General features: G+C 46.6%; 2 protein-coding genes across 4 annotated transcripts in view; both read right to left on the minus strand.

Annotated features, from left to right (window-relative positions):
• The window catches only part of ABHD17A (abhydrolase domain containing 17A, depalmitoylase), a 16,334-nt gene extending 3,380 nt beyond the window's left edge, over window positions 1–12,954 (minus strand). Inside the window, exons 1-3 of the mRNA XM_036742227.1 lie at window positions 12,938–12,954; window positions 9,221–9,816; window positions 6,188–6,382 (exon numbers count right to left, since the gene is read on the minus strand). Coding sequence (XP_036598122.1) covers window positions 6,188–6,382; window positions 9,221–9,543 — 518 coding nt within the window. The 5' untranslated portion in view covers window positions 9,544–9,816; window positions 12,938–12,954. The remainder of the gene's footprint in view (window positions 1–6,187; window positions 6,383–9,220; window positions 9,817–12,937) is intronic.
• A 17,186-nt stretch (window positions 12,955–30,140) lies between these two features.
• Window positions 30,141–47,554, minus strand: LOC118850173 (AN1-type zinc finger protein 5-like). 3 transcript variants are annotated; one of them, XM_036759404.1, is made up of 6 exons: window positions 47,308–47,554; window positions 42,647–42,737; window positions 42,340–42,464; window positions 38,746–38,856; window positions 33,462–33,611; window positions 30,141–31,956 (listed from the first exon to the last, which is right to left on the minus strand). In XM_036759404.1, the coding sequence occupies exons 1-5, from the start codon at window positions 47,552–47,554 to the stop codon at window positions 33,463–33,465; spliced, it is 723 nt and encodes a 240-aa protein (XP_036615299.1). In that variant the 3' UTR covers window positions 30,141–31,956; window position 33,462. The 3 variants fall into 3 exon arrangements, with proteins under 3 accessions (XP_036615299.1, XP_036615290.1, XP_036615282.1); XM_036759395.1 differs by having other exon boundaries at window positions 30,141–32,800; XM_036759387.1 differs by having other exon boundaries at window positions 30,141–33,097.
• Window positions 47,555–71,540: the final 23,986 nt, after the last annotated feature.

Raw genomic sequence — 71,540 nt, forward strand, 5'->3', positions numbered from 1 at the left:
ACAGGGGAAATGGGCGGTAAACACTTGTGGACTGACTGCCAGCCTGATGAGCTCTGCAGTGAAAAGGCCTAGTCCTCTTCCAGGATCGCCAGCAGGCGGCAATATTGTCATCCCAGCCCTGTAACCAAGCCTCTCTTCCAAGGACCTCAAAGCCCTTGAGGACCATCAGGCAGCTGGGCTGGGAGAAATTAATTTCTTTCCCCACTGAATAAACGGAGTGGGTAGTCAGCTATCTTTAACACTTACACAATATAGTGGAAAGAGCCCAACTGTAGTCCTGGGACTTGGGTTCAAGTCTTGGTTCTGCACTGACTGTGTGACCTTGGCTAAGTCCTTTTCCCTATGTAGGTATTGTTTTTCTCAACAGCCAAATGAAGCTAACACCACTTACTTTGTCAGCCTTGAAGGAATGCCCTCGGGACCAAATTCAGTAATGAATCTGATGACAGTCTGCAACAATCCTGATGTGAAGGATGATCATTACATGGAGGGTGGTAATGAGATAATGGGGAAAACATGGCACTTGTGGATGACCGGCATTCAGGGGCCAGCTTCACTAATCACTAGCTGGGTACTCCGCCTCTCAGGCCTTGGTCACCTCCCTTATACAATGGAGATCATAAAGCTGGTGCTGCCTACCTCCAGTCAATGTAAGGGAAGTGCTTCATAGTAAAGCGTCATAATAACCATGCCCGTTTATGGTCACAATCAACTCTAGGGCCTGCCCTGTTGCTCGAGCTTCTGTTCAGATCTCTCAAGACCCTGAGGAGGCCTGCCAGAGATGAAGGAAGGGAGACTCTCCCAACACCCCTCTTCCCAAGTCCCCAAAGAGAAAGGTTTGAGGCTGGGCAAAAGAAAAGGAAGAGGCAAGAAGGGTGGAAAAGACTAAAGATCCATTTAGAGGATGAACCACCCAGGCTAGGCCCACCTGCTGCCCACAAAGGATGGAGTGCCCAGGCCACCTCTTCCTGGATGACTGAGTCAGCTCCCAGCTGGGGGTGTGGCCTGGGCTCTGGCACCACTCTCACAGCCCTTCATATACACCCCCATAACTACAACAGCCTTAGGGGGAACTTGTGCTGACGGTGGTGGTGGTGAGCTGGTGCCTAGGAACGGTGCCCAGCAGGTTTCCTTGGCAACAGTGGACTTGCCAGCCTCCCCCACCCTCGTCCGCCCTCAGGCTCCACCGCCAGCTGCTGCTTCCTACCCCTTGCCCCTTGGGTCCTGGGAGCAAGTGGAACCGGTTGGGGCGGGGGTACTTCCAGGCTTCAAGTTGGGTGCTGAGGAAGGGCAGGGCACAGGGTATGTTCCTGATGGAGGCTGGGCTCAGGTAGGGGAGATTGGAAAGTGGAGGGTCAGAAAGAGGTATCGATCTGGAATCCTTAAAGGAGCTCATGGGAAAAGCAGGAACCTGACTAGCTTGGGTTCTTCTGCTCCCCTCCCCACCCCCACACTGCCCCCAAGCCAGGGGATACTGGATACCGGTAAACAAGAGCAAGGAGGGATCCTGAACATCACCTAACCCAAAATGAGAGCCAGAAAATGAGATCCAGAGTAAGCTGCCAACATCCCACAGCCAGGGAGTAGCACAGCCGGGGTCCAAACCCAGACCTCCTAAATTCAACTGGGACAGTCTTTCTACCATCGGCCATGGCCTTTTCTCCTTCGTAAAGGCTGCACAGGGAAGCCAGTACAATGGGTTTAAAGGCACAGATCCTGGGTTCAAATCCCAGTCCTCCCTCCCATTTACAACCTGGGTTACCCTGTAAAATGAAGGGGCTGAGCTAGATGGCTGTCCGGAATCCTTCCAACTCCAAATCTGGGTTCGTCTACAGCAGAGATTCTCAAACTTGTTTGGCTTATCGCCCCCTTTACAAAAAATTACTCAGTGGCCCCTTGGAAATCTACTTTCTTTAACCCTTTAATGGCTTTTTTGAAATTTGCATCATTTAAAAAAATACTGCTCCCCCCCCCCAATCATTCCAGTGCCCCCCAGGGGGTGGTATTGCCCACTTTGGGAACCTAGGCTGGGCCTAGACTATGAACAAACAACCTGGGGTGGCTCCCCATGGGGAGGGGGAGGTGTGACTCTGGTGGCCATTTGGCAGCAGCCTCTTCACGGCTGGGTCAGCTGATTCCTCCCCTCTACTAGCCCTGACCATGCCCTGGAAGCTGGCTTTTCCTGCAAAGATTTCATTAAACACTGTGGTAGAGAGAGAGAGGGAGAGAAGTGGAAGGGAAGCCCTGGGTTCAAGTCCTAGCCTTGCTGACTACATATGAAATTTAGGCCAGGTTACTTCTCTAGGGGCCTCAGTTTCCTGCTTTGAAAAAAATGAGGGAGTTGGTCTATATATCTGTAAGTCCTTATGATGCCAATGAAAATAATGAGAGAAACCACTGACAGGCAGGCTGATTTCTGAGGTGTGCAAAGTGCATTGCCTCCCCTGAGCCTCACAACAGCCCTGTGAGCAGGAACCTCAGGGATTATTATCCATCACTCCCATTTTACTGGTGAGACTGAGGCTCATCGACAGAAAACAATTTGCCCACAGTCAGTCGGCAGGTCAGTCACATGGTGAGAGGCAGGATTTGACTGAGGCTTCTTGACTATTCCGACTACTCTACTGCACTGCTCCCCTTTCAGCTCTAAAGCTCTAGGTGTGCTGACTCCACCACCAAGTCTGTGCTCAGGCTGAATTCCTAGCCTAAGGAAAAAAGAATCCTTGCCCTGGGGTGGGGGGGGGACCCTGTCCTCCAGCTGGAGGGTGGAAGGGATCTCAGTGGCCATCTAGGCCCCCCACACCCAAGGCAGATCCCCTCTCCACTGTCCTTCCAAGTGGGACCCTCCTGAGTCAGCCCATTTCTCATGGGGACAGCTCTCATGGGAGGCCTGCTGGCCTCTTTTCAGGTTCTAAGCTGCTGCTCCCTCCTCTGACAAACAGCCGTCCAAATCCTCGAAGGCAGCCATGTCATCCTGGGTAAGTCTAAACACCCCCGTTCCTTCGACAGATTTGCATTCAAGGCCATTCACCTTCCTGTGGCATATTGATCCTCTTCCTCAAATGTGGCACTCAGAAGTGAAGCCAGTACTCCAGGATGTGGTCTGACAGGGGGCCAAGGCCAAGGGGACCGTGAACTCCCTGGTCCTAGACCCCACATCTCTCCCAAGGCAGTCTGAGGCTGCACTAATGCTGCTGGCTGCTCAGAGTGCCCTAAAATCTGCACATCATCTTCAGATGTAACCCAGCCATGCCCCTCCTTCATTCAGTACAATAAAAAGGTGACTTTTTGAACCCAAGTAAAAGGCTTTATCGTTATCTCTAGGCTACATCTTGTGTAATTCCACCCACTGTCCTGGCTTGTCAGGATCACCTGACTGTGTCATGCAGGGTGCTCACTGCCCCTCCCAGATCTGTCACCCACAAATATGATGAACATGCCATACATGCTCTTATCTAAGGAACTGCTGAAACTGTGCAACACCATAGGTCTAAGAACAGATGAGAAGCCCCACCTGAACTGCCCTTCAGACCGACGTCAAGCCTCAGCCAGTTCTAAACCCATCTGACTATTGTCACCTGGCCTGCATCTCTCCATCTTTTCCAAGAGAGACTCTGTCCAATGCCCTGCTCGATTCCCCCTAAGCCTCCCCTGATTGATCAGTTTGGGAAGCAGTGAAAAAGGAATAAAGTTAGTCCAGTATTGTACCAACTGCCCCGATGTCATCTTCCTCTCACCACCAGAAGCCACGCCCATCAGGACCTCCAGAAACCCTGCCCCCAACCCAAGTCTGGGAACTCAGGAGAGCTGCTCCATCTATGAATGGGAAGCTAAGAAAAACCTCCCCTCAAACCCTCTAGCCAGCCAGCCCCAGCCCAAGAGCTAGCCCAGCCACACATCCCAGTGGAACACCAGAACCTAGACAGTACAGGCATCTCACCAACTGTCCTGCCATCAAATGCACAATCCTCCAGCCACCATTTTCCACCATCTACTTGAAGAATAATAAACATTACCATTGCTACTGGGAAGGGCAAGACAAACTACTTCCCTGAGTCTAGGTCACAAACTGCCTAGCTCAAAGCTGCCTTATCTGGCCCATCTTTTGTTTCCTCCTACCCAGCCATGTCAGACTTGAGTCTCTAGGATCCCTAACCATCTCTTCTACTGGGCCAGCCTACACTGATTATATTTTACCCCCTTCCTCACCTGCTCTACTTGGCCAAACAGGCCCATGTGCTGTTTGATCTATGGGATGTGCCATTTCTAGCTTCTCCTGGGGATGGCCACAATACCTGGAATACCTTCCTTCCTTGCCTTGGAACTCCTGGGACTTCAGAAGTCCTGGAACTAGAATTTCAGGCTCTTTGGCACAAGGGCTAATTCCTTCAAGAGACTTTTCCTGCTTCCTTCAGTTGTGAGTACACTCTTCGCCCCATCAACATACATTTGTCTATGTGTATGTGCGTGTATATAAATATAAGGAAGGGGAGATATAGATATCCTTCATTTCTTCCTTCTAGTAAAAAGTAAGCTTCTTGAAGGCATGGACTGTCTCATTTGTGAATTTTCATTTTCCTGGAACACAGCAGGTGCTTAATAACTGCTTGTTGATTGACTGATGAACCCATTCTGGTTCTCTGTGATAAAAGATTTCTTTTCTAGATGTCCACTAGCAATGGTTTTACTATGGTTAGTATATTTAATTTAACAATACATTCTAGAACTTTTCCAGAACCCAAAGGCAATCAGGAAGTCAGGCTTTCTGGCCTACCATTTGCAAACTCTAGTTTCTTTTTTGAAAATGGAAATGGTATTTGTCCTTCTCCAGCCCCAAGGTACCTTTCCTTTTCTCACATATACACAACACAGATTCAAGGAGGGATCCTGGAGATCACCTAACCCAAACTGAGAGCCAGAAAATGAGATCCAGAGTAAGTTGCCAACGTCCCACAGCCAGCGAGGGAGAGAAGGAGGACAACACAATATAGGCTGGTACGGTCCGGGACAAGTTCATGGAAGAGGGAGGACTTGGGCCCAACTTGAGGTCAGGTAGGGTTTGGAAGAAGACAGGATGGAGAGCATTGGAGGGCAAGGGAAGATGGGAAAGGGGGTCAGGATGATCCTGGTGATTAAGGGAGACAGTGAGACCAGCATGGCTAGGACACAGCATGGGGGTTGGGAAGCAGTACCCAGCAATCTGGGGCTGGGAGAGAGGCCAGCTAGCTAAAATGGCCTTAAGGGTGGACAGAGAAAGGACAAGAGGCAGCATGGTTGTGTTGGTAAACAAAATGGGCTCTTAGCACTCAGTTCAACCAAGTGCCCTTGAAAAGTTTGGCCTTTGTTTCCTTGATTAGATTTGGGAGTCCTTGGTGACCTCCTTGCCTCAGGGGAGGGCCTAGTTTACACATGCGTTTGAGTGACATGTTTGGGACATCAGAGGCTTTTAGACCACATGGGTTTAAGTTGCCTCTTTGTGACTATTTTAGATCACGTGGGTGAGTCGCATGTGTGACTCACCCTTGACCCTGAAATAGGGGTTGGCTTTCTCTTTTTTGGAGCTCTTACTCACAGCCATGGTGGCATGCATGACTCTGGGCCGGCCCTTGTTATGAGCTCCTTCGCTGAACCTGGATGTTGGTAACTATGAACTGCATTTGGTCTGTCTGTCGATGTTTGTAATTTGTTTGTATTTGCTCTGAAGTTCAGGGTGCTGGCTTTTTCCTCTGAACTAAGTGACTGGTATTTGTATGCTGAATTAAAGTAAGCTTGTTAACCTCTTAACGTTGCTTTCCTTAGTGAAGCAGACCAAAAGAACCTGGGCTTTGGCATCGTTCTTGTTGTTGGGCTTGTGCTGGTCTTTCACCCCCACAACAGTTGCTAGCCAGATTGTTGAAACAATGGTGTAGTGAAAAAAGAACTGGATTTCCAATCACAAGACCTGAGTTCAAATCTGAAGTTAGCTAGCTACTAGCTGTTTGACCTTGGGCAAATCATTAAGTTTGCTCCTCAGCAACTCTGACCCACTATGCAAGCTGAGAGTCAGAGTGCCAGGGAGTGGTGTTCCTGGCCATGCAGCCCTATCCTGGCTCTGCTCAGAGATCTGGAGCTGGTGGGTGCCTTCTTCTTCCCACCACTCCAGAGGGGGATTCTCCCTCACAGGAGCTCCCATCATGCACACACTCACCTGGTCCGAAGAGCCTGCCAAGCAGCGTCGATGTCGGCATAGAGATTCTTCTCTGAGGGTTTTCCTGAGCTCACCCCGTAGCCTGAGTAGTCATAAGAGAAGATGTTGCAGTTGATGCGGGTGCCCAGCCCAATGTAGAAGCTGCTCATCTGGCCCAGGTCCACTGCATTGCCATGGGAGAATAGAACCGTGAACCTGGCAGGGATGAGAAGAGGGGACGGTGAGTCCTGGTCACTGCAGGCTCTTCCCCCTCAGGAGAGCGGCGGCCTGGAGCAGAGCAGACCTACCACCCACCTAACCTCAGTGCCTCCAAAATCTACGCGAAGACGAAGACATCTTCACTTTCTCTGGCGGCTGCTCTTTCCCTTCAGCACTTTTAGCTCTTAAGGGTCCCAAGGAGAATAAGCATTTAAAAGGGTAGGCAGCGGGGGAGGAAACACCGCTAACCAAACCCAAGGGGCAGTTGGTGGGTGTCAGGAGGTGGCTGGCTCAGACACGCTCCCCCACATCCAGATGCTTGCTGGTTATCAGCATCAACAACTCCAATTTCCAGGCCACCTCACTTTCTTGTGAGATAGTACAAATATCCCTACAGTTTAGGAGGTTGTTACATGACTTCCCAAACTCCCATAGCCAGGAAGTGGCAGAGTTGAGATTAGAAGGCAGGTCTGCTGCTCCAGGTCCCACCAGCTAGCTACTTAGGCATGGATTATCTGCGCATATGCACACGCACATGGCACAGGCACACGCACACATATGACTGAGCTAAATACCGCTGGCCCAAACCTATCCACTGCCTTCTCTCAGTTGTCGCCATGAGCATCTACCGTCCAGACTCCCTGCCAGCTCCCCTCTCCATATTGCCAATTCAGTTCCACCAACACTGATTCAGCACCAACTATGAGAAAGAGAAGGAAGAAGCCCAAGGAGTCTATGACACCCCGGAAGGTGCCAGTGCCCTATCTGGGACCCAGTGTTCTTCCCTGTGTCTTGTTTCTTTTGTCCCCAATCAGGCTGGACTTTTTCTCTGGCTCCTGGGGTCAAAGCCAACTGGCTAGGACCAATGCTGGGGGCAGGTCTAAGAATGGGATGGCCAAAAGCACTCCAGCATCACTGCAGCCCGTCACCAGAGCCTCTTCGAAGGGGCGTATCGTGCCAAGGTTAGGGGCTGCTGCTGGAGTCTGCTCTGGAAGGAATGTGACTGGCACCCACAGAACTGCCTGCCAAGGACTTAAAGCAATCCCACAAAGGGAAAATATGTGGTGGAAAAAACCCTAGATCAGAAGGAAGGAGAAGACCTAGCTCTAGTTTTGGTTTGGCCCCTGACCCTGACCTCGCTAAGCCTTAGTTTGCTCCACTATTAAAATGGGAATATTTGCACTACAATTGGTACGTGACTTTACAAGGTTACCGTGAGATTCAAATGATATAAGAGCTATAAAACGTTGCACAAATGTGTCCTATTCTCTCCAAGTCCCTGGCCTCTCCAGGTCTCAGCACAGCTGTGAATGATCTTTCTAAGGACTAGTTCTGTGTCGCTCCTTTGCTCAAGAACTCTGGGTGGCTCCCTGTGCCTGTAAGATCAAACCTAACCCCTTGGCTTGGAATGTAAGGGCCTCTACAATGTGTTTCTCCCCTCTTTCCCCAGTCAACGTTCCAGCCACACAAGCTGCTCCCTACCAGCTGTTCCCGGACCATATCTCTTATCCCTTCCTTTTCTGACCTCCATGCATTCCCAAATGCCTCATGCCTAGGACACCATCTCCCCCTACTGCTGCTTGGCAAAACTTCCTTGTTCTCTGAAGGCTCAGTTTGGGGGCTGCCTCCTCCACAAAACCTACTCTACTACCCCCAGGAAAAGCGATCTTTCTCCTTATATTTTCTTGGAATCATTTATTTGTATTTCTTTTCTACCCCATCAGAGTCTCCCTTGTAGGGATGGGGCTGGCCCCTGTGAGATCATTGGTATGGTCAGTTCTGCACCTTAGTGTCTGAGAGAGCTGCCTGGAGCCCTGAGTGGTTAATCAAATGATTGGACCAGGGTCACCCAGCCAGAATGTGCCAGAAGGGGACTCAAACTCAGGCCTTCCTGGTTGGCTCTCAGGCCAATTTCATCTCCTCAACCTTGTATTATACCTATTTTTCACTGCATTGGAGTGTGAGTCCCCTACATAAAAGGCCCTGAACAACAGTCTCAAATTTGTTGACTGTGCAAAATAGAAAGTGCTTTAAAAATGACCAGTAATCACCAAGAACTTCCCAGCCTTGAACTTGGGCACCTAGCCTTAGCTCACCCACCAACTACGAGCTATGAGAAGGTAAGGGATTTGCCCAGGACCAAAATCCAAGCCTCTCTGTTCCCTGACTGGGCTCCAATGCCATACAGTAGTACACACACACAATGAAACAAACTATGGGCCCCCAGGGTGTCCCTCTCCTCCTAGAAAATGCCCACAGAGCAGATTCCCTCAATACAGGCCACATCCATCCTGTACCAAAGCGGGAAACAACGCCTGAAGGGGCACAGGGAAGAGGGTGGAGAGGAATGACAGAGAAAGGCCACCAGAGCCCCAATGCCTTGGATGAATGACACACATCTTTTAATAGAAACACTGACTAATGCTATGCTTAATTGGTGCCCCCATCACAGGGCCAGGCCAGATGCCACTTGTCAAGTCCTCCTCACACCTCACAAGCTTCTGACCAGAAAAGCAGGTGCCCAGGCCTTTCTGGGCACCCTCATCCTGGCTCAGGTAATCACTAGCCATGGGCCTCACAGTTTCTTCACACGTAGAGTGAGGTAACCCTACGTGCACTACTCATAGTTCACAGGCTTGTTGTTAGGACAAGATTTTAGAGAAATGTTCAAACTGAATGTTTTAAAACACACACATACACCTACCCCTTCAATGAGGGTTTAAAGCAGAAGCCAGTTCCATGGAAACTCCAAATGGTCAGAGAAGACCCCAAAGCCAATCTTGAAGTCACTTCCCTCACACAGAAAGGTTACAAGGCTTCCTCGAGGACACTTACCTGGCCCCTGGCACACAGCGGACGTACATACAGGAAATGCGGTTCCCCCGACTGCTCTTGGTAAAGAAGACCTCAGTCGTGTCTAGATCGCGCTGTGTATACTGGAAGTCAGCTCGCTCCGTCAGGTGCAATTTCCAGCGGCCCAGGGCCCCCCCAGAACCCCGCCCCGGGGTGGAGCCCCCTCCACTGGAACCTGGCTCAGGCTCGGCCACAAGGGAGTAGGTAGGCTCTGGAGGCAGGAAGGCCAATTTGGCTGCGATTCGACCAGGACAGGGTGGGCAGCAGAAGAGGCAGCAGAGTTCGCTGATGGATAGGCCGTTCATGGCGGAGAGGGAGTCACACTTATGTGAGGGACGACCCCAGATCCAAGGCTGCGCTGCCCAAAGTTCTGGGGGATACAATGTCTTCAAAGCAGAATTTGCTTTTTATTTTTTGTTTTCCAAAACACAAGTGGGAAAGACCGTGCTGTGCTTCCCCTCAGCCTCCACCCTGTAGAAAGTACCTGTTAGGAGAGCTGGACAAGGAACCATAGTGGTCCGAGTCCAGCCATAAGGGGCCCCCGGGCCGTTCTCCTCCAAGCTCCGGCTAGGGAAGGCCTGTGGAGTAAAGGAGGAAGAGAAGAGGCCGTGAGAACAGTGTCCAAAAGGACCCACCATGCTGCTCAAAAGCCCAACCCCAGGGAGAAGCAAGAGCTCTTTGGCTCTTGTCTCTCACCCTGGTGGCTCTGGCAGGACTTTTAAGGAATCCAGAAGCATTCACCATCCACACAAGGAGACTATAAGGAAATCTAGGGGAAGGAAAGGAGGAAGATGTGACCTGGCATACAGGAAAGAGTAAGAATGAATCTGTGGGTGATTCTGACTGGTTAGGAGCATAAGAACAGAGGCTTTAGAGCTAAAAGAGGTCTTATGACAGAAGGGGAAGCTGAATTCCAAAGGAAAGTGACTTGCTAGAGAACACAAAGGCAATTAAGTGGCAGAGACAGGATTCAAACCCAGGTCCTCTGACGGCACATCCACCACTCAGGATGCCCCTGCCTGTGAGCAGCACTAAGTGCTGGTATGGGAACTCCTGGGAGGGGGGCTCTGAGCTAGGGGAACACCCTCCTGCCTCAGCTTTCCAAATCAAGCAATGCCTGTTGTTTACAGACCCTCCCAAGTGCCCATAAAACAATCAGCACAAAGAAGGGAGGGCTTCCCACAAAGAAAGGAAGTATGTCCTGGGCCAGCAGACATATCTGCTGCATTTACCTGACAGAGATATTTGCCCCCAAACACACTGCACCCCCAGATGTCTGATACATTATACTCTCCACGATATAGTAGACATGCACACCCTCATTCCCACAGAGCTATATCCTTGAGAACACATGCTTGCAGTTGCACAGAGATGAAGTCACTTTCCTTACACGGACGTACTTCCTCAAACACACATGCAAACACTGACAGAGATTTCTCTTCTACATGTGTATCTCTCACACGCATGCACTGCACCCACACACACGACATACACCTCCTTCTCATGCACACACACCAGAAACACTGATCGCTATTCCTCATACAATTGGCCATGAAGATTGCAAAGAGCTCCTGCTCCCGTGCAGTCCCACACCTAGGGCTCTCTCTCTCTCTCTCTCTCTCTCTCTCACACACACACACACACACTCTCACCCCCATACAGGTGCATACACAGGGCCTCTCTCCCACACATACAGAGGTGCCCACAACCTCCCCCTCACCACACACCCTTCACATGATATACACAAATCTCACAGGCTGTATCCCTGTTTCACCCATACACCACACATACCTTGTACCTCTTATATATACTGTGTCCAGAGTTCATGCATACTGTGAACTGCACTTCTTAGACACACTGAGAACATCACACACACACCCCCCTTGGACACACCTGCCTCTCCTACTATACACTATGTCTCCCACATACTGTTATATAGTGTCACTCCTGTGATGTCACTTAGTCTTTTCTGTGTCATACAGCCCCTAAAGTATCCCCTATGAAGTCTCTCCCACAAGCCCCCTCTCCTCATTCTCTCTTACAGTCTCCCAGCCACACACTCGCTCTCAATGTCTCACAATCACATACAACTTCCTGGTCAGTTTTACACTCTCAGTCACATACGCCGTCTCCTAGAGTCTGTCTCTTATACAGAGCAATTGGCACAAACAATCTCCTTGGACAACTGTTCCATATGCATGTACCATCCCACCGTGTGTTTGTCGCATGCCCAGTGTTGTCCACACGCTGTGTATCACATATGTTGTATGCTGTACAGCCTGGCACACAAGCTCCCGGCGTCTACTGCACAACACCCTGGGATCCGCGCACAGGGCTGGGTGCAGGCAGAGAATGTCACACAAGCTCTGTGTCTGTTCAAACAATGAATGTTGCCCAGTGTGTGGATCACACACACACACACACACACACACACACAAATATGGTCATTCACACTGTCTGTTGCATAGCTCCCTGTACCACACACACCAACACGGACACACACAATGTCTCATGATACAGCGTCTGTCACACACAGCCATGTGTTGATTGCTGCACCGTGAGTGTCCCACACAGTGTCCACCCCACAATCACGCTGGATCACACATCCTGTGACACTCACAGGGCCACACAAATGCAGCATCTCCTAGTCAGTCAACAAACATTTCTTTAAAGGCTCTCTATCTAGAAGCACTGTGCTAACTTAGGCTGGTCCCTGCCCTCAAAGAGTTTACATTCTAATAGGGCTGGTACAAGATATCTAAGGAGCAGAAGGAAAGCCATCTCAGGGAGCAAGAAGGCACTAGCAGCTGGGGGGCCCTGGGAAGCCAAGGGGCAGAGGTGAGGGGTTCGAGGAGGGCTGCAGCTGGAGCCCATACTGCCCAGGTGGGAAGGGGCCTGGTGCTGAAAAGCTCTTTAAGCGCAAACCGGCAGCTTCTAGGGGATCCCGGGGCATGGGGGGGGGGGTGACTTTAGAAGAATCCCAGTTTCTAGCACATAAGCCACGTCCTGGTCACAGTTGGTGTCTCGCCCCCCACGGGGCTCCACGCACGCCGTGTCTCACACACAAAGTCACACGAGGAGCGCCTCATCTTACGCAGTGACTCTCCAAGCCGTGTCTTGTCCCACAAGGAGCCTGTCACCGGTGAGCTGCCTTACACACCCTGTGATACACTCAGCCCGGATTGGCCTCCAGGCCAGCTAGGCAATAAGCATTTATTATGCGTCCACTGTGTGCCAGGCAGACCACGCTATGCGCTGGGGATCCAGGGAGGGGCCCACGGGGTCCGAACGCTGTGGGCGGACGATCCCCAGCCCGGGGGGTCTCCCTGTCCCACGGGGAGCGTACCCCTATCCCTCCTGGGTCGCGCACTCGGGGCTTTACGGGTGTGTGTGTGTCCCACCTCGCCCTGTCGCCGGGACACGCGGGGGGGGGGGGGAGTCCTGCCCCGTCCCCGTCGCCCCCCCGCCCCCGTCTGTCTGTCCGTGTCACACTCACTCTCCCACTCCGTGCGTGTCCTCGGGGCCGCAGGGCCGTCCCGGGGCAGCCTCCGCGGCCAGGCCTCGCGCCCCCAGCCCGGGAAACCGTCAGGTCCGGCCCCGCTCCCCAGCCCTCGGCCTGGTCCTCCCCCCCCCCCACCCCGCAGGACCGTTGTGGGAGGGGAAGGGGGGAGCCAGCCCCCGAGGCTCAGCCGCACTTACCGCTCCGGGCCGCCGCCACCGCCCCCGCCGCGCCCCCCGGCCCCGCGCTCCATGCCCGGCCTGGCCCCGATCCCGCCCCCGGCCCGCTCCGCTCGGCTCCGGGATCCAGCCGCTCTCGCCTAGTCCTCACCGCTCCGGCGGATGTGGAGGTGAGGAGGAGCCGCGGCTCCCCCGCCCGTCCCCCCTCCCCCCAGGAAGTGACGTGGAAGAGGGGCGGAGCCTTGATGGGAGAAGGGCGGGGCGGGGCGGAGCCAGGAGGGAGGTGGGGAGGGGAGAAACCTAGAGGAGGAAGGAAAGAGGGAAAAGGGAGTGGGGAGGGGATCGTTGAGGAGGAAGCCTAACAGGAGAGGGGTGGGGAAAGGGGGGAAGGAGGGGAGGAGACACTAGAGAAAGAAGAGGGCGCTCAGAGGGGAAGGGGGGGGTCAGAGAGGAAAGGAGTCAGAGGGGAGGGGGAAAGAGAGGGAGGGAAGGAGGGCAGGAGGGAGGACAAGGAAGGAAAGAGGGAAGGAGTCACTAGAGAAAGGAAAAAGGGGGTAAGAGGGGACGGGGAAAGAGAGGAAGGATCAGCGGGGAGGGGGAGGAGGGCAGGAGGGAGAGTGGGAAAGAGAGGGAGGGAAAGAGGGCAGGAGGGAGGACAAGGAAGGAAAGAGGGAAGGAGTCACTAGAGAAAGGAAAAAGGGGGTAAGAGGGGACGGGGAAAGAGAGGAAGGATCAGCGGGGAGGGGGAAAGAGAGGAAGGAGGAGAGGAGGTCAGAAGGGAGAGGAGTAGCCAGGAAGGAGAGAGTCTCTAGAGAGAGGAGAGGGATCAGAAGGGAGAGGGAAAGAGAGAAGGAGGTCAGAAAGGAGAGGTTGAGGGAGAAAGTCACTTGAGAAAGATATAGGAGAGGAGAAGAGGAAGGAGGGAGGAAGTCAATGGAGAGAAAAGAGAAAGAGAGGAGGGAGAGATGTAGAGGGTCCCCGAAGAGGGAAAAAGGGAAGGGGAAAGAAGTGGGAGTTAGGGGACTGAGAATGTTGAGAGGACAAGTGAGGGGAGGTGGGAGGAGAAAAGGCAGCAGGGAGGTGGTCAGAGGACCTGGCGGGAGAGGAGGGGCTCTTGATGGACGATAGTAGGGAAGAGGTTAGAGGACAAAGGAGGGGAGGAGAGAGAGAATCAGAGGGGAAGAAGTCAGAGGACAAGGGGAGGACAAGAGAGTGCCCATGGGGAGGGAAAGGGTCAGAGATAAAGAAGGGTCAGACAAAAGTCAGATTAAATAGCTTCAGAGGGTCCCCTTCAGCTCTGAGATTCCATCAACCCTCTTTCATTCCTTATTTTATTTCATCATCTTAACAGACACACATCCCTAAGCCCAGGCCTGGTCCAGAGCCTGTAAGAGCTCCCAAGTTACAGGGTGCTCACCATAAAAGAGCCTGAATCAATATTAGGCCATAGGATATAGTTAGAAGGAGCCAGACAGATCAGAGGTGGCCTCCCCACCCCCACTGCCACTTAAATCCATTCAGCAACCCCCACAAATGACCTCTTCCTTCCCTTCCCAAACTGCTTCTCTTCTCCTCCCAACATTTCCACTTGTCCCTTCCTCCACTGACTCCTCTCTCCTCAATCCTCCAGGGAGCCAACCCAGATTTAGAATCATACAAGTTTAGAGAAGCTGAAAGAGATCTTAGAAACCATTCAGTTCAACCTTCCTCAATTTCCAGAGGAGGAAACTGAGATAAGGTTAGTCAGCAGGGAAGCCAGGTCTGTCACTCAGGGTTAAAATACCTGCTTCATAGGCAGACTCCTAATATCCTGGGCTGAGCAGACCCCTGACTGAGGTGGCGAGACCCACCCTGGTGTTACATGGTATAGGCTGAGATCTTCATCTTGGGAGAGAATACCCACAATGGAGAGATCACAAAACTGGCAGAGGATGTACAGGGTACTTTGCTGGGAGCTAGAGCTACAAAGACAAAAATAAAACTGGCCCTGCCCTCAAGGAGCTTCAATTCTCCTGGGGGATGATACAACCTGAACACAGGTAGGTAAATACAGAGTATAAACAAATGATACAAAGTCATTTTAAGAGGAAAGTCTAACAATGGGAAAGGAGGTAGATGGTACTATAGTAGAGGATAAAGAAACTGGCCTTATAACCCCAAAGACCAGGGTCCAAGTCCTGTCTCTCACACACAGTCTGTGAGATCTCGGACAAGTCATTTAATTTAGCTAGGCCAGTGGTATCAGTACTCAAGTAGGAATGGGACCACTGAAAAAGATATAGGATCACTGTGGGCCACATCTCGACTTTGAGAACTACGTATTAGTGTTACGTCTTATTGTATTTTTTTTCTTGCTAAATATTTCCCAGCTCCAATTTACTGGTTTTCTGGCTGCACTCAGAAGGAACTGTTGTGCCTGCAGACTGGGTGTCAAGGCGTCCTCTCCCCCCAGGCACCTTGCAGAGAAAGTCCCAGAATGCGTGGTCAAAAGGAGTTTCTTCATTTGGGAGTTTTCTCTGTCAGTGAAATCCTAGACCCAGCGCCTGTATTGGAGGTACTGTGCTGGGCTCTGGGGATACCAGGACCTTAAAGGACAGTCCCTGCCCTCAAGGAGGGACAAGGGAAACAATTTGTACACATGTAGGTGTATGTGAAACACGTGAAGCAAAGGAGATGGCGAGGGACACTGTGCTAAGTTCATAAAGAAAGGGCCAGCCAAATGCACTGGGAAACAGAGAGGCTGCTGGGGGCAGGGATGGCACCTGGAAAGGCTTCCTTTGGAGGTGACTCAAATGTTAAGCCTTAAAGGGGAGGAAGAGCTCTGCGGCTGGAAGGGACGTTAAAGGCCAGGGAGTCCCCTGGAAGCCAGGAGGGGATGGGAGCTGAGCATGAGGCCTTCTGGCATGCTGGGAAAGAGGAGGAAGGATGCAGGGAGCAAGAGGAGATAAGGCTGAAAAGGGAAGTTGGGGCCAGCCTGGAGGCCCAGCGTGCTTGGCTCAAGAGTCTGCGGGCAGTGCATGCCTGTGCCTGAAAGCTTTGTGTGCCAGGCAGAAATGATGCAAACCTCGGAGAACAGCTCAGCCTCAGCATTCACCTGGCAACCAGCCCCTCCCTTGGGAGCACTGGGTTCACTTACTTGTTACTTCCTTCAGGGCAGGGTACATCAAAAGAGAGCCTAGGGAGGGGAAAGCGCCCTGGAGGGGGAGGCAGGAGACCTGGGTTCTAGTTCTGGTCCTAAAACAAGTTGCTGCTTGACTGGAAGCAGGTTCTGCCTTTAGCCTCAGTTTCTCCCTATGTCAAATAGTCCTGGCAAAAAGTAAGTACTTTATCAATACTGTCAATACAACATAGCTATTTTGGACCTCAGCACTAGTTGGGTTGGTTCTCTTGGGCGAGTCACTTCTCCTTCTCAGAGTCTCAGTTTCCCTATTTGTAAAATTAGGCTGCCCTGCTCCCAAGGTTACTGTGGAGAGGGCAGTTGATAAATTGTAAAGCATTATACAAATAGGAGTAATTGTAATCCCTGCTCTGTGCTTTTCAGGGATGTTTATTGATGGAGGGCAAATGGAGACTCTGCTGCATTACCAAAGGGTTTCTCACCTAGTGGCCCTGCCTACTGGCAATGAGGCTTTTCTTACTTCACTTGGAATGTGAGCTCATTGTGTCTTCAGGGTCACGCTAGAATCCTTCTCACCTTGGCAGCACCTTCCAGAGGTGGCTCTCTGCTGGCAGATCTTTTAAGCACCTCGGTGTCTCCATTTGTCAAATGAAGGAGATTACTCAGTGATATCTTAGGACCCTTGCCATTCTCTTGTGCTATGTCTATGCTCCAAGTCAGGATGAAGCTCGCCTGAGGTTCAAACAATGCCAGCTGGCCATAGCAAAGGGTGTGGAAGAATTCTCTCCCAATGACTCTTCTTCATCTGGCAGTCAAGCAGTCACTGGCTGGTGGGCACAGGCCTGGGCACCTCACCCCCTGATTCACAGCAGCATCTCCATTCCCCAGATGAGGTTCTGCCCTTCCAAGGTGCCAGCTGGAATCAACCCAGCTTAGCCAGAGCTTCTTCCACCCAAGGTGGGGATATTGCCACTTGGAAGGAGGCCCCTCAAAGCAGAAAGGGGAGGGCACATGCCCACGGAGACCTGCACCAGGGCCTGCAAGGAATCCCAACCACGCCCTGGGGTACTCAATCCTTTGAGTTCCAGGTTGCAGATCATGTTTACAAAATGGACATAGTGACTCGCCTAAGGTCATACAGCCAGTAAGTAGCAGGTCTGGGATTAAAACCCTGATGTTCTGATTCCAAGTTCCAGGTTCTTTCTGTTACACCATGTTGTATCCTTCACCATGACAGGATGGAGTTGGATTAGACTAAGGCCTCGTCCAGCTCTGCAAGTACGTGATTGAGGAGACAGTGTGGTGGAGTGGAACACATTCTTTCTTTGCAAATTCCAATGTCGTCCTCCTCCTAAGATCCCACCACTAGGCTGCTGGTCCTGCCCTCTGGGATGAAGAAGAGCAAATCACATGACAGTCCTTCTGATTCTCAAAGACAATTGTCCTTCCTCCCTTGAGAGTTGTCTCTTCTCCAGGCTAGAGCACTCTGGCTTCTTCAGCTGATTCTCATATGATATGGATTCAAGGCAAGCCTTTCCCATGCAGGCTGCCCTTGTACTGTTCTGAACTTGGAGGAAGAAGAGAGCAGTGTGGACAAATGATCAGGGTGGGCTTCCAGAGATGATGTTGCTTGGGCTGAATCTCGAAGGACTTACCTTCTCAAGAAGGCTGCGGTCTCCTCTGGGAGGGAACTTGGCTCTCTTATAGCTTATCTCATAGGAGGCACGTGATAAACACTTTCTTCATAGAACCCTATTAAAATATTCATTGAAGGCAAAGGTTTTTTCATTACAATCCTTGAGGCTGGACTTGTTTTTGCCTTTCTTTGTGCCCGCAATGCTTAGAAAAGTGTCTGGCACATAGTAGGCGCTTGCTGAATGCTTGTTTACTGATTGGCAATCCATCAAAAATTGTTTTAAGCACCTTCTATATTCAAGGGACTGAGTTAGACACAAGGGACAACACAAAACACTCCCTGTCCTTAAGTCCACTTAAGTCCACTGGGGATAACTGCTTCTTGATTTGAGCGTTCTGAAATTCTCAAGGGACTGAACACCCAAGAGTCCTTAGTACTAGCAAGGTGACCCCTGCTAACCCCTAGCCTGGGCTTCTCTGTCCCTGCTGGGATCCTTTAAAGTACAGTAGTTTGGGGATGGTCCAAGGTCTATGCAGGAGGATAGTGAGACTCCACCTAAGGAAGAGATCTTGGCTTGTAGACCTCTGAGGACCCACTGGGCTTAACAGCCTTTTGCCCACAGATCAGACAGGCATCTGAAATTTTGTGGAGGGAGGCCCTGCCTGGGGAACATCCACCATCCACTATCCTCAGCTCCAAGGAGGAGGAGGGTCCTCAACAGATCCTAACCCTGGAGTACAGTGCCTGGAGATCCTCAGATTATAGCAGCCAAGCATGAAGGGGAGAGAGGGTACGGGCTCAGCCCCTGCCCTGTGCTGGCACACTGGGCATCTGTGACAAGGACCCAGCTCCTGATATACTCTTGTTTTCTTGCAGCCTGCCCAGCTGGTGCCCTGGCAGACAAAGCCTCCTGGCATCTCTGTTAGTAGGGGTGGCAGGGTGGGGGGTGAGGGGGAAGGAGAGACAGGCTGAGCCATACTGGTTGGATATCCCCATCTCTGTCAAAGACCTGGACAGTTTCCTAGTCCCTAATCCAGGTTTCATGCTATTGGTGATAAATTCCTGTGACTTCATCCTTTCCAATGTCTTTCTCCCTCTTCATTCTGCCCTGCCTTCCTCATTAGGAGCGTCTTTAGAAATAATCTCGTCCAGTTCTCCCTAAAGTATAGTTTAGGAACTCCTGAGGTTCCCAAGACCCTTTAAGGTGGGATCTGCAAGGTCAAAACTATTTTCATGATAATACTAAGACATTTACGTTTCTTAATAGCTAATATCAATCAACATGACCCACATACGCAAAAGTTCTTTGAGAGGGTCCTCAATAATTTTTAGGAGTATAAAGCATTCTTGAGAGCAAAGTTTGAGGACTACTGATTTAGTCCGTTCTCTACCCTTGACTTTTCCAGGTGGGAAAAAAAAACCACAACAGTGCAGAAGGGACATTACTGGTCCAGAATCTCATAGCTTCTAAATAGGAGAGCTTGAACTTGACACTAGATCCTCAAACTCTAAAATCCAGTTCTCTTTCCACTATTCCTCCCCCCCAATCCCAATCCCCACCCCCACCTCCATCTGTGGCTCTTCTCAGGCTCCAAGGAGGAGGAAGAGAATAGAGATGGCTTATGCTGTTTCCGTCTTTTATTTGCCTGTTTCCTACATGGCCTGCCAAGCACTGGGGTTTCTAGGCTCCCCATTGTGGGAACGCCTCCCCTCCCCCAGCCCAAGGGGTCTAGGGCAGTCATAGGATCATTGGTATAGAGCTAGGAGGGACTCGAGAGGCCATCTAGCCCAACACCTTGATTTCAAGGTAAAGAAACTGAATATTAAGAGAAATTGAGTTGCCCGAGGACACACAGGTTGTAAGTGGCAAAATCTAGATTTGAACCCCGGGCCTCTGACTCCAAAACCAGTCCTCTTTACCACCTCTCCAAATGAATCATTCTCACAGAATCACAAAACTTGACAACTAGAAGGGAATGTGGAGGACATTTCATCCAGCCCCCCATCTCTGCAGCCTACCAAACAAGATGAACCCAACTGTGACATGAGCTCTTCAGCCCTCCTCAGTCCCCACCATCAGACCAGTCCCTCACCTTTGCACACCCAGCAGCTGAAGGCCTCAGCAAGGCACAGGTGTCCCCGATCCAGGCAGCTGCTTATGGGTTGACAGGGCTAGGGAAAGAGGAGGGGAACAGATAAAGGGAGGAAGAGGCTCTGGTGTGGGGAGGAAGGGCAGGATGTTCTACAGCCACTGGGGATCCTACACCAGGAAATCCTGCCCTAATATTTATCCTCATCTAAGCCCTTTGCCTCTATGTGGTGGAAAGCGTGCTGGGCCAGGAATCAGCACAACTGGGTTGGTCTGGGCCCATTCAGTAACTTTGCTATAGGACCTTGGACAAGTCCTTCTTTTCTCTAAAATTTTCTACCTGTAAAATGACGGGGTTGGATGAGGTAATCAATCCTTCAATCCTCTTCCAGCTTAGAGAGTCTATTCTACTTTCTAAGGGCCTGCCCTACTCTGACTTTCCACGTAGTCAAGACCTTCCCAGCTCTGCCATTTTGTGTTGTTAGGGTCCTCCCAGCTCTGATAAAGGGTCTAGAGTTAAAAGGAACCTTAGAGGCCATCTGATCCACCCCTCTCATTTTACAAATTAGGAAACTGAGGCTCATAAGAGGGAAGGTGACTTGCCCCAGGGTCACACAGCTAGTCATTATCTAAGGTAAGATTAGAACTCAGGTCTTCCTCACCCCTCTCTAGCCACTACACTAGCCACTGTCCCACTTCTCTGCCTCATATTCTATGTTCCAGTGGGTGCTCCAGCTCTCATAGTCTATGTTCTAATATCCCTTTCAGTTCTGATGTTTTATAAATCCATGAAGCTTGGAGCTCATGCTTACTTTTTGGTTTTGTTTTTGTTTTTTACTTTTTCCTGGGAATGGGAGCCAAAATCCTCTAGAAATAAGACAGCCATGGGGGACCAGCTATTTGTCATCTTCACTGGGACAGCAGAAAGCACAAGAGATACTTGTCAGACATGTGAAGGAATTTCCAGGCCAGAATGGGTGACAGGAGAACTTTTATTAGTATTAGCTCCTACCCAGAAGTCTGGGATTAGGTGGGACAGATTTCTTGGATTTCAAAAGGTATTGAAGAAATAAAATGTGTGTGAGCATTATATAGTAAGAAGGTAAACTTAGATGAAGGAATCTAGGAAGCTGGTTGAGAAAGCATGGTAAAGAGCTTTAGGATGAAGATCACTGGAAGGGCAAAGAGGACAATATTGCCATGGAATCATACTTTAGACCAGTTGGACAGGAGAAATTAGAGAAACAGGAGCCTGGACACAACGTACTACTAGTCAGACCATTGACATTTATTAAGCACTTACCATGTGCCAGGCACTGTGCTAAGTATTAGGGATACAAAGAGAAGCAGAAAACAATCCCTACCTCAAGGAGTTCACAGTCTGATGGGGGGAAGAACGAGCAAACACTGAGGTACAAATAAGCTATGTAAGGGATCAATTGGAAGAAATCATTAGAGGGAAGGCACTAGATTGAAGAGGGATCCTCAGGAAAGACTTCTTGTAGAAGAGAGAAAGCAGCCAGGTTGTATCCCAAAGAGATCATACAAATGGGAGAAGGACCCACACGTACAAAAATATTGACAGCAGCTCTTTTTGTGGTGGCAAAGAATTGGAAATTGAGAGGATGCCCATCAATTGGGGAATGGCTGAACAAGTTGTGGTATGTGAATGTAATGGAACACTATTGTGCTATAAGAAATGATGAGCAGGTGGACTTCAGAAAAACCTGGAAAGACTTCTATGAATGGATGCTGAGTGAGGGGAGCAGAACCAGGAGAACATTGTACACAGTTATAGCCACATTGTGTGATGACTAACTTCGATAGACATGACTCTTCTCAGCAATGCAAAGTTCTAAGACAGCTCCAAAAGGCTCATGTTGGAAAATGCTATCCACATCCAGAGAAAGGATTATGCAGTCTGAATGCAGATCAAAGCATACCATTTGTTCTCTCTCTTTTTTTGTTTTGTTTTGTTTCTTCTTTCTCATGGTTCATTCCATTGGTTATAATTCTTCTTGACAACATGACTAGTGTGAAAATATGTTTGATATGACTGTACATGTAGAGCCCATATCAGACTATATGCTGTCTTGGGGAGGAGGAGAAAATTTAAAACTCAAAAGCTCGTGGAACTGAATGTTGTAAACTAAAAATAGATAAAGAAAGAAAGAATGCTTGAAAGCAGCCAAGGAAACCAGAAGATGGAGATGAGGAAGGAGAGCGTTCCAGGCATGGGAGATAGTCCATGAAAATGCCTGGAACGGCAGTTGGAGTGTCTTGTTCAAGCAACAGCTGGGAGGCCAGCCAGGGTCACTGGATCACAGGATACTTCAAATAATAAAATATATTCCTAAAGCATAGGTCTGACCATGTCACTCAATAAACTCCAGTGCCTCCCTATCATCTCTAGGCCCAAACACACACTTTTCTATTTGGCGTTTATAGCCCTTTACCACTCATCTTTCCAGGCTTATCGTACATTTCCCACTTCATGTACTCCATGGTTTAGTCAACGTACAGTAGATTTCTTCACATTCCTCATATGCAACAGTCCATCTCCTGTCTCCAAATTTTTTTCACAAAATGTCTCTAGTATCTTTTTTTTTTTAGCAGAAAACTGATTTTAAGAAATTATAGTCATTCTCTTTTTGTACATATTTGGTGTTTTGTACTACCAATGAGATAACGTATTTGTTATTCAAGCGACACAGGCTCCCAAATCATCCAGTAATATTTCCCCCACAACATGCTATCTCTAGGACTACTCTGAGCCTCAGTTTCCCACCTGGAATTAGGGTACCAAGTAACATACTAAGAAAATATGATCACCGAACATAAAGAATTGCTGTGAGCAAATTGCTTAGAGTACTTTTTTTTCTTCCTCCCTTCCCCAAGATGATATAGGCTGTACGTGTACAATCATATTAAACATATTTCCTCATTAATCATGTTGTGAAAGAAGAATTAGAACAAAAGGGGAAAAACACAAGAAAGAAAGAAAAAATAAGAAAATAGTATGCTTTGATCTTCATTCAGATACCATAATTCTTCCTCTGGATGTGGATAGCATTTTCCATGATGAGTCTTTTGGAATTATCTTAGATCGTTGTATTGCTAAGAAGAGCTAAGTCTATCAAAGTTGGTCAATGCACAATGTTGCTGTTACTACGTACAATGTTCTCCCAGTTCTGCTCACTTCACTCAGCATCATTTCATGCCTTTCCAGGTTTTTCTGAAACCTGCCTGCTCATCATTTCTTACAGCACAGTAGTATTCCACTACATTCATATACCACAACTTGTTCAGCCATTCCCCAGTTGATGGGCATCCCCTCAATTTCCAGTTCTTGCCACCACAAAAAGAGCTGCTATAAATATTTTTGTACGTGTGGGTCCTTTTCTCTTTTTTTAATGATCTCTTTGGGATGCAGGATGTCTCTCATATCTTGAATACTGTCCTTCATTGCTGCCTCTTAGAATCCTTGGTTTCCTTCAAAAGTCATCACAAACACCACCTCCTACATGTGGCCCTTTCTTTTAACATTTTTATTAAGATCTTTTGTTTTTCCATTCTTCTTTCCAGAGGGCTGTCCCTTGTGCTGAAAAACTAAAAAGAGGAGAAAAGAGCACTTCAGTAAAACTTAACCATGCATCAACCAAGTGTGATGGTATATGCATACCCATAATTCCCACCTCAGTAAAGAAGGGAGAGAGGTACAGTTTCTTATTTCTTTCTGGCAGGGGCAGAGAGCAGGAAGCTTGGTCTGTATAATTACAGAATTCAGGTTTTTCTTATAGTTCTTTCGACGTGCACTGTTGTAGTCATTATCTATATTGTTTTCTTGGTTCTGCTTAATTCATTTTGCAACAGTTCCTTGTAAGGCTTCCTATGCTACTTGAAATTCTTCATATTTATTGTTTCTTATGCAGTAGTGTTCCTTTATGTCCATGTATCACAATTTATTTATCTCGTCCTCAATTAATGGGCATCTGCTTTGTTTCCTGTACTTTACTACCACAAAAAAAATGCTATGATTATTTGAGTATATGGTTCCTTTCTTCCTGTCTTTGACACTCTTGCCTAGTAGTGTAACTTCTGGGTCAACAAGTATGGAGCTTTTAATCACCTTTTTAAGCATAATTCCAAATTGCCTTCCAGAATGGCTGGATCAATTCACATTTCCACCAATGGCCTGTTTTTCCACAGCCCAACCAACATTGACAATGCCCATCCTTTGCATTCGTTCCCATTTTGCTGGATAGGAAGTGAAACCCATGAGGCCTTTTCTGATTCTCTCCAATGGTTAGTGAGTTCCTCCCCTAAACTGATTTTGCACATATTTGGTAAGTACGGATACATGTACATTCTATATTTCTTGAAAGGATGTAGGCTCCTTGAGGGCCAAGGTTGTTTCATTTTTGTCCTTGTATCCCACAGTGCCTGGTACACAGCAGGGACTTAATAAATGCATGTTGAAGCATGGCCCCAAAGAAGGGGTATAAGAAAACACCACCACCCCACTTCTTTGAAGGATGGGAAGTATGTAGGTGTTATATCTATTTTCAGGCATTTTTTGATGCATTGATCAGTTTTTGCTGATTTTTTTCCCTTTTTCGTTACATGGGATGACTCTTTGGGAGGAAGGGATATTGAGAGAAATTTTGCAGATGTAAAAATAATATATTAATAAAATTTCATTGAAAAAGTAAAAGCCATTTATAATTTGGTTCCTCCTACTTTTCCAGTCTTCTTAAACTTTACTCTCCACCATATGCTCTGTAATGCAATAATTCTGGCCTCCTTGGTATTGCTCACACAGGACACCCACTCACCTCCTGACTTTGGACACCTTTTTCCTTGAGTGTCCCCCATGCCTGGAATTCTCTCCTTCATCTTCATCTCCTGGCTTCCTTGGCTTCTTGGTTAAAGTCCCACCTCCTGCAAGAAGCCTTTCCTGATCTCCCTTAACTCTAGTGTCTCCCTTCTGTGGATTATTTCCAATTCATCCTTTCTCTATCTTGTTTGTACAGCTGTTTGCTTGCTGTCTTCCCCATTGGACTGTGAGCTCCTGAAGACCAGGGACTGTTTTTTGCCCTTCTTTTGTTTTTGCTATGCTCAGAGCTTAGCACAGTATCTGGCCCATAGTAGTTGCTTAGTAAATTTTTTTTTTTTTGCTTTTAGCAGGGCAGTTGGGGTTAAGTGAGTTGCCCAAGGTCACACAGCTAGTAAGTGTGTCAAATGTCTGAGGTCAGATTTGAACTCAGGTCCTCCTGCCTCCAAGGCCAGTGCTCTACTCACTGTGCCACCTAGCTGCCTCTGCTTAATAAATTCTTGTGGACTGGGATTGGAACTGTCAAAAATAAAAGAAGGTAATATATACTTGGCTTAGTAAAAAATGTGGAGAAAGTGATGCAAAGAACGGCTATCTTCTGGATCTTATTTTTATCCACAAAGAAGGACTAATTGCTGGGAGCCAGAGGACAGTGACCACTTCATTTCAGAATTCATGATTAAGAATGAAAAGAATGCTAGTGTAATATGTACTCGATTTTGGGAGAATATGTTTCAAATCATTCAGAAGGACCAGTAATATTTGACGAATTTTATAAAACTCTAGAGGGAAAATCAGAAGAATAGGAAAATGTTGACAATAAAATTCTGAAAATGCAAAAGAAACAATTCCAATGAAGAAGAAAAAAGGGAGTTCCCTAAAGAGACCAATGTGGTTGCACAGGGAACTCACAAACAAATTAGATTTTTAAAAAGACACATCCAGAAGAAGGATGATTACAGAAATGTGGTATACAATCCTGTAAGACTGACATCAAACTGAGTTAAAACAGGTCGTAGTTGTTGATTTTAGGTATGTTGGGAGAGACTCAAAAAGAGAGAGGAATACAGAGAGAAGGGGGAGAATAATGGACAATGAGACAAAATTGTTTTGACTCATGTGGCTTCTGTTTTCTTTGTCCAGGAGAATGGATCTTTGGACTGGGAAGAACATTAAAGAAGGGGGTGCTAATAAGGAATTGAAACTCTAAGATAAGTAAGGAGCTAGCACAACAGCAGCTCCCAATGCATTCAAATAACTGAACCCAGATGGATTACATTCCAAGATGCTCAAAGAACTGGCAGATGTGATTCCTGAGCCATCTTTTTGAGACAAATGGGGTTAAGTGACTTGCCCAGGGTCACACAGCTAGTAAGTGTCTGAGGTCACATTTGAACTCAGGTCCTCCTGACTCTAGAGCTGGTGCTCTATCCACTGCTGAGCCTTTTGAAATATGTCACAGGTGTGTTGTTGTTGAATCAGTTGTGTCCAACTCTTCATGACCCCGTTTGAAGTTTTCTTGGCAAAGACACTAGAGTAATTTGACACTTCCTTCTCCAGCTCATTTCCCAAATGCAGACTTGAGGTAAATTGGGTTAAGTGATATGCCCAAGGTCACACAGCTAGTTAGGTGTCTGAGGCCGAATTTGCACTCAGGAAGATAAGTCTTCCTGACATCAGGCCATACTGTCCTGATTTCAAAAAACAAAAACCCCAAAAAACCAAAGGTAGAAAGTACAGAGTATAAACTACAGACCAATGGACTTTGCTATGATCTCTGGTTGTTTGGTTAGTGAATATCTAGAAAAGGAAGTGGTGATCACCATTGGCTTAAGAACAGGTCATTCCAGCCTGACCAAATTTCCTTTTTAAACAGGGTTACTAAACCGGTAGATAAGAGGAATTCTAAATATATACACACAAACACATACATATTTATACGCACATATGTACATTACACAATACACATATATTATACCTAGATTTCAGCGAAGCATTTCAATCTCCTCTTTGGGGGAAAAATATAATTTAGAGGATTGTACACTTAGGTGGATTCAGAAATAACCAAAAGAATAATCATTCCTGATCCCATGTCACCTTGGAGGGGGATTCCTGGTGGATCTTACCTTAGTTCTTTCTTATTCAACTTTATTTTTAAAAAATCAGTGATTTGAAGCTATAGATGTTATATCTGCAGACAACAGGATGCTAGGAGAGGTAGCTAACATGTAGAATGACAAGTGTGAGTATCCAAACATTTATTGAATTTGAATTTTGACAGGCTAGAACAATGGGCCAAACTTAATAAGAAGAAATGATATGGAAATGAGTTAAAAGCCCTACACTTGGGTTCTCGAAATTGACTCCACAAACTCAAGATGGGGGAGGTAGGGCTAGACAAGTTTGTATAGGGGAAAAAAAGGCCTTGGAGCTTGTAGTAGACGGCAAGTTCAATATTTGTCAAACGTGAGACTTAGCAGCTCCAAGAGCTAATATGATGTAAGCCCTCATTAAAAGAAACCGTTCAGTACACAGGTGGTGAGAGTCCTGCTGTGCTCTGCCTTGGTCTGACCACATCCGCTCAAATCTGGGTACCATTTAAAAAAAATTTTTATTTTCCCTCAGTTACATGTAAAGACAATTTTTAACATTCATTTTTAATGGCTTTGTTCTAATTCTTTATTTGGAACTTCCCTTTTCTTTTAATAGTATTTTTCTCTCCAATCACATGTAAATGTAGTTTTCAACATTCATTTTTGTAAGACTTTGAATTCCAAATTTTTCCCTTCCCTAAGACAGCAAGCAATCTGATATAGGCTATACATGTACAATTATTAACATTCCTTTTAAAAGAATTTTGAGTTCCAAATTTTCTCTCTCCCTCCCTCTCCTCTCCTCTCCCTGAGATGGTGAGAAATTTGGTACAGGTCATACATGTCCAATCATGCAAAATATATTGTCATATTAGTCATGTTGTGAAAGAAGATAACAGACTCAAAGGGGGAAAACACGAAAAAAAAAATACCGAAAGTGAAAAAACAGTATGCTTTGATCTGCATTCAGGCTCCATCAGTTCTTTCTCTGGAGGTGGATAGTGTTTTTCATTGTGAGTCCTTTGGAATTGTCTTGGATCATCGTGTTGCTGAGAATAGCTAAGTCTTTCACAGCTGATCACACAGGATTGCTGTTACTGTGCGCAATGTTCTGGTGCTGCTCGTTTCACTGTGCATCAGTTCATTTATCTTACCAGGTTTTTCTGAAATCCTCCTGCTCATCATTTTTTATAGCACAGAATATTCCATTAGAATCATATACCACAACTTGTTTAGCCATTCCCCAATTAATGGACATTCCCTCAATTTCCAATTCTTTGCCGCTACAAGAGCTGCTATTATTTTGTGCAAATAGGTCCTTTCCCCCCTTTTCTGGATATGTTTGGGGGTATAGGTCTAGTAGGGGTATTGCTGGATCAAAGGGTATGCACAATTTTATGGCTTTGGGCATAGCTCTAGATTGCTGTCCAGAATGGTTGGATCAGTTCACAACTTCAGCAACTGTCCATTAGTGCCCCAATTTTCCCATATTTCCTCCAACGTTCATTATTTTCCTTTTCTGCCATATTAGCCAATCTGATTGGTATGGGGTAGTACCTGAGTTGTCTTAATTTGCATTTCTCTAACCAATAATGATTTAAAGCATTTTTTCTTACCATTACTTTGATTTCATCTGAAAATTGACTGTCCATATCCTTTGACCATTTATCAAATAGGAAGTGATTTATATTCTCATAAATTTCACTCAGTTCTGTATATATTTGAACGAGGCCTTTATCAGAACCACTGGCTATAAAAATTGCTTCCCAGCTTTCTAATCTTGGTTGCATTGGTTTTGTTTGTGCACAGGTGCCTTGTTTTAGGAAGAACAAACTGAAGACCAACCAGGTTGGGGAGTGGACTGGAGATGAAGGTATACAAGGAATTAGGGATATTTGAGCCTGGAGATGAGAATTCTCAGGTAAATGTGGTACAGTGGTATGAGAATGCCTGTCATTCCTCTGCTCAAAATTTTTCAGTGTCTCCCTATTATATCTCAAGTTCAAACTGTATGCATATGTGTAACATTCAAGGCCCTCTACAATAAAGTAATACCCTATCTTTAAAAAATATTTTTATTGATATCTTTTAACATCATCTACATTTCCCAATGTATTCTCCCCTCATCCTTTTAGGGAGCTATCACTTATAAAAAGAAATTTAAAAAAATAACCAAACAACCAGTTCAACAAAACCAGGGACTAGAAGAGGTACAGTGGAGTGGGTTGAAAGCTTTAAGCTAGGAAGCCCTGGATTCAACTCTCATCTCTGACATATACTGGCTGTGTGATCCTTGACAAATCACTTTGCCTTTAGGCAAGTAGAGGCAGCTTTGCATTGGCAGGTGTAGTTTCCTCATCCAGGGATTTTCTGTATCAATGAAATCCCAAGTCCAGTGTATATCCCTATTAACAAAACCAACACATGGGGAAAAAAATCTGAAATCATATGCAATGATCCATACCCTCTAAAAAACAGGGCTCCAGTCCCTCTCTCCTCACCTTAATTCCCCTTCAACCTCCAAAGGAGACACTGCCCCCTTTAATATGCTCCTACACCTTCCCACTTCTAAGTCTTTCCTTGGGCTGCTCCTTATTCTTGGAATACCACTTTCTCCAGGCAGCTTTCCCCAAGTTATTCTCTGAATTCCCAACTCCAGGCCTTTGCAAAGGCTATGTTCTCTACCTGGAACACATTCCCTACTTACCTTCCCTCATTTAGAATCCCATTTGTCAAGGAAGAGCCCAGTGGCCCCCATCTCCATGCTGCTTTCTCTGATCCCCTTGGGGGTTAGCGATCTCTGGCTTCAGTACTTTGTACTGACTTACCTGCATTGCCCTCCAAAGTAGATTGTAAGCTTAATGAGGAGAAGTATTTTTGTCCTCCTACCCTCAGTAGTGATCGGTCCCTTGCTTGATGACAACCTTCCCCTGGGATCTCACACAGGATTGTAATGTGACCCCCATATGTGCATATCTTGTAATATCGTGTCTTATCTGTCTTGCTTCCTGCCTCTTAGGAGGCTAGACGCTCCATGAGGGCGGCCACCCTCAGAGCAGAGCGTGTTCCATGCAATAGGTTTTCATGTTTTTTGAATTCAACTTCCAGGATTTATTTTCTGTAACACTTGGCTTTGATGGAAACATCAAACTTTTTTTTTTTGGGTGGGTGGGTGGTGGGGGAAGATGGACATACTGAATACACTTGCCTGGTATTGTTAGTTATCTTTTTGTGTGGGTTGGAGTCTTGAAGGAAGACCATCTTTGCTCTCTACCACCAGCTACCAGGGGCTTCCAAGCAGACCCAGGAGAGTGAAGGCAGCCCCCCAGCACCCTCTGTCCTCTTGGCTCACCTCCTTTTCTTTTCCATCAAATCCAACTGTATCCATGTCCAAACCAAATACCACTTGTTGGAAAAACGCAGCACTTCATCAAGCAGAACTAACACCATTTGGTTTTATATGCAAGCTTGAAAAACTTTTTATTAAAAGAGGAAATCAAAGTGAACTGTCTCTTGGTGTGTGGGATAAAGGTAGCTTGGACCTGGCAGACTGGGGAAATGATCCAGAGAAGGCAGATCTCAAGGATGAGAAAAGAGTAAGGAGAGTGAAGGGGTGTATTGATGAGAATGTCTTAATAACCCTCCTTCCTCTCCCAGCTCCTCCAAGTCTAGGATCTGGGTCCTGTGGTCCATCAGAAACCCTCAAAGAAACAGAGCCAGAGGGAAGCTTGAAGCATAATGTCAGAGCTGGGGAGTCCTTCGCTGCTTTACCTTTCAGGCCTGAGGATTTGGAGGAGGTGATCTCTAAGGTCCCTTCTGGCTCCCCAAATGCTAGTGAACATAGCCAGCTCCCAGAGCTGAGAGGAAACTTAAGAGCACAGAATGTAAGAGTGAAAAAGCCCTCTGGAGACCGTATCAGTCCACCTCTCATTTTATAGATGAGGACATGAGGTTCTCGAGTTCCCATTCCCTCTTCCCCACTGGGGTTTCCTGGTCCCTGGCAGAACTGGCATTCAGAACTAGAATTTTAGCTCCAAATGGGATGTTTTGGCTGGGGGAGGGGATGGGGGGAGAAAGGAGGAAGAGGAAAAAGGAATATGGTCTTATATGGGGCACCGAATCCTATTTCCTCTTAGACAACCCCAGTCTAATCCTCTTAAGGCAGATCATAGATCTCGGGATCTAGAGCTGGAAGGGAACAAGTTTAACTGCCTCCTTTACAAGGGGTAATGACAAGAGACCCAGTGAGGTCTCCAAAGAAGTCAGGTGGGGCTTGCCAATCTTAAGGCACAGAACTGTGATAATGCTGTTAGAAGTGGTACATTAAAATGAGATCTTGAACAGGGCAGCAGCCTCTGAGGACCTTCCTGGGCCTGAGTGGCTATCAGCCCTGAGAGATGGGAGTGGTGGCTCCCAAAGGCCTCCCAATTCCAGGTCCTTTCCTACATCTACTGCCATCCCACCAGGCTCAGAAAGAGGGAGATTGGTGGTGAGACCAAGGGCAGAGATGGCAAGAGACTCCAAGGGTATCAAGTCCACTCTATACCTGGGCTGGATTCCTCTCTAAACATCCCTGACAAGTGATCATCCAAATGCTGCTTGATGACTGCTAGTGATGGGAGCTCACAGCCTCCCCAGGCTCTCGTTCCACTTTTGGACAGCTCTAATGATCACGGAAGTTCTTCCACACACGGAGACTAAACCTGCCTTTTTGCAGCTTCCCCACTGGTGCACCTGGTTCTGCCCACTGGGCCCAAGCTGGATGTGAGACACAGCACACCATGGAGACAAATGGAATATATTAATGTTTACACAGGTGGGGCACGATGCTGGGAGACAAGGAAAAGAAAAATAAGATCGAACTGGGTCAGCAGGAGGGAAGGGGCAGCAGGCTGGAAGCTATACAGCCCACCCATTAGCCCCTGGGGCTACAGAGGATCTGCATGGTCAACAGACATGGGGGGGGGGCAGAGGCTAATCCTGAGGGGTGAATGGGCTGCTCCTGCTGCTCCTGCCCAGCCATGTGAAATCTGTCTGCAAAAGTTAAAACAGAAAACTGGGAGGACACGTTGATGGGCTCGAGGCAAACAGGAGCATGTGCTTGAGAAGGCAGAAGAAGCGTGGCCAGGAAGTCAGTGGCACTCACTAAGAGTCCAGAATGGCCGTGGCAGTCCTGAGAAGATGGCAGCCTGGTACTGCCCACTGGCCCCTGGCGAGAGCCTGGAGGGCTGTCTTGAGCCAAGACCCCAGTGCAGATCTGGCTCAACTCCCTAGGGAGGGGAAGGAACAGAGACTAGATTCAAAATCCAATTGTGACACTTATTCTCCTGCTGCCTCTAGGAGAGGTTCAGGCGGCTCTTCGAAGGTGTCGGGTGTCCTGGAATCCAAAGGAGTCAGCCCCAGCAGAGCTTTCTAATTGGCTGCAGGGCACCTTCTCCTTCACTGGACTATAGGACACCACTCCCTGCCTCTAAACCAAGCTGGTTTGCTCGTCAGGACTGTATCCCCACAAAGACTTCCCAGGAAGAAAGAGGCAACACCAAAGAGAAGCACACTCCATCCCACCTCCCAAAGATCCACTCAAGATGCCATGTGACCTGAGGACAGGTGGCTGTGTACCCTACAGACCAGGGGGCCAATGCTTGGTACATTTTGCTTCCCATGGAAAAAGCTAACTGAGTCAGCTTGACGTGGGCAGGGGCATAGGCACACAGGCTTGAAGGAGTAGGGGCCTACAAGAGCAAGGTGGAGGGAGGTACTGAATCAGAGTACCAGGCTGGTTCTGCCCTTCAAGGCTTGCTAACTATCAACAATACCTTTATACAAAGCTAAGGTTCCTCTGAGATTTTTCCCTGTAAGGGGAGACAGGGTGCTGGTCTGAGCTGGATATGCAAACCTGAGAACTGGGAATGCACAGTAAGGCAGAACGTAGATAGCAAAGTGAGTGCATGTGGTGGGAAGAAAGGCAGGGGAAGGGAAGGGGCCCTCTTCAACGCATCTCTTATGACTGGGTCACAAACAGCTTTTGTGGTTGATAGCAAGATCAGAGTTGAGAGGCGACACTCTTGACCAATGGAAAGTAAGACCCCACTTTGCTGGTGGTGCTGGGAAATCCTGGGAAATGGTAAAGGAAGGGAGGAGATAGAGAAATGAGGGCAAGGCTTCCTGCTGAGACAAGAGGGAAGCTGGTCCCACTATCTTCCCTGGAGCCAGGGAGGGAGAGGACACAAACAAGTCTAAGGGCTTTCGAGCTGCAGAGTTCTTTATCTTGGGGAATACCCAAACCCCAGAGATGGCTTCAGAGCGGATTCAGCCAGATCCCCCGTCTGGAGGGAGAGGCCTGGCTTCAGGGTGAGGAGTCAAGGACCTCTTAAATGGCACGGATGACCGTGCCCCTCAGGGATGCCACGCCTGTACAGAGAGGAAAGGGGCCTCAGTGGGGGGCAGAGAAGGACTGGGGCTCCCCACTCTCACCTCTAGTCCCTGAATCATTCTGGGCTTCCGAAAGGAGGGCCTGGGGGAAGGGAGACAGCAGCTAGGATTCAGATACACCTATTGACTCAGCCCACTCAGCCCAGGTAAGCCAAACTCGCTAGATCCGAAGATGCTCTATGGCTGACAAGGAAGGGCAAAGCCTCAAGATTCTGGACAGAGGAACTCCTCCCTCAATCCCTGCTGCCCAGGCCTGAGTCCTGAAGGCTAATTTACCCAGAGGATCGAGGAGAGGCTGGGGCTGGGACAGGGAGAGGTGAGGGACAGGGGGCACATTTCTCACTTCACAACTTCCGAATCTTCTCAGCCACAATGATGGGGTTCTCCTTGCGGATCTTCTCAGCGGCCTCAGCCTTGTAGTCAAAAGGACAACTGTGCTTTTCTGAGTATCGGTGCATGGCACAAAACAGATTTCCACAGCGGCAGTCAAAGCCTGGGCAGGGAAGAAGAGAACAATCAACCCGATCCAATTCAGACTAAATCTGAACTCAGATCAAAGATGATCACAGGATTCAGAGGGGAAGGTACCTCAGATGCCTGGAAACCCAATGCCCTCATAAGAGAAGAGGAAGCTGAGACCCAGAGAGAGGAAGGCATTTGGTTCAGATCATACACTTGTATGTAAATATCAGAGCTGGGACTCAAGCCCCGACCCTCAAAGGCCCAGGGGATAGAGTGTTGTACCTGGAGACAGGGAGACCTGAGTCCAAATCCATCCTCGGACACTGATTAGCTATGGGACACTGGGCAAGTCACTTAACCTGTCTGCCTCAGTTTCCCCAACTGTAAAATGGAGATATAGTAGCATCTACCTCCCAGGATTGTTGTGGGGTTGAGATAATATTTGTAAAGTGCTTTGCAAACCTTACAGTTCTACATACAAGTTAGTTATTATCATTATTATTAAAATCAGAACAGAGAAATATACTCTCTCTCCCTTTCACGGTCCAATGGACACTGACTCCAGACGTGAGCTGAGCCCACAGTTACCAATGAAGCTGGATTTGAGGCCGTTAGCACTACAAGTCCCACAGGGACCTTTACGCAGACTGTGCTGATTTAGGGAACCTGACATATCCCATAAACATAGGAACCAAGATAGGACGGCTGATTCATGCCATAAATAAGGAGACATGTCCCTGACCAAGCCTAATGTAATAGGTTCCCTATCAGACAAAGGACCCTTCTTTCCAGCTTCTCAAGCTGTGTCTGCTGAAAATTCCTCCAAATTTCAAGAACAGGAATGTACTGGTCAAGTCCTAATGACAGTGACAAAGTCACTTCAAGGAAGACTTAGCGGCCTCCTATGCGCCCTGCGGGGGAGGGACTGACCCCTCCCCTTGTGGAGCCTGGCCTAGTTAGGCAGGGGCTTGGCTGGAGCCCCTTCATCTCACTCACCATCCTTGGCAGGCCCCCTACACACACTCCAACGGAAGCCCCAGCTGACACCCTTCCCTAACCAAGGGAAGAGCAGGAAACATCATGCAGGCAACTGTCCACAGGTTCATCACCTCAACCTCCTCCCAGGCCCACAGGCAGGGCCACCATTTGAGTCTGGCACTCTGGCTGGACACAGAGACAATTTCTGTTCCTACCGACTCTCTCTCAGTTTTGTACCTGGAGTCAGGGGTAGCCGAGGATTCAGAACTAGAAAGGACCCATTCTTTCCAACAACCTTGTGGCATAGCTAGTGGAGGAGGGATTATCAGATTAAGTTTGTAGATGATGATCCGGTGCCCTGGGGGAGACACAAAGATGGAGGGGGGGATGACCTTGTCCAAGGTCACACAGTGTCAGCACCAGAAGCGGGGCCTTGGGCTCTTGCTTGAAGCCCTGCCCTGCACTGTGCTGTCTCTCAATGTGGACAGAACATAGACAGTCAGGGCCAATGACATGATAGACTGTCTAGTCCAAGCTTTTAAATTTACAGATAAAGAGAGACCCCCAAAGGTTAACTGATTTGCTCAAGATTTCACATGGAGGGGATGGGGAAGGAAGAGGCTCCCAAGCAAACAATGGATAGCTGTGGTCTTGCTTCCTGCTGGGGAAACTTCCGCCCTGCTCCTCTGCCCTCCCAGCAGTTCACATCTGGAGGGTGTTTGAATTTTACAAGATACTTTCTTCACAGCAACACTTGGAGGCACGGAGTACAAGTATTATGACACTCATTGTACAGATGACTAAACGGAGGCACTGAAATGGTAAGTGACTTGCTCAAGGTCACATAATTATTCAGTGATGGAGGCAGCCTCTGGACCCCAAGTCCAGCCCTCTGGCTTCTTCCTCTTAATACTAATAATACTAGTAACTCATTTCTATAGTGCCTTAAGGCTACAGCCTTGTGAGGAAGGGAAGCGTGCAGCTGCAGAGCCTGTGACTGGCCCACCGCCACACAGATGGCCAGTGACGGAGCTGAGATTGAACCCAGGTTCTCCTGGTGCCCAAGTCCCTTTCCCCTACATCCCTACACCTGGGGGGGGCGCCTAAGGTGGGGCTTGGCCCTTGTGGGTACTTTGCTTTGCCTGTTTTCTTCGTTTGGGAGGGGGTGAAATGGAGCTGTCCTGAGCAGGGCTCATCTGGCATCTCAGCATACTCAACATAGAACAGAGGTGAAGTCAACTTCCAGAATCTCTGTTCCATTTCTACCTGCTGAAAATGAGAGAAAACCCCAGGCCAGAAGTAGGTTACTGACAAGGTGCTTGTGGGTGATTTTAGGAAGCACTTGACAGGAGTCCCTGGCGGAGTGCAGGGGCTCCCAAAATAGAACTGCACCTCGGTCTCCTAGGAGCGCTGATGAGCTCACTGGCTCTTCCTGGGGGTGGGGAGCTGCCTGCTGGAGGCGGAGAGCCCAGAGAATGGATACTCCATGCTCCAGGGTTCCCAGCGAGCAGAAGCGGGAAGGAGCCAGGCTCAGCACATAGCCCTCAGCACGTCCCAACCTGAGCTCATTCTGTGGGCCTCTAAGCTGCTGCTCCCGACTTGAGTCTCCATCAGTGGTACCCTGGCCTATAGTCCCATCTTTGGAATTCTTTCCCTCCTCTTGTCTCCCTCCCTGATTTCCATCCTCCTATAAGTCTTTCCCAATGCTGTTAATGCTAATTCCTCCCCTCTGCTGATATCTCATTTCCCCTGTCTATAGCTCGTCCATACCAGCTGTTTGCATGTGGTCTCTCCCACGTGACTGTGAGCTCCCTGAGAACAGGGGCTGTTTTCTGCCTTTCTCTGTGTGCTCGCCTAGGGTTTACCACAGAGGTTAGCACACAACTGCCACTTAATGACTGAGCAACCGGCACCCACATAGGGAGCCTGGGCATTAGCTTTGCCTCTTCCCTCTGCCTCTTGCCCTCTGTCCCCATCCTTCCCATGCTGCCCCAATCTGCCTGCTCAGGCATTCGTCTGGTCATGTCCCTCCTCCTCCATTCAGCAAAGTGTCTAGAGGGTCCCCTCTGCTCTCCAACTCCTCTGCCTGGCACTCAAGGTTCTCCCCAACCTGACGCCACCCTCCTTGATCAGACCTCTCTGTGCCTGGAATGCCCTTCTTCCCCACCTTCACCTGGAATATTCCTGTCCACCCTATGAAGCCTCACTCAGATTCTGGGCCCTCTATGAAGCCTTCTCTGGGAGTTCCCTCTCTGCCAAAAGCAAAGCAGCTGATCGTTTCCTGACTTGCCTTAATAATAATTTCATCTTTTAAAAGGTAGAGAAACAAATGAGGGAAAATGCTATTCTAGATCTGATTTCACCTCCAAGGAGAAACTGGGGTGGAAATGATGGGAATCTTGGTGGGAAATGACCACCCTGAAAGCAGAGAAAAAACAGGAATAATTCAGATTTGTGCCCTTGAACTGTGGGCCTGGGACCTTCGGAGGGCTTGGAGAGAGGACAGGCAGGACGGCTGGGAAGCTCGACTTCAGACAAAGAGAGGCAGAAAGAGGGGGCCATCTAAAAAGACTGGTGGAGCGCACAGGAAACAAGAGCATGGAAGGAGGGATACAGAAGCGCCGGTCCTGCACTGGGTCAGAGGTGACAAAGTGCAAGAGAAAAGGAAGATGGCAGTTTTAAGGTTTTATGAAGAGGCTTTATGAAGAAGGTGCTCATGCCAGTGCAAGGGGTAGAAGGGACAATGGAAAAGAACCAGAGAGGAAAGGCAGAACTCCCCAAGGAGAATAGTCTGTGGCCTGGGAAGGACAAACAAAACCTGGCTCATAGAGAAATGAGACTCAAAGAACTCTAAGAGTGATGCTGGAGAATGGGAAAAGGGCAAATTCTGTATCCAAATTTCCAAAAAAGGAAAACAGTGGAGTCTGCAAACTCTAGAGCAATAAACTTGAATTTAATTCTTAGAAAAATTCATGAATATGCTAAAGTGAATATGCCAAAAAAAAGAAGCAGAGATCACTAAGGCCTTGGTGACAAAAGTTTTATCAGAAACAGATCCTTCTGGGTGAATTCACCTTCCTTTTCTGAAAGGGTCACTAGACTATAAGGCAGCTTCTAATTGGCAGATATCATTCACCTAGATTTTCAGCAAAGCAATTCACCAAATTTAGAGAAATGGGTTAGACTAAAGCACAGATGGGAGGATTAGAAATGATAGCCATTAATGGCTTCAGGAAGCATCTTGTGAAGTGCCCCAGGGAGCTAGGCTATTAGCATTTTTATCAACATTTTGGATAAAAGGATAGAGAAGAGAGAAAGGGAGAGGTGACATAATGGATGACACTTGGATGAAAGAGGATAACTCTAAAGTCTTAAACTGAGGTTTAAAAAATCAATTTAAGTACAAGATGAAGGATGATGGTTCCTGGTGTTCTTGAGATGCGCCCGAGGGGGTCCTGCCTATTGCAGACTACCCCAGACTCTGGACATCTCTTCTCAGCTCCCACAAAGACTCACAAATACAGGTATGAATCAATCAGTCCTTGAAGCTCCTGAAGATTCAGGCGAGTTTGTGATTTCTTGTAGACCGTTAAAATCCCTTGGAAGGGTCTAAGAATCTATGGTCAGTCACCATTTTGGACCAAAGGAGCCCGACCTGCTCAAGGTCACATCCTTAAGAAACATCAACGCAGATGCTTCACCAGACGGTAGCCTCTGTAAGCTCCATCTCCTAGAACGTGGCCAGAAGCCCCCCCTCCTGAAGCAGAATGACTCTAAGACAGAGAGGCCAAGGTGGCCTCATGGCAGCAATCCTCAATGGCTGAGATAGGGCAGGGGCTGCTCCTCCCTGTGCTTGGTGGCCTCCAACCCCACTTCCCTCCCCTCTAAAAACATTTTTTGAATGCACTGTAAAGCATGGAGTACTAACTAGAAAGAGCACTGGATTTCAATCTTGCCCCTGCCCCTCACTATCTGTGTGACCTTGGACAAGTCCCTTTCCCTCTCTGGGCATCAAGTTCCCTCGTTCATAAACGGGGGTGTTGTTCCAGACGATCTCTAACGTGCCTCCCAGTCCTCAAGCTTGGACCTCAGCCCTTCCAAGGCTTTGTGCCTGCCTCTCCCAGCACCAAGGACAGAGGTTCACACACAGTCCTGCACGGACTCTGCCCAGGGCCTCCTGCTCATACCTGTCAGACCCACTTTTTTCCGACAAGCAAAGCAGCGGTTCTTTTTCGGTCTGGGTTTCTCAGATGACTTCTCTTCCTCAGAGGAGCTCTGAGATGTCTCGAGAAGAGAACCTGGAGGAGAAAAGACATACCCAGAGTGAGGCCAAGTAAGAAGACTGATTCCTAAGAAGCGTTCCAGAAGCCAGGTATGCAGTGGGTGGCCCTGTCTCACTAAGCTGTCCCTCCAGGTAGCGTGGGCTCATTTCAAGGATGTGACTGTTAGCCAAGACAAGCCAGGTCTGGATTCCTCTTAGGAACTAGCTTTTATCACTGAGGCCTACACTTGGGAATGTGCTCAGTGGGGGCCGATCTTCATGCTTTAGGGGCGAATCTGATTTTGGAAAGAACTGAATTCCTGGAGAATGGCAGGGTTCTTGGCCTCTTACATGTCATGAACCCTTGGGTAGTCTGGTGAATTCTAATACTACTGTGGTTTGTTGCCTATATTCATACTTGAAAGAAATCCTATATCTCAATTAGAGGTTAGTGAAAATAAAGATGTAAGTTTTTTTCTATTCAAGTTCATGGGCCTCCTGAAATCTTTTAATGGGTCCATGGATCCCAGGTTAATAATCTCCAATTTAGAATAAAGTCTGGTGAATGTGGTAAGGGAATTGAGTTAGAAAATACCACGTGGGGGTCAAAAATGAGATATGCATATAAAGTAATGATACCAATATGTTTTCTCCCCTAAAGACATCTCTAATACTTCCTTGTGTCATGGAAATGACTCTGGGCTCTCAGTAGCAGTGCCAGACAAGCACAGACAGGCTCTACCAAACTATAATGCTGTGACTATGGGCCTAGAGATGGGCTATTCCAATCAAGTCAACCTAATAAGCATCTATCAAGCGCTTACTATATGCAAAACAAAAAACAGCCCCTGCTCCGAAGAAGCTTATAGACTCTACTGGGGGAATACAAGAAGGTTGGAGTATGGTTGGAGGTAAGGTTGGAGAATGACAATTTACTGGCCAGAAGACCAGACCAACCAAATTTAGAGCGGCTGGTGTCCAGAAGTTCACCAAGGTGTCAATTTTGGGGGGACAAGGTGGGAGTGTACAGAAACTAATGAAGACCATCTATTAAGGTGTTAGAGGGACCATGATCATTGGACCACAACTTCTGAGCTGGAAGGGATCACTGAGGTGATCTAGTTCAACATTCTCTTTTTATGTATGAGGAAACTAAGACCCAGAGAGGGTTAGAGATCTGCCCACAGCCTTACAGGCAATAAGGGACAGAACCAGAATTTGAACCTTTGTCCCTGTGGAAAATATTATACTATTTTATATCATTTTTGTAATTTCAATAAGACTCAGGGCCTGAACTACTTAACCAGAAGAAAAGCCTGATCCTAACAGTCTCTTTGTTCTCTGAGTAAGCTCAGAGATATCTCTATCTTATATCAACAAAATCCAGATGGAGCATTCCTTGCTCTGTCCATGGCCATTAAGGGTGAAAACCTTGACCCCAGACACTATCTTGAATTATGTGACTTTTCCTTAGCTTAATATTCTACAGGTATATACTATGTTATGGAATGTAATGAGACACAGAGACACTGGGCTGTAGTTTCAACTGACTTTTGTCAACATCCTTTACAACTCTATTCCATTAAGGAAAATCCTCTTCTTGTATCATGGTTAAACATACATGGAGGTCATAAAAATGAGGTCATACAGGCTTGCTAGCTCTGCTAAAATAACATATATAAGTTTTCTCATTGCTTTGTTCAGGCAGCCAGAGTTTATACTCTGACTCCTTGTACGTACAAGAAAGCTAGCTCCGCTATGCTTTAAGGGAAAATAATAAACAACATGGATTTTTCTATCACCTAGCTCTGTTGTTTCCTTCAACCAAATTTTCAGGTTTAACATCCCCTAACTCTACATCTGACATTCTTCCCACAAGATCATGTAGCTACCCTGACTCAGTAAAAGGAGACCTATAACTGATGAAATCATGGATCCTAACTTTCCCCAGAAAGCAGTATTTACCTGTCTATTACTTACATATGGGACCTTCTGGGGACAACATGCACACTTTGGTTACCTAATCCAGATAAAGGTTTGGGGTTTCAAATTGGGTAAGAGGAGTGAGTGATTTCCTGATAGGGCCACTGAAGGGATGTTGGAGGCCCTGGGGAAGCCCTGTGGTCCACTCTGCTATGCCTCTGAACTCCAAGTCCAATGTTCTTTCCACAATGCAACACTGTCTTATGTTCACTAGAAGGAAATGAGGTGCTACTCAACTACCTTAAAATTGGGCAATCAAGCCTGGGATTGGATCATTTGCTACCTGGGGTCAGCTTTTGCAAACATAAGACTCCATTTGGAAAAGCTGTGCTAATGTCTGCCACAGATGGTGTACACAGAGGCCCCCTATTCTTGCTGCCTGCATCAAAAGTTATTTCAGAATCAACAGCTAATCACCCCTGAGATGCTCTGTCTGATGATTTTGGAAATGCACTTTTCAATAGGACACATTTTTATACACAAAGTCATTGAATCGTCCAGACTACAGAAGCTCCTTTGGAAAGGATTCAGGTCATGCATCTGTCCAGTCTTACATCCCCTTACAACATCCCTGACATGAACGTTCACCCTCATTGTGCCTCAAATCCTGAAGCAGCTGCTCTGGGCAGGGGAGCCTGAGGGGCTGGGGAGACAGAGACAAAAACAAACAGTCCCCAGTCACCGGCCTTCCATTCTGCTACACTGTACTACTCAATGAGAGTGAGTTCATCTTTAAGGCAGATCAGGCACTTTCTTCTGTCTTGGTGCTTTAAAGCAGAGTCTGAAGATCGCAAGGGCCTCCTGTCAATCTCACCAAGTCATCACGCAATGTGTGAATGGGAAGGGACCCTACTCTGGTGGCCATCTGGTTCAACCCAGATCCAAAAGGAAATCCCATAATCGCAGCACCTGACATTCATCCTCTGCCTGGAGAGCTTCAATAAAGGGAGTAGAGGCAGTCCATTCCACCTCGGGACAGCTAATTGTGAGATGGTTTATGCTGACATCAAGCCTGAATTGCCCTTTTTTGCGACTTTGACCCTTTACTCCTGGTTCTGCCCTCTTGAGGTCAAACAATACAAGTCTAATCCCTCTTCTGCACAACAATAGCCCTTCAAATATCTGAAGACCCCCACAAGCAGCGGTCATTCATCCCGCAAGCTCCTACTACATGCCAGGTACCAGAAGGAAGGTGCAAGGCACAGTGAGAAGAGATGAGCCGGGAGACTGAGGACCCTCGGCAAGGCATTTATCCTCTGGGTCACAGCCTCCCCATTTTCCCATTTGTCAAATGAGATTCAGTGGAAGCTATACAGGAACAGGCATCAGGTGCTCCCGTTTCTAGTCCCATCTTGCTAGCAGTGTGACCAGGGACCTCTTGCATCACCTTTTGGGCCTAAATTTTCCCAGTGGTAAAACGAGCCAGCTGGCCTGGATGATTTCCAAATGCTCAGCCTATGATTCCATGTTTGGAAGCCTGCCAGCCCCTGGGTATTACAAGACCTCCAACCATCTCCCTTCTGGATCTGTCCATTACCTGACGAGGGAGTCGTGGAGAGGGCCTCTTCTGCCTGGACGTAGCTGCCTGTCTGGCTGTGGCTGTCTTCCTTCGATATGCTCATAGCTGTCATCTGGTGGGTCACAGGAGTCTGAGAGCTCGATCTAGGGGCCCGGCAGGATAGTACACATCAGAGAGCAGATAAGAGAGACAATTAGCAAGCTGATCTTGTAGAGGCATGGAAAGTGATGGAGAATAATGGTACCTCGTGACTGGGAAAGGCAGGGGTGGGGACAGAGGGCCAAAGGTAACACAGGGATGGGACATCCAGGAAGACTGTGCTCACCTGGCTAAGACATCATCAGGTGTAGGGTCCGCCTCCTCTGCACATGCTGCAGGGAAGGTCTCCAGGGCAGCAGGACTGGGGCTGCTGGCTACTGTGGATAAAACACAATCAGGCCCTGGAGTGTCAGGTTGGTTTGCAAGTTTGGCCCAGGTCCCGTTACTTCTCAGCCCTGGGAACTCAAAATTGGAAGGGAGGTGGCTGAACCCACTGGACTGTCTAGGTGCCTAGCACCGTACTGGAAACTGCAGGGGCTGCCCGAATATTAGGCTTGATCCCTGCCCTCTAGGAGCTTTTGGTCGAGTTGAAGAACTGGTATTAGAACACATGCAACAATGAGAGATTAATCGAGTGTGGACTTGTAGGGTGGATGATCAGGCCTACTCAAGTCTGGACTGGGCAGGAGAGGACTCGTGAGAAACTCAATTAACAGACTTTGAGCAAGTCACTTCCCCTCTTGGACTGGATGATCTGGGACAGATGGCATCCCTGGAGTCTCAGGAAACGTACCCACTTTGTATAGGCCAGGAACATATACTAAGTTCACCATCATCTCTCCTCTAGCTAATAAACAAACCAAGCCTTGCCTTTAACTGCCTTGCCATTGGGGAGGCAGGAGGTGGCAGCGAAACGTCCCAGAATGACATTCCAGCAAGGTATTTTGGAAAGAGCATTGGATTGGGGGTCAAAGCCCCTGTGCCCTTCATCTGTCCCTTGACATGAGTTTCTTTATCTGTAATAACAGAGTCTACCCCGTTCTTCATGCCTCCCTCACACAAAATTACCCCGCGTTTATTTTATATATTTATATGCAAACATATTGTTTCCTCCAAAAGAATATAAGCACTTTGAGGCCAGGGCCTCTTTCATTTTTTGTCTATCTCCCAAGTGCCTGGCACATAGTAGGACCTTAGTAAAAATTCCTACTGGTTGATTGATTTCAGTGGGAGAGGGAGAGGACCAGGGCAGAATTTTAAGATGACTCTGGTCAGGAAGTTACTGTTAATAGTCCAGCCATCGAAGCACCTTCTCTCCACTCCCACCAATGTTCAAAGTAAAAGTCAGTGACAATCCAGTTCTGTATCTCATTTCCCCAAGTTCTATGCTTTCTTCAATACACACCAGTGGCTAACTGACTGCTGACTTGGAGATGCCCTTGGGGGGCAAATAGTCTCATGTCCTGATGGGGAGGACAGGAAAAAAAATGGTCAGCTGACTCCCCAAGGCCCACAAAGATGAAGCCAAGGGGAGCTGGAGAGGAATGAAACAAAACAAGTTTTAAATATCTTCCAGGATGGAGAAGATCTGGGAATAAAAATACAGGCAGATCCCTGAAAAGGCACCAGATGTACCTTGGCAGTGGGCTCTTTGTCACCAAAGAAGAGCCTGGATTAAATCATAAAATTTAGAGATGGAAGGGACTTTGAAATCATCTAATCCAATGCCCTCATTTTACTGGGGGGAGGATGGGGAAAGGTGGGGAGAGGGGAGTGAGGTCTGAATCCGTCAGAGGACACAAAGGTAAGAAGCTGGTGCCAAAGCCCTGCAGGCCTCCCTCTCTGCTGTGCTTCCTGCCTTGTGGTACGGCTGACCCCTCTCTAGGGACCCATGAACATGCCCTCTCACCACCAGGGGCAGGCGGAGAACATGCTCCCCCACAGGCTATGGCTGGGGATGAAGCTGAAGTTCATTTGATTTGGAGTTGGAGGTCCTCTAACCATAACCTAGGCTAGCCGCCTCATTTTGTACATAAGGACACCCAAGTTTCCTGACCCCGATCCCATTTAAGGCCCTTGTGGCTGCCTGGTGTTCGGATGACCAGCTGGGGCCTGGTACATATTTCTCCACAGAAACAATGGGAAACTCTATCCTCTGCAGCATGCTAGGTTAAGAAGGCTTCTGGGGGCCAGCTGCGAGACATCACTACCACTTGCCACATTGTCTCTGTAAGAAGATATGTTTCAAACTCTATTGCTGGGGAAAGAAGCGGTTTTCAGCCCAGGCAGGATTTTCGCTGACCTCTGTATTGCCCAGATTGGAAGCCCACTTCATGCCACATTGCTGCTCGCACTGCTGTCCCTGCTACTAGGGAAGACCAGTGATCTTTCAGGTTTATACTTGCTTCACAACAACATTCTGAGGGACGTAAGGCAAATATCATCATTCCCAATTTACAAGTAAGGAAATTGAGTCTCGCTGAGATCAAACGGCACACATGAGGTTCCTGTGGGACAGGCTGCGACTTCAGAAACATTAAGCGTCTGAGCTGGGATCAGAACCCACACATTCTGATGCCTAGGCGTCACCACCAGGACTGCTTTTTACCATTCCCCTGTAAAAGTATGAAGGTGAGCAGCCATAGTTTACATTTCCATAGCCTCTAGTGTTAACAAAACACTTTTTCTGTCACAAGACTTGAGAATGCCAAGTGTGGTCGTTGTGATGTCCCCATTCCTACAGATTCCAATCCCTCTCTCAGTCTCCCCCTCCTGGGCTCTTTTCTGTCAAACGAACACTACTGGGGGGTGTGGGGCTGTACTATTCTATTAGTTTTCTCTTTTTTGTCCCTCAAAAGCTGTACAGGAGGGCAGCAGGACCCAGAGCCAGAAGGGCAGAGTGTGCCAGGCTCCACAAGCCTCAGCAGTCACTGAAAAGCATGAGCCACAATCGCCCTGTGTTATATCTGAGACCCGCTAACAGCACACTACTCTCTAAACCAACTCAGTACAGAGCTGAGTCCTCAAACCAAGTCTCTGCCACACTTCAATCACCACTCTGTCCACATTCCACATACAGGGCCCAGATCTCCTCAACTCTCCTAATGCGCTGTGAGAGTCCAGGGAGTAATTATCAGAGAATCAGAGGCAGCTGCTAACATCTCTCGCCTTCCAACCCTGGATCCCCAGAGTCCAACAATCATCTGCATCTCACAGATGAGGGCCCGAGAGGCCTTTCCCAGGGCCTCCTGGTTGGGGCGAAGCTGAGACATCTGGGCCTTTGGGTCCCAAAGCCAGGGTCTTTCTAACTAGGCCACAGCCCCCATCTCGGGAGTTGTTGTGGCAATGAAAGTACTCCGTAGCAGGTACGGTAAGGGGCAGGGAAAAGGCAACGGGAAGAGAACCCTCTCAAGACCAGACCCTAGGCAGGACTTGCCTTCTCTACAGCAGGAAGACCACCACACACACAACACCCATTTGTCTCCTCATCTGGGTAGCTCCCTTCACTTCCATAAGCCTCAGTGTTCTCAGTGTAAAATGGACATGGCAGTACTCGCACCACAGAGCTTCTGCTGTACTGAGAGGAATGTACTTTATAAACCTTAAAGTGCTGGAGAAACGAGTTATCGTGCTAAGCCTCCTGATGTGGGGAAAGAAAGGTGCCCTGGGGACAGGAGACATCCCAGAAGCACACAACGTGCAGACAACAGCCCCTACACACCATCCATCATTCAGCTTCCATGTGAAGACCTGCAGGGATGGGGAGCACCCCCCTCTCCCCAAAAAGAGGCCATGCCCCTCCAGGACAGCTCTCATTATTAAAGATGTTTTCCTTAGATTGAGCCAAAATCTGCCTCTGCAACACTCCCTGACTCCCAGGTCTGTCCTCCAGGGCTAAACAGAATAAATCTCATCTTCCTTCTGAGAAGCAGCTTAGCACAGTGGACAGAGTGGTCAGGTGAGACCTGGGCTCAAATTCCTCTGATGCTTAAGCTGGGTAACCACGGGCAAGTCATTTAACTTCTAGGCCTCAGTGTCCTCGTCTGGAAAATGGGAGTAACAACGCCTGCTCTATCTCCAGAGCTGTGGTGGGCCCACAGAATGGCTGTAAAGCCCTCTGCCGCCATCTGTGTGATACAAATGCCAGCTACTATCACTGTACACCATAAAAGCCCTGCCCCCTCCTCAAAGCTGCCCACCCCTTCCCACCCCAATCATTCTCTTTCCCAGTTCCTTCCATTGGTCTTTTCCTACCTCTCCAGTCCTCTTACCATTCCATCAACAATATCCTTCTTACAATGTGGCCCTGAGAACTAAACGCAGTACCCAAATGTGGAGGGCAGAGGGCAGCATCCCCACCACCGCCCTCCCTCTGGCTACTGTCAGTCACGTCTGAGATGCTCTGACACTCATCTCACTGAGGTGGATACTCCTGCTTCTGACAGCCCAGATCGGACAGAACCCGTCCGTCCCTTCTCAACATCTGTGCCCTCCCGGGAATCCTTAGGGCTTTCAGCATTCTGTGAAGATCCACTTTCCATCTGCTTGCTTCCTAACTGGCTCCCCTCAGGTATCTTTCACACCATTTCTTGTGAACCAGTCCCTGCTGGGGATCAGCTGCGGGTGCTCTTACTCTTAATCTACTGTCTCTCCTTTGCCCACTGGACCACCTTTGCACCTTCTTTAGAGTCTGTGGTACTATCCCATGATGCACAGCCATTTTCATCAGGAAAAGTATTACTGTTAAACAAACAGGTTTTTGTGCCAGGGAATGGCTTGGCTACAATGTCACACTGGCTCCTATTGAGATGGCAGTCCACTAGGACACCCTGATCTTTTTCAGATATTTAGGTACGTCTCTCTGACCTTTCTGATCCATCTGGTGGCGGCAGCCTACTTACCACCTATTGTTGGGAACGTGCAAGAAAAGTGACACGTCTACCTTACCTGGGGGACTTATTCGCCCACTATTCTGTTGCCGCTGGAGGAAATCCTTATAGCAGACAGAGCACATGCCGTTGGTTCGAGGGTTTCCATAGAAGCCGCAGCCTGTGGTGCATAGCAGGGGCACCTGTGTCTGGTTGGTCTCCTGGGCCATGGCTGTGCTGAGCTCAGCTCCTGACATCAGACAACAAGGCAGGTTCAGTCTTTTCGCTGAGATGGGGAATGAGTGCAGAAGGAGAAGGGCTTGCATTTTGAGGACTCTTTTAAAGTTTAAAAAACATTTAAAAGTTTTTTTTTATTACGAACTTAACAATCAACAAACATGAACAATTTAATATACAAAGAATAAAAAGGGAAGGTTATATATGACGCTGAGTTTCTGTTACATAATTTTAAAAAGCTTATAATTACATTTACAAAGCATTTTCCTCACAGTAGTCTTGAGAGGCAGACAAGGCAAGTATTCCTATCCCATTTCACAGATGAGGAAAACGGAAGACAGAAGGGTGATTCCCAATGGTCACAGAGCTTAGTAAGCATCAGCGCTGGGACTAAAAATCCAGATCTTTCCAGAGCAGCATACTACACAACCTGCAGAGGAAATCCTGCTGGGAGGATTGGAGGGAAGGTATGTTTCACCATCGAGAACGGTCACTGCACCAACTCTTCTGGTGTCTATGTGGTTTCCCTTTACACTGCTGTGGTCACTGTGCCTTGATCCCTCTAGTCTGCATCAGCTCCCCTCCCCCCTCCATCTCCACTTCATTTTACAGTGAAGGTAACTGGGGCTGGAGAAGGGAAGTGGCTTGTCCAAGGTCACATAGGCAGTAAGCAGCAGACCTGGGATTCCAGGTGAGGGATTCTGACTCTAAAACCAGTACTCTTTGCAAAGTGTCTTTTTTAAGCTTCTCCAGAGCTGACAGTTCAGTTCTCCTCACTGAAACCTGAGCACAGGCTGCCTGGTAATGCTACTTTTGAGGTAGTGTTTAGGTCTCATTTTTTCATTTCCCTCAGGACCTAACACAGGACTGTGAATATAGGAAGTGCTTAATAAAGATCTGTTCCCAAGCTGGAAGCACTGCAGGGAAGCAGCTGACTTCTGCTGTCACCGTTGGGCCTGAGGTTGGAGATTTTTCTGTCTTCTATGATGGCTAGCCCCTGGGTCTCTGAGCCCGTCCTTCCTTCACAGTCCCGAGGAGCCCTGCAACGATTCAGCCATCCTTTTCCACACCCAAGCTCTGCAGGAGTCTGGGTGCACAAACATCAGGGCTGCAGCTGTGGGGCACGCGATGTACCCAAGACATCCCTGAAATTGTCAAGGGCCTTGCTCAGGCTGAACCAGGGCCAGGGTGAGTGCTTCCCAAGGGGAGTCCTGAACGGTTTGTACTGCTTGGCACCTGGAACTTTACAAGAGACCCCTCTACTATTCTCACTCTCTCTCCTCAGGCTCAGGTGCCCAGATTCATGCCCCTCAACCAAGCTCTGATTGTGCTCCTGCCCTGCTCAGCATAATGGAACGGAAACACGGCTGCATTTGGAACTAGGAGGCTGATCCAGGCCTAGGTCTCCTAGTTACTATTTGTTAAGTTTGGGTGAGTCAGTTTCCCTTTCTGGGCCTCAGTTTCCCCACCTATAAAATGAAGGAAATGGCCAGCTCTAAAGAGTTATGATTGCTGTGGCTCCCTGCTGCTGCGACCTCAAGCCTCAATGTCTCTGACTAAGACCGAAGGCTATCGACAGTCGCTGTAGACATGTGTGATGTAGTGTTACAAAAACAAGCTCATCTGGTCACACTGAGACTCAGAAAGGGCAAGTATTTACCCAAGACTCTAAGTGGGAGATGCAGGACCTGAGCCCAGGACTTCTGCCTCCAAAGCACCATCCCAGGCCTTTCTCTTCCCCACCTCCCTCTGCTCTTGGTCAGGTAAGCTGAGCTGCAGCCAGGAGTCCCTCAGACACCTCCCACCCTGCCCCAGCCACCTTTGTTCCGATGCTCCTGAGGGGGTATCGTCCTTCTGGCTCGCCACCTCCTGAAATCTGCCCTGACTGAAAGCCCCGGCTCAAGCCTCGACTCCTCCACGACACCCTGTCTGATCACCTCAGCTCTCAGGCATCTCCTTCTCCTGAGGCTCCAAAGTGCTCACGCTCTCTCCCTCATCTGACCCCTGACAAACAGCACCCCTGCTGGCCTGAGCTCCGACTGTCCTCTGCCATAGCCTGAGTGCAAGTGCTCTGCCCTGGGGAGTCTGAAGAAACCTGGCCTCCTCTACTTATTAGCCGCCTGACCACTGGCAGGCTACCTGAGCACTCTCGGCCTCAGTCTCCTCATCTGTAAAATGGAGATCATAGTATTCACCTCACAGGGCTGTGGTGAGGATCAGTGACATGCTTGTAGACCTTATAATGAGACATAAGTGGTAACTATTTCTTTGATGGTGCAGGCTCTCTTGTTTACCTGTGTGTGTATACCCATCACTTTGGTACTGTGGCTGGCACGTTGTAAGGGCTTAATAAAAGCTTATTCTATCAAAGATCAAATGAGGTGATAGTTTTCAAAGCACTTAGCACAGTGCCCAGCACATAGTAGGTGTTCAATAAATGCTCCCTTCCCTTCCCTACTGAAGACATAGAACAGGGACCTCTGAATCCCCTCCCACTGCCTGGCACGGGGTTGGGCCCCGCAGGAGAAACTCAGTAAGTTTAGTGATAGATTGGCAAAAGCCTAACAACACTGTAATACATTTTTTTGGTATACCCCTATGATTTCATTGGTATAGTTTTCCCTATAAGGAAACTCTCTCAACCAGTGCAGACTGGGCAACTGCTCAGTGGCTTAGGAGAGCTCTATGGGGGCTGCTGAAAAGCAAAGGGACTTGCTTGGGATTATGCAACGTGGGGCTTGAGGCCAGGTCTTTCAGAATTGGAGACCTGACTCTATTACTCTATGCTGTCTCTCTGTAGTAGGGAGGGACGGGGTAGAAAGTGGAAGAGAAAAAGCAGCAGGAATAGCAGTGTCTAAGGAAAGAGCACTAGAGTCAGGGTAGGAAGGAGAGATCACCCCTGGCTCTGCCATGCATCAGCTGTGTGACCTTAGGCGAGTCTCTTCCCCCCTCTGGGCCTCAGTTTGAAGTAGAAGGCTGGATGTGATGTTCTTAAAGCTACTAAAGCTACATGTACTAAAATGGTTCAAATCATACGCTCGGGGCTACAAGAGCCCTTAAAGACTCACTGAACCAACACTCTGATTTTAACGATGACAGAGGTGAGCTCCAGAAAACAAGTGATTTGTACAAAGTCACTCCGAGCACTTATACAAGAAACTCCAGAGAATCACTAATTCTTCCTTTTGGGAAGCTCGGTGCTTTTAAGCTTGGGAGGCAGATTCCCCAGGGAGCTCAAGCCCTTTTCCTGACATCAAAGAGCTGGTGCCCAAATCTCACACCTCTCTCACTCTGTTCCTGTCTCCTTTCCCAAACCCTTCCCTGAAGGGAGCACGCTTTGCTTTCAAGGGCGACAGCTATCTGGACAGGGACTGTGTCTAACTGGCTTTCAAAAAACGTATTTATCCTTTCTCTAGCTCCTTGCCTTGAATGTGAACTCCTTGGGAGGCCAGAAGAGATCTTGTCACCTAGCCCCTATCTCCAATCTTCTTATGTGTATATTAAAAAATATTGTGCTGTTGTTCAGTCTGAATCTCTGTGACCCCATTTAGGGTTTTCTAAGCAAAGATACTAGTGTGGTTTGCATTTCCTTCTCCAGCTCATTTTACAGATAAGGAAACTGAGGCAAACAGGATTAAGTGACTTGCCCATGGTCACAGGGCTAGTAAGTGTCTGAGGCCACATTTGAACTCAGGAAGATGGGTGAGTCTTCCCGACTCCAGGCTTGGCACTCTATCTACTGGCCACCTGGCTGTCTCTCCCCTCCCCCTAAAAAAAATTGTACCCCGTAGTTATCTGTATATGGGTCTTTTTTCGTACTAGACTGTGAGATCTACAGAGATAGGAGTCCTGTATTATCCAAACGTTGTCAAGCAACCCAGCCCCAAAGCTTTGTACACAGAAGGCGCTTAATAAATGCCCTAAGAAAGAATGAAGGTACAGCACCGGCAGTAGCAGAAAGAACACTAGATTGCCAGTCAAAAGGCCTGGGTTCGAGTGCTGGTTCACTCGATGACCTTGGGCAAGTCCCTTTACTTTTCTGAGCCTCAATTTCCTTGAGTGGCCTAGATGACCCCTTCCAGCTCTGAATCCTGGCCAAAGCTCAGTTCACCAGAAACTTTGCGTTTGCCTCCCTGTCCATCACGCCCGCCCCCGAGGTCCATCCACCAATCCCGTCCGCCCCTCGCCATACCGCCGACCAATGGGCAGTGCGTTCTTCAGCGGGGGGCGGGATTTGGTCCCGGGCGGCCCCGGGCCCGGCTGCGCGGCCTGCGGGGTAAGGCGAGGCCGGGGATGCACGGCCTAGCCCAGGCTTCGCCGCTCCGTGGGGCGCGGCGCGGCCCGGCGGCGTGACACGATCAGGGCCTGGGCAGACGAGTTGATGGATGGCCGCGGCCTCGGCCCCTGGGCGCGGGCGGGCGCCCCCTCGAGCGGCCCCGCCGCGCTCACTCACCTGTCGCGGCCCCGGGAGGCCGCCCGGACCCAGCCCGGCAGCGGCGAGGGCGGGCTCGGGGCCTCCCGCCCGAGGGAGGCGGCAGAGCGGGGCGGCCCGGGGAGGGAGGCCGGAGGGCTGGCGGGGCCGCTTGTCGGCCGCTCACACGCGCCCAGGCGGCCTGGCCCCGCGGCTGGTGCCCAACATGGCCGCCAAGCGCCGCCCGAACCCGCGGCTTCCCCTCCTCCCCCTCCCCTCCCTCCCGTTCTCCCTCCCTTCCCACTACTCTTAGTTCCCCTCCTCCCCTCCCCCTACTTCTCTTTCCTCCTCCTCCCCCCCTCCCCCTCCCTCTCTGCCCCTTCCTATCCTTCTTCCCCCCCTCCCTTCCCCTCCTCTTTCCTCCTCCTCTCCATCTTTGCCTCTTCCTCTCCCCCCTCCGCTTTCCCCCTCCTCTCCTCCCACCACCTCTCCCTTTCTCTTCTCACTTCCCTTCCCCCTTCCTCTTCTCTCCATTCCTCTCCTCCCATCCCCTCCTCCTCCCTCTTCCCCCTCCCCTTTCCCTTCTCCCTCCCATCTCCCTCTTCTCTCCATCACCTGTCTCCTTCCCCATCTTCCTCATTCCTCTCCTTCCCCTCTTCTTCCCTCCCCTCTTTTCTCCCCCACTTTTTTCTTGGCCTCTCTTCCTCCAGTCCTCCCTGGCTCTTCTTCACATTCTAAAATGAGGGAGACATGCAAATAACCAGGCCCATGCAGGCTGCATTTCGGGGCGGCTAGGTGGCCCGGTGGTTAGATCCCGTCGGGCATGATCGTGAATATTGGCCCAGTGCCTGGCCCGTAGTAAACGCTCCGTGAAGGCTGGCTATTATCATCATCGTTATTAATTATCACTGTTATTATCACCTCCTGCACAAGGTGCAGTTTGAGCACGGACTTGGAGGAAGCCTGGGAAGCCACGGGGCAGAGATGGTGGGGGAGGGGCGCCAAGGCATGCCCCCCACCCCCGACCCCAGCTTGGAGGACCACCGGGGCAGGGCTCGGAGGCTGGAGATGGAGTGGGGTGGGTGAGGAACAGCGCGGAAGGCAGGGTAGGAGCGTCCTAGAGCCTCCCTGGACAGGATGGGTGGACACTTGGAGAAATTGACAGGCGCAGATTCCCTCCCTTCCCCCCAGGGTTAAGTAGGGAAATGGGGACGGACGTCCTTCACTAGCCCTAAGTGCGCCCTTTACTAATTAAAGCGCGCGAACTACAGATGCCCTCTCACAGGCATCTTCTACCTTACTTAAGAGAGAAATTTGGGCAGGGGAGGACACACAGACCCCACTTTGCTGGGCGAAATTCAAGGAACCAGACCCTTTATTCATAGATCTGTGGTCTCGCTGTTGGCCCAGAGCAGATCACTGCCCATCCATGCCTGCCTGACCTGTATGATTCATCCACGAGAGTGGGAGGCAGGGAAGAGAGAATAAGCATTTATACAGTACCTACTGTGTGCCAGGACAAAGATCTCATTTAATCCCCCAGCAACCCTGGGAGGCAAACAGGTTAAGTGATTTACTTAGTTCTAAGTGTCTGAGGCTGGGTTTGAACTCTGGTTCTGGTGACTCTAGGTCCAATTCTCTACCCACAGCGCCACCTAGCTGCCTCTCCTAATTATGGCACAAGGAGTCTCCTATGATGGGGACCTTCCTCACTTTCTCTTGATATCCCCTGGGTACCCGTGAAGCATATGGCTTTCCCCATCTTTTTATTTAATATTTTACTCCCCCCCCCAATAACATGTAAAACAATTTTTAGCATTTAAAAGAAAATTAAGTTCCAAATTCCCTTCCTCCCCTCCCACCTTCCTGAGATGGCAAGCAATTTGATATGCAGTCGTACAAAACATATTTCCATATTAGTCATATTACAAAAGAAAATACAGACCCCACCAAAAAACCCCAAGAAAAATAGCGTAAAAAATCTGCATTCAGATTCCATCGGTTCTTAGTTAAAGATGGATAGCATTTTTCATCATGAGAACTTCACAATTGCCTTGATCATCGTCATGATCAGAGTAGCCAAGTCTTTCACAGTTGATCATCGTACAGTATTGCTGTTCCTGTGTACAATGTTCTCCTGGTTCTGCTCACATCACTTTGCATCAGTTCATGTAAGTTTTTCTGAAAGTATCCAAGCATATGGGCTTTACCCCTTGCCCTGGCTTCATGACTAACCCATCTTTATCATTTATGCATTTTTGTTGATAACACCCATTATACACATTTCTCCTTAATTCATTGTAATGTGTTGCAGCCTGCTTACAACCGTCTTGCACTTCTCCATTAATGGTCAGGACACCCTCAGTTTCAATTCTTTGGAGATTAGAGGTGGCCACACCACACCAAAAGAACATTGATGTTAAAAATGGGAAGGCAATTCTCTGATAGACCTATGTTTCCAGGAAAAACTTAAGGTCCATTAAAAGAATTTTGCAGTTTCCCCAAGGTTATCCAGCCTATTTATTACTTGTTTACCCCTGGGCCCAACTCACTATCCATTTGCAATATTTGTCCAAGATATACAGGGTGTCCCAAAAGTCTTAGTGTAGTTTTAAGCTACTACATTCTGTATGCTGCCTAGCGTAGTCTGTATGATGGACATTCTTCATCCATTTGGTTTTCCATGTGTGGATAGTTAGGACAAACTTTAGTGTCATGTTCCAGATCTTCTCCGGGACGTTCTACACTAGTCCAGCATTTGGTACAATCAACACAATGTCTTATGTCATATGATCTAGAGCAGTGGCATCAGACTCAAATAGAAATGGGGGCCACTGTTACTGGTTTAATTATAGAGAGAGCCAGCTAGGTTGCTCAATGGATAGAGTGCTGGACCTATAGTTAAGAAGACCTGAGTTCAAATGTGCCCTCGGACATTTATTACTTGCGTGACACTAGGCAAGTCACTTAACCTCTATTTGCCCTAATCCACTGGAGAAGGAAATGGCAAACCACTTCAATATCTTTGCCAGAAAATCCCATGGACAGTATTAATGTGCTATGGTCCATAGAGTCACAAAGACTCAGACAGGACTGAACAATAATATAGGTCCAAGAAGATTCCTGCAAGCCGCATACTGACTTAGCTTTAAAATGTAATGTTATCTGTTTCATTGTATATTTGTTTATTTTATTAAATATTTCCCAATTATATTTTGGGCTGCACTGGGGAATGTTGTGAACCACACACTATGTTTGACACTTGATCTGGTTCTGGTTCTCAAGGAGTCCATGGATAGATTTCAGGGGGTCCATGCACTTGGATGGGAATAAAAAGACATCTTTATTTTCACTAATTGAAATTTAGTATTTCCTTCAATTATGAATAGAAGCAACAACCTTATTTTGAGAAGGGGTCCTTTGGCTTCGCCAGACTGCTTAAGAAGGTCCAGAACACACAAAAAAGGTTAAGAATCCCTGATTTATAGGGAATCCCTTGGACTTTGTGCCGGATTTCCTCTATGATGGTGGTAGATATCTTTGGCAAGCTTACACCTCCCTATTTAATTGCTTGCTATTAATAGTGAGAGGGTCATTGAAAAAGGTTCTCTCTTTCAAGGACTGTTGTAGGATTTTGACATATGCAAAGGAGAGCCTTGTTGGTGGGGAGCCTTTAAGTTGCATTTTGCTCTATAAAATCCAATGCGTTTTTATGCTCAACAGACAAATACAGAAGGATGTTATATTCTCTGTATCTTTTAAAAAGTATTTACTTATTTTGACACGCATTAGTTATCTTTTTCTTCCACTGCCTCCCTTCTTCCATTGGATAATTTAAAAATAACATAAAATAAAACTCATAACCAATATGCATAGCCCATCCAAAGAGGCCCACACTGGCCATGTCCAAAAATATGTATTTTATCTGGTATTTTAAGTCCACTCCCTCTCTGCCAGAAGGTAAGTGGTGGTGCATAATTAGCATCATTTGCCTCTCCACCTTCAGTTTCCCGATTTGTTGGCATCAAGAATTTAAGTTAGTTGGAATTGTCTTGCTTCCACACAGTATATTTTTATTTGTCTTTTATTTTTTTATCTTTGCACTAGTTTTTATATTTATCCTAACAAATCAGGAATGACACATAAGTAATGCCTTACATCCTCCATGTTAAGATATAATCGGTTTCCATTTTTTGTGATATTATTTAATGATACTCAGAGTCTTTGGATTCTTGAAGAAAGTATTCATGATATTTTATTCAATTCAGCAGGCATTTATTAAGCACTTACTGCATGCTGGGTACTCTGCTGGTGCCAGGGGATCATAGGACCATAGGTTTAGAAGGCATGCTGCAGCCTTTTAGTCCGTTCTCCTTATTTTGTAGATGGTGGAACTGAAGCCCAAGGTGGTAAGGTTGACTTGCCCAAGATCACCAAGGTGGTGTCAGAGGGATCTGAACTCAGGCCCTCTGATTCCAGAGTCACTGTTCTTTCTACTGTATCACACTACCAATTCAGTCATGTCTGACTCTTCATGACCCCATTTGGGGTCTTCTTAGCAAAGACACCAGAGTGGTTTGCCATTTCCTTCTCCAGCTCATTTTACAGATGAGGAAACTGAGGCAAACAGGGTGAAGTGACTTGCCCAGGATCACACAGCTACTAGGTATCCGAGGCTGGATTTGAACTCAGGTCTTCCTGACTCTAGTCCCAGCGTTCTATTCACTGGCTCACCTAAAGCCATCCCTGAAAATGCTGAATTCTACTGAATAAGGCATGAGGCTTCTGGTAGTCTCCAAGAAACAAACCTCTCTCCTTCTTTAGTCCTGATCACTATTTTCTAACTTTTTTTTTTTAACTATCCCTCCCTCCATTTTAAAAAAATTAATTTGGATAAGATGCACTTTATTTATTCTTTTGGAGGTGGGGTCACACAGCCTAGGGTCACACAGCTAATAAGTGTCTGACATCAGATTCAAACTCAGGTCCTTCTGACTCCAGGGCCCATGTTCAATGCACCTAGCTACCTGCCTTCCCCCCCTCCCTCTGCATTGAAGTCACCAAGCCTTTTGAGGTCTTTGTAGAATTTCTCTTCCTCTTCATCCATTGTAACAGTTGTTGGAACATGATCTGCAATCATTTTTATTGTGGTCCTTTTGTAAATACTTATTATTAGCACTGTAATGATGCTTCATATTGCCTTGGGACAAGTGATAAAAATCAGCTTCTTCACCTGGCTCTTAAAATGGAACCTGAGCCATTCTTCCATTTAACTACAAATTCCTCCCACCTCCTGGTTTCACTCATGATGAGAACATTAAGACTTATAACTACTCAATTTTTCTAGTGAACATCTCTCTGCTCATTCTGTCAAACAGGTCACTGGAGTCACTGAGACCTGAGTTAAAAATCTGACCTCAGACACTTACTAGCTGTGTGACCCTGGGCAAGGCACTTAACCTGTTTGCCTCAGTTTCCTCATTTGTAAAATGAGCTGGAGAAGGAAATGGCAAACTCCCCATTCCCCATTCAGTGGGGCTCCAGCAGCTAAGTTCATTTTTCTAGATGGTCTAATGATTAAATTGCATGATTCTTAGCCCCCTCTGCTCCCCTTTCCACCAGTGCTACTATCACTGCAGAAAGGAAAAGAGCCATGAGGGAGCCTTTTGTTGAGGGAGATTGGGAGGCACCTACCCCAGTGGGGGGAAGTTGGAAGTCACAGAGCCCCTGACCCAAGGGCAAATGGTTGGCACACAATTTTATTTAGATGGGAAAATAAAAATTTTGACCATGACACTCTCCTAACACAACTTCAGTGGATTCCCATTGCTTGTTGTTCATTTACGTCCAACTCTTTGACCCCCATTTGTGGTTTTCTTGGCAAAGAAACTGGAGTAGTTTGCCATTTCCTTCTCCAGCTCATTTTATAAACGAGGAAACTGAGGCAAACAGGTTAAGTGATTTGCCCAGGGTCACGCAGGTAGTGTCTGAAGCCACATTTGAACTCAGGTCTTCCTGACTCTAGGCCTGACACTCTATCCACTGCACCACCTAGGTGTTCCAATAAATTACTTGTAGGATAAATGTATAAAATCCTCTGCTTACCATTTAAGGCCCTTCATAACTTTCCAGAGTTATTATACGACTCCCCTTTATACACACCATAGGGATAGCCAAACTGTCCTCAGCACTGGCTGCCCCCCAAAACCTGCAAAGCACTCCCACACCTCTGCCTCTTATAGGTTTCTTTAGGCCCCAGATACCTTCTATTTCTGCTCTTGTTGAGGAAGCAATAATCAAATAGCCTACCACTGCTCTGGCAGGGATTTACAGTAGAACCTCCCTGGAAGAGGCAATGCCTATAGAGGAGAGGGCTGAGCAAAGGTGTTTTGGTCTGTCAGGTCTATGGTCTCAGAGGGGTATTGCCTCTTCTAATTAGAATGGACAGGGAGTGTGTACCTTTGGAACTAGTATTTCCTGCACTTAGACATGCTGCAATATGCCCCAAGTATTTGCTTGATAAATGACAGTGGATTGGTCAGTTGGTTAACACAGAATCTCTGCTGCAAACTGATAGATGAACCATTCACTTATTTATTAAGCTTACTAAGTGCCAGTCCTCTTGGGCTTGGCTTGATCTTTGCTTCTTAGCTCTGACTCCTGGTGGGCTTCCAGTCTTCTCAAGCCATCTTCTCTCTCTCTCTACTCTGTTTTTAGGCAATCTCAACAGTTTATTTATTCATCCAGACCTAACCTTTCTCTGCAGCTTCAGACCTACATTTTCCACTGCCTGCTGGATATCTCATCCTATCAGTATCTCAAACTCAATCTATCCTAAATAGAACTCATTTTCTTTTCCCCAAAGCCCATTCTTCCTCCAAAAGCCCCTATTTTTATTTGGGGGCACCATCCTCCTTCTAGGAATTCAGATGTATAACCTATATCATTTCCATCCCCACACTACTCATCCACCATTCCCCCATAACATTTCTCAAACCAGTGTTCTTTTCTAGTTCAGACTCTTATTACCTCTCACCTTGACTCTTGCACTAGCCTCCTCAAAGGTCTTCTCATTTCTAGCCTCTCCTTTTTCCAATTTATCCTTTACCCAGAGGCTAAATTGACAGTCCCTTTTACAGAAAAATAACAGATTCTTATTGATGCCTTTTGTTTTAATATCACCTAGATTTCTCCCCTCCTCCTGCTCTCTCTCCCAGAGAGCCATCCCTTATAAAAAAGAATCTTTAAAAGGAAAAGAAAAAGAGGAAAAAAATGAGTAATATTAATAAGCACATTGAAAAAGTTGGATAATAGACGTACTGTTCCACACCTAGGGACCGTGACTAACACAAAGCAATGGGGAGAAATGTCTTTTCACGTCTCTTCTTTGGGATGAAGTTGGTTCTTTGTAATTTCACTGTTTTGAATGTCACTTGTTCTTTCTATTCCTGTTGTGGTGGCCATTTTGTAAATTGTTTTCCTGGCTGTTTCTTTCTTTTTGTATCAGTTCATGTAAGTCTCTCCATGGTTCTCTAAACTTGTATTGTCTATAACTTCCTGTAGCCCAGTAGTATCCCACAATTTATTTAACCATCCCCCCATTAAAAGAAAATCTTTGGGTCTTGCCCCCAAGAATGAAGCAAGCCCAAGAAGAGAAAATTTAAAGGCATTTATTGTAGCACCCAAAGATAATTGATGGCCGGGCAATAAATTCAAACCAAATGCTGTTTTTATATTTGCAATAAGGGAAAGATGATCCTGATAGTGCACATTTCTAAAAGGAATGGGCTAGCATCACAGCCCCACCCCTTATTGCTATGTCATAGACAGATGAGACTAGAGAGAAAGAGATGGGAGGCAAGCCATGTGGCTACTTGCCAACTAGCAGGTACAGAAAAGGGATCAAAGTACATGCTGCCTTTTCCTACAGACTCTGGAAGACAAACAAGACTAGAGATGGTGGGGCAATGTGGGCTGACCCAGTGCTGTGTGCTGCTAACCCTACTCATGGGGCAGCACCACAATTGAATCTACATCAATCCTCTATCCTCATCCGCACTATCCAATGTTGTAAATGTTGGAGTTGGCTTAGGGGTCAGTTTTTTACGCTATAAACATAAACAGGATACAACCCTGCCAAGAGGACACATAAGGGAAAACCCACAAAAGGTACTTTAACCAATGAAAATTCTGCATCCCGAAACACATCTGTAACTCATAGACTTTGGCAGTTCAATGTAGTCCCTCTGTGGGTGTTTGAATGGTGGGGTGTCTATTCCCCACCCCCACCTCCATTTCCACCTCCACCTCTACGCTTACCTTTTATCACAGTTTCTCTCCCTTGGAGTCAGACTCTTGACAAGAAAGGCAGCTAGAGACCACACAATGGGACTGCATAAACACTAGGGGCAAACCATGAGAGGCAAACATGCAGTCCAAGGGCCTCAGATCCTAGATTGGTATCGATCCAAACATAAGCGGTAAGCAGCTTACAGAACGGGTAAAAGGTCCATCGCATGCACAAGACTGACTAACGAGCAATGTTGTAATAGGTGAATAAGGAAACCCAAAATAGCAGTCGCCTGAGGAGCGTCAAGTCCTTTGGCAGCATCCCTGGTCTTCAAGGATCTAACAAGCACTTCCTGTGCATCTCACAAACAGCTGTTTATGCATCAGGGCAGACTTGTGGAGGCATCTCCTCAACCATCTTCAAGTCCTATGTCACTTGTGGAGATCCTCTAGGAATGCTGCTAAAACCCACTGTAAACCGTGACAAGATCTAACCAGATTGTTCTTCCAGCAATTAGTTCACGTGGGAAAAAAAAAACCTACTTGGGCCTTATGGAACTAGTCCTAATAACAAAAGGACTACAAGAAGAAGTCCAAATTAGAAGCCTATAATTAACCCGAAAATTCAGAGAATTTCAGTTTTTACACAGCAGTTGCACCTTCTACCTTCACCCAAATCTTGTATCTGATATGGACAGTACCATCAGTAGGTTGAAAAGAAATCTTAAAGGGATCCATGAGGGCCTGACATGGAAAATGAGCCTTTCTGTCTCTTAATATTATCAGACAGAGACTTCAAAATGGAGAAACGATGACTTAACATTTCTTTACATGTATTAATGCAGTTCTGTATGTGAAATCCTTAATCCAGTTTTTAGAACTTATTACTAAAACATCCTCAAAGGCTGTATTTTCCCATGTGAAACACTGGGAAGTCAGTCATACACACACACATACACACACCCCTTTAGGTTTGCTATTTATAAATTTACTGCCCCAGTACAATTTTTATTTTATTTCTTTCTTCAAAACAGTTTTACATCTTTGCCTTATCCCTTTCTTTGAGAATATACGTTATCTTCATATCATCCTGAAAGAACGAAATATTTCAAGGGCCTAATATTATTATATGAACATATAGCTAACAATTAGCAAGGAGATGACAAGCCTAAGAACTCATTTACTTAGATGCTTATGGTATGAAGTAGACCACAAGCTCTTTCATACTTGTATCTTATTATAGTAACTCAGATATTTTAGTATTAATATGTAAAGTACTAGGTTTAGTATTGTAATGACAAACTTATGCTGTTTACTTCCTCTGATAATAGAAATTTGCTATGAAAGAAAAAGAGAGTAACATGGTTATGATGATATCAAGACTGTCCCCTCAAGGACACAGACTGACAGATCTGACATAAGTCATAACAGGGGAAAAGCTCTCTTAGCTCTGTTTAATTCAGGCATGAGTCACATATAACAGCCAATTGTGAAACCAAGTACCACATTATTCACAGGGTATCATGGCCAGGCTCAGAATTAACCAGGTGGGAAAATTCCTGTGTAGAAAGGAAATAGCACAATGGGACACTGAATCAAGAGGATCTTATTTTTGCATACACAAGGTTGTCCCCTCAGCTTTTACCAGTGACAGATATCCTCCTATAGCAAGCAGTTCTCTGGCTGCACTCCTTTTGGGCAGCACATCACATCCCCCATGAATGGTGGGCTATAGGCTTAAGAGCAACTCAGACAATCACTGCTGAAATCAAACTCCGAATAATATCAAACTATGAGAGTCCCATGAGAGTTTGCCTCAAATAGAAAACTCACCCTAATCATGGCTTAGGGCTAAAATATTATCACTTTTCTTGTGTTGCAAGAATAGTTAACAATGAGCACAGATAAGGATATCTCATTTGCCTTTCATTTATAATATAAGAATAACTACATTCTGGAGTTTCACAGATACAGCAGATGCATGATAGTTGACTGCAAACCCCAGAAAAACATTGACTACAGCAAACTTCCAATTTTGTAATGCTTATTATCCCCTGAGGAAAAATGAAGTTTTTAAACCTAAGGTCTATTGTTATGCAGTTGGCTCAAAGATGTAACTTCAGTACTTGAGAATTTTACAATATATGGTCAGCAGGACTGATAAGATCTTATGACCTTGCCCAAGTAAAAAGTGTCAAAGAACCTCACAGATAAGGATAACTAACTTAAGGAGGCTTTTGCTACTTTTTCTCTCAACAGTAAGTTATCAGTATTATCCATTTTTAAACAAAAATATATCCAATTAAAGATTTAACAGTTTTAAAAACATTTTGACCACATTCTTTTAATAGCTCAATTCATAATCTAACAGTATCTAGGAAAAAAAATCTAACAGCATTTCTGATACAATGGTTTCCCAAATTTCACAATATAAGAAAAAATTTTAGAAACACAATATTATGTATTTAAAACATGAAACAAAACTTATTACCACTCAGCCAAATGCATTTCCAAATTATCTTACATAGAATATCATTTTTCTTAACTCTTTTGGCATTCTATATGAATCACATCTAAAACCCAGTATAGAGTAATCCAGTATGGAGTAATTACATTCAATAAAAAATAATAATAGTTAATATTAATATAGTGCTTACGATGTGCCAAGCATTGTGTTAAACACATCACAATTATTCTATCCTTTGATCCTCATAACAACCCTGGTAGACAGGTGCCATCATTATCCCATTTTACATATGAGGAAAGTGTGAGGTGAACAGGTGAAGTGACCTGATGAAGATCATAGAGCTAGTAAATTTCTAAGACCCGATTTAAACTTAGGTTTTCTAATCCATGTAGTTTCTGAGCGTGTCTCACTGTCAAATAGCAAATTATTTTGCATAAGTTCAAATTTACCAGAATTATCCCGGTAGAAGAACACATCTCACTGTAAATGAAACCACATAATTTAGTTTCAGGACAAAAACTTCAACAAATCAAATCTGGGTTGACAATCTCAAATGATAATATTTAGAACCTCGGTTTTCCTCCAAGGTCTGTAAGCTGCTCACACCTCAAATTTTAAAGTCCACAGCTCTCAGTTAGTAAACATTATAACTTGATAGAATATTGTCCGTCTGAAATTACTAACAGGCATTTCTTTAAGTTTTCTCAAATTCTTCTGAACTCAATGGAATACAAACCTTCTCCAGCCTCTTTCCAAACTCCCAACCCTTTAAACCTCAAACTCCTAGTTACACAGTCGGCACAAACTGACATCAACTTTCTTTATCTTTCTACTTATTTCCTCTTAACCTTCCTTGCTTAAACTTTCTTCCTTCTTTTCTTTTTATAACTCTCCAGCAGACATAGATTAAAGTCTATTAATTTGCCTAAACAATCAAATTCTGTTGAATCAATTCAAACTGGTTTCTACAAACCAGGAGAAAAAGAAAGAGAAAGAAAGAAAGAAGGAAGGAAGGAAGGAAGAAAAAATTACCTTCCTTTTTCTTATCTGTCTTTATCCATACAATCTCCAACCTAGCCAGGGTTGTGAAAGCAGAAAGAAAGAATATCACAGTTTTCCTCCTTATCTCCCACTGAGAGTCTGATCAAAGGTCAGTGGAAGTAAATAAATCTATTTTGAAATTTCATTAGTCTGACTCTCTATCCTTCTAAGTTTCCTTTCTGTGGTGTCCCACAGCAGCTTTTATGGGTGACTAGTCAGTCTTCCCAAAAGATACCCCCTAATTCTCAACCACCTCCATCCTCCCATCATTGTGAATATTTATCCCCCTTACCCACAACAGGGTCCAGGCCCAGGCAATGGTCAGGGTGGAGTTGGTGGTCCCATGTGGCTAGTGGTGGAGTGGTAGCTATTTTTTTCTTGGGCCCTTTTTGGTTTTCCAAATCTCCTTTTCCATTTTTTAATTCCTTCTCTTTTGTCTTTTCTCTTGATGGTATTCTGGCCTTGCATGATAATGAGGGAAGTTTATGTTTCAAAATCTCTCTCAACAATGCTAAAAGTCCCATTTTTCCTAGACTATTCTTTGTCTTAATTTTAGTATCCAAGGTCCTGACTTTTATCTGGCTGAATTTTCTTCCCATTATTTTCCCCTACCCTACTGAGCTTCCTCACTCAGTTGTGGACATTACTGGCAGGATTTCTTCATGCCAAGCTTTAACAGCTTGTATACTAGGGAGTTAACCGGAGGCTTACCCTTCTTGCTCCTTTATGAATACCAGTATTCCCTAGGGGAAGCTAGATGGCCCAGTGAATAGAGTGTTGGGCCTGGAGTCAGGAGCTCATCTTCCTGAGTTCAAATCTGGCCTCAGACACTTACTAGCTGTGTGACCCTGGGCAAGTCACTTAATCCTGTTTGCCTCAGGTTCCTCATTTGTAAAATGAGCTGGAGAAGGAAATGGCAAATCACTCCAGTATCTTTGCCAAGAAAACCTCAAATGGGGTCACATAGAGTTGTACGCGACAGAAACGACCGAACCACAGTTTCCTTGTAAATGAGGGACACTTCCATGCCTGCAAGCCCATTTTCTTACCTGTCTCTTCCTCATATTTATTTCTCTTATTTATGCACAAATGAGAAAAAAAATATCAAAATCTGAGTTTTGGGACCTATTTCTGCTTCACTTTTTTGAGCTTAGGGAGTTAAATTCTCTAATCGCTTCACATCTGACTGACCTCCAGAGAAGTCCACTCTGGCCTGCTGGTCCACTCTGGACAAAAGCTGGGAACGGGGGCAGTCAGAATAAAATTGCCCAATGAGAGCCCCCAGGAGAAGTAATTCTGGCTGAGCTCACCAAAAATTGCTGAAAGAAAATATTTTTCAGGCCTTGCCCTCAATAATGAAGAAAATCCCAGAAGAGAAAATTTAAAGGAGTTTATTGTAGCACCCAAGGCAAAAGCCAGTGGATGGCCAGGCGAAGAAATTGAAACCAGGTGCTATTTTTCTAGACTTTTGTAATAAAGGACCGACAATCCTGATAGGTGCACATTTGTTAAGGGGGCATGCTTGCATCACAGCTCCTGCATCCTAGGAAAATGAGACTAGAGAGAAGGAGATGGGATGCAAGCCATATGGCTACTTGCCAACTAGCAGGTACAGGAAAGAAGGGGATGGGATTAAAGTATGTGCTCCCCTTTCCTGCAGACTGGCTGTCACAGATGCTGGAAGACAAGTGGGGTGACTTGAACCAGCTCAGCACAAATTTCTTTTTTTTTTTTTTTGGAGGGGGAAGGCAAGGCAATTGGGGTTAAGTGACTTGCCCAAGGTCACACAGCTAGTAAAAGTCAAGTGTCTGAGTCTGTATCTGAACTCAGGTCCTCCTGACACCAGGGTCGGTGCTCTCTATTCACTGCACCACCTAGCTGCCTCTGTTACAAATTTCAATACCCGATTTGATGGACATTCACTTTGTTTCTAATTCTTTGCTCCCATCAAAAAGTACTGCTAGAAATATTTCAGTGTATGTGGAGCCTTCTTTTTTTTTGTCAGTGACTTTCTTGGAATATATGCCCTGGTGGCAGATAAATTGTTGTTCTTAAAACACTAATCTGATTTTGTTTCTATTCTACTCAAACATATTCAGCAACTCCCTATTGCTTCTAGGATAAGATAGAAAACCTCCAGCTTGACATTTAAACTCTCCACAATATAGTTTCCACTTATTTTTACAGTCATGTTTCAAATCAGTCACATTCACATATTGTGCATCACAGCCAACCTGAACCACTATGTATTCTCTCTATATGACTGGCATTCCACCTGCCTTTCTATGACTGGTCCCCTTTGTCTGCAGTTCACTCCTTTTTCACTTCTGTATCTTGGAATCCCAACTTCTTTTGAGAGAACAGCTTGAGTGACATCACCTACATAAGGCCTTTTCTGATCTCCCCGACTTTTGGCTCTTGGAATGACGCTGAATACCTTTGTATAGACCACCTTTCTTCTCATCAGCCAGGTTGTCAATCTTAAAGACTTCTTCCATCCCTCTCTCTGTCACCCCACATATCTATCAAAGTCAGTTGCCGAGTCTTGCTAATTTTGCCTCCTCTGACATTTCTTGTATCTGCCTGGTTCTCTCTACTCACTTGGACACCGTCCTATTTTGGGCATGCAGTTTGGGCCTTCTCACCTGGACTATTGCGACAGCCTGCTGGTTAGTCTCCCTGCCTCAAGTCCCATCCCTCTCCTGGCCATCCTGGCCACACAGGTGTCAGAGTGATCTTCCTAAAGCAAATGCTGATGCTATTTTCCAGCTCAAAGAACTACCTATCACCTCCAAGTGAAAAACAGACCTTTAAAGCCTGCTTGATGTTCAAAGTCTTTCGCAATCTAGCTCTGCCTAACTCTCCTGAAGTAGGCACTCTTCTCCTTCCTGCACATGCGGTCCTGCCAAAACGACTTACTTGATGTTCCTCATACATGACATTTCATCTCCTACCCCTGGCTTTTTGCACTGGCTATCTCCTATGCCTGGGGTGCCCTCACTCCGCATCTCTTTTTCTTATGAGGGAATTAGGACAGCAAGTGGTTAATTGTGGGAATTGAGTGAACCACACTGATTCCATCTTGTGCCTTAATTCTAGAGCTTGCTTAGTTTCTATTCAATTATGAATCTAGTCCAATTTCTGTCTTGTCAGAGAACTTCATTCAACTGTGGGAACTGGGAGAAAACCTTATAGTTTGAATCTAGCCCTGCGTGGCTGAGAAACCGGCCCATCTCTACCTATTGCTTAGAGACCCTTAACCAAGGACCTGGGTTACGCTGACCAGTCATATCCAAAGGTTGATGCAAGGAATTTTCCCACAATTGTCCATCTCAAGCATTCCATATGTTTTATATGAAAACTGGCCCCCCACTGACCAGTCAGTGATTGTTTCTTTGATTGTATACGGACACTGGTGGGGAAGAATGGGACACCTCTTTTTCTGATTGCGCCTGTTCACTCTTCCCCTCCCAACTTGGAAAGTCCCTCATCTTTCCTCCAATTAGAAACCAGATTACCTCATGTTGTATCCTGGTTAATTATTCATGGGTCTTCTTTGATTGATTGTTTTTAATGTATAAAAATCTGTCTCCTCCTGGATTCAAGGTCCAGGCCGAGGCTGAACAGGTCTGGTCCCACTTGGCTGGGCAATTGGTGGTCATTGCTTAATTAATGGATATGCTGGGAAGACTGAACCTTTGCTTCCTCGGTCATTTCATCTTTCACCCACCACATACTTTGAATACCTAGCTCAGATGCCACATTCTAAATGTGTCCTTTCCTGACCTCTCCTGTGCTACTAGCGTGGTTTAGTGGATAAAATGCAGGCCTCCAATCCCAGGAGACCTGACTTCAGCCTTTGATTCTCAATGGTTTGAAGTCTCTGGGCAAATCTCTCAACCTCTCAGTACTCTTAATAACTCTCAGACTGAGGAGGTGAGAATCCACATTGGTAGAAAGAGTCTTCCTCTGGAAGTTTTCTATTTCAATGATATCGCAGTTCTAATCACTATTCTCTATTTTGTATTTACATGTGTATATGTTGTTTCTTCCAATAGAAGGTAAGCTCCTTGAGGACAGGGACAATTTAGGTTTGCATTTGAATCCCTAACACCTAGCTTTTGGTGTCTTGGACCTTAAGGATGATTAATAAATGTTTGTTGAATTTGAATTGAATTGAAAGATGTCTTATTTCATTGGGAAAGTGCCTGGCACATAGTAAGTGCCTAATAAATGCTTGTTGACTTGACTCATCAGTCTATAGTTTAGTAGGTGACTGCACAATGTTTCATTACTGGGGGGGCTGGAGGGACCCTGGGGGTCCCCACAGGGGAAACTGAGTCAACGAGAAATCAGAAACAAGGTTGCCTTGTTTATACTAGGGAAGAAGGAGGCTAGATTTTGTGTGTAAGTCTGTCCTTCCCTTTTGTGTTTCATTCTATTATTGACCTTAAGAGAGAGAGACTTCTGTGAGACTTGGGGTACAAAGGACAGGAAGAAATGTTGCAGCAGGAGGCAGCTAGGTAGCACACTGGATAGGGCACTGGCCCTGGAGTCAATATAGACCTGAGTTCAAATCCAACCTCTTACTTACTAGCTACTTACTATAGACACTTACTAGCTGTGTGACCCTGAGCAACTCTATTGCCAAAGAAGGAAAGAAAGAAAGAGAAAAATGTTGCAGCAGAACTGGGGCTCCTCACCTGCGATGGCAACAGGGAGCGAGTCATCATTCACACTGAGGTTTTTCTGTGGTGCTTCTTGCAGCACTTCCCTTCCCCCTCAATTGTAGTACTTGGGAGGGGGGTACCACCTGGTGGGCAAAATATGTAGTATACTCCCTTGCTGGTTAATTAATAAAGTGTCATTCTGCCTTCCTTTAGGCCAGGGGTTCTTAATTCAAGGAGTCTGTGATAGATTTCAACTTGGATAGTGTGTTGGTAAGCAAAATAGGCTCCTTAGCACTTAGTTCAACAAGTGCCCTTGAATGGTTTGGCTTTTGTTCCCTTTGAGTAATTCATTGAGCCTTACTAGGTGCTAAGCCCCAGGCCCAAACCCCTATTAGGTGTAAAACCTATGTGGGTGTGGATTGGCAGCTAAGGTGGGGCCCAAGGTGGGGCTAACTCCAGGGAGGGCCTAGTTTACACCTTTGGGAGAGCAGAGGCTTTTAGACCACGTGGGTTTAAGTCGCCTCTTTGTAACGATTCTAGGTCAAGTGGGTGAGTCGCATGTGTGACTCACCCCTGACGCTGAAAAAGATATAAAAACCAGGGGTTGGCTGTCTGTTCTTTGGAGCTCTTTGCTGCAGCTGTGGTGGCGGGTGTGACTCTGGGCCAGCCCTTGTTCTGAGCTCCCGGGCTGAACCTAGATGTTGGTAACTATGAATCTGTATTGGGTCTGTCTGTTGATGTTTGTAATTTGTTTGTAATTTGCTCTGAAGTTCAGGGTGCTGGCTTTTCCCCCTGAACTAAGTGAATGCTGTCTGTATGCTGGATTAAAGTAAGCTTGTCAACCCCTTCACTTTGCTTTCCTTAGTTAAGCAGATCAAAAGAACCTGTGCTGTTGGCAGCTTTCTGGGTGCCAGCTGTGGGTGGATCTTACACCCCCACAGAAGCTGCTAGCCAGATTGTTGAAACAGATAGGGGAAAAAAAATTACATATTTATCTTCACTAGTTACTAATTGAAATTTTGAATTTCCTTCAGTAGGCTTCATCATACTGGCAAAGAGGTCCAGGACACAAAAATGTTAAGAATCCCTGCTTTTAGCCTTAGCAATGTGACTTACAACTCATTGTGGACTACTTGCACCATTGCAATGTCCCAAGTGCGGGGGTATGCTGGTAATTGGCTCTCCAAAAAATGCACAACACACTTTTAAGTTTATTCTGCTTTATTAACATTTTTCCGTTTTTTCTTAAGCCTTATCAATCAACAAAACAATAAATCAAACCCTGATATTTGTAGCATTTTCAGATTTCAGAGGTGTAAATGCTCACATTGAAAATTTAACAGTTAGCTCTCTGGCTCCAGGATACCACTGTAAGTGTTACACGGGATAACCATCTAGTATACACAAAAACCACACCCGGGTTTCCCTAGACTCCTTTGTTGATTCATTGGATCACAGAACTAGAAGGAACCTTAAAGATCATTTTCTAAACCCCTCATAAATTAGTCTATTATAGATGAAACTTTCTCTAGTCTCCCCAGTTTGTAATGATCTTTCACTCCTCAGCTTTGAGTATCATTTTGTGCCTCTTATTCACTTACCATAATTCTATTTTCCTTTATAATAATATTATTATAGTATGTATAATTCATACATAATATATATTATATAATACATAATATCTATATTATATACTACATAATTACTAACATATGAGTATATAATATATACATATAATAATATACACAATTAATCATATAATTATGTTGTATTATTAATATATTCATATATATGAAAATGCTATCTTTTTAAATAAAAAATTACTTTCAGTTAATAGGCATTTATTTTCTGCATCTAGGTGGCCTAGAGAATGGACCTGGAGTCAGGAGACTTGCATGCAAATTTAGCCTTAGACACTTATTAGCTGTGAGATGCTGAGCAAGTCACTTAACTACTGTCTGCCTCAGTTTCCTCATCCGTAAAATGGGGATAATAATAGCACCCACCCCCCATTGTCGTGAGGATCCTATGAGACAATGTTTGTAAAGTGCTTTGCCAACCTTCAATCACCACATCAATATTTATTATTATTATTTTCTCTCCTCTCCGACTGAAAAGAAAAAGAAGCCACGTAACAAATGTACATAGTTATACACAACAAATTTTCATACTGTCCATGTGCAAAAGTGTACGTCTCCCTCTACATGTTGAATCCCTCGCTTCTCGGTCAGGAAGTAGGCAGCATGCTTCCTTATTACTCTTTGGGAATCTGATCATTCAACTGATCGGAGTTCTTAAATATTTCAAAGTTGTCATTAAAATATTGTAGTTGTATAAATTGCTCTGGTCCTGCTTCCTTCACTCTGCATCAGTACATCCAACTTTTCCCAGGTCTCCCTTTTGCCATTTCTCAAGGTGAGATGACGTTATATTACATTCACAAACCATCCCTTGTTCAGCCTTTCCGCCACTGGTGGACATCTCCTTAGTTTCCAGTTCTTTGCCACCACCACAAGAACTGCTATAAATATATCTGTACACATAAGACTTTTTTCCTCTTTTTTTGATTTCTTTAGGGAAAGTGCTCCTACACTTTTTTGTGTTCTGACCCCTTTGGCAGTCAGGTGAAACCTAGGGATCCCTTCTCCCAATTATATTGAAATAACAGTTATATTTTTAAACCCAGGTTAGGAATCTCTGCTTTAGGGCCTAGGCCTTGTTATAGTATTGCTGAGTCAAAGGGTATGCGCAGCTTAACGATTTTAGGGGCATAGCTCCAAATTGCTTTCCAGAATGGCTGGACCAAGTTGTCACAGTGCCATCAACAGGAAGACCTTCTATCTCAGTAGGACAGATCTCCCAAAACTTGGATTCTCTCGTCATAGCCTTTGGAGCCTTGGGTCAGGCCCTTGCCTTGATGAGGCTTTGGACAAAGATTTTAGAAAATAATATTTATTATCATTATATACTGACATAACATAATTGATTAAAATTTGTGAACCATCTTAGATATGTAGTAAGGAGAGGCCATCCCATGGATCATGATCAAAGTTGTCCTTCCTGGATTTGGGGGGAGGCAGTCTGCTTCCACTTAGGGATCAAGGGCTTGCACGTCCAAATGATGACAAGTCTATATTAACACCCCCTCCCCCCAATTGTGTGAATGTAAGTAATCATGAGTCATATAATCCATGATT

The sequence above is a fragment of the Trichosurus vulpecula genome, chromosome 1, assembly GCF_011100635.1.
Source record: "Trichosurus vulpecula isolate mTriVul1 chromosome 1, mTriVul1.pri, whole genome shotgun sequence".
In the NCBI taxonomy this organism is placed as follows: domain Eukaryota; kingdom Metazoa; phylum Chordata; class Mammalia; order Diprotodontia; family Phalangeridae; genus Trichosurus; species Trichosurus vulpecula.

Bases quoted from the DNA above. Each gene is read 5' to 3' on its own strand.
- LOC118850173 (XM_036759404.1), bottom strand. From the start codon at position 47,554: ATGCAAGCCCTTCTCCTTCTGCACTCATTCCCCATCTCAGCGAAAAGA. The intron at 42,465-42,646 runs GTGAGCACAGTC...CCGGGCCCCTAG, and splicing joins CCTGATGATGTCTTAGCCAG to ATCGAGCTCTCAGACTCCTG. The intron at 38,857-42,339 runs GTAATGGACAGA...TTTCTCCTCCAG, and splicing joins CTCCACGACTCCCTCGTCAG to GTTCTCTTCTCGAGACATCT.